This window comes from Erithacus rubecula (genome assembly GCF_903797595.1).
Source record: "Erithacus rubecula genome assembly, chromosome: 16".
Lineage (NCBI taxonomy): Eukaryota > Metazoa > Chordata > Aves > Passeriformes > Muscicapidae > Erithacus > Erithacus rubecula.
The window spans coordinates 10,962,148-11,021,138 of NC_136668.1; the positions used below are offsets into that span (position 1 = coordinate 10,962,148).

At 44.1% G+C, this 58,991-nt stretch overlaps 4 protein-coding genes across 58 annotated transcripts; 2 read left to right on the top strand and 2 right to left on the bottom strand.

Annotated features, from left to right (window-relative positions):
• Positions 1 to 13,076: 13,076 nt before the first annotated feature.
• RUFY1 (RUN and FYVE domain containing 1) lies at positions 13,077 to 28,845 on the top strand. 6 transcript variants are annotated; one of them, XM_079319417.1, is made up of 19 exons: positions 13,447 to 13,560; positions 15,043 to 15,119; positions 18,546 to 18,719; positions 19,020 to 19,137; positions 19,777 to 19,878; positions 20,187 to 20,310; positions 20,720 to 20,778; positions 21,516 to 21,581; positions 22,183 to 22,252; positions 22,687 to 22,788; positions 23,192 to 23,308; positions 23,632 to 23,799; positions 24,519 to 24,616; positions 25,067 to 25,186; positions 25,977 to 26,106; positions 26,531 to 26,625; positions 27,067 to 27,115; positions 27,278 to 27,355; positions 28,115 to 28,845. In XM_079319417.1, exons 2-19 carry the CDS (start codon positions 15,110 to 15,112, stop codon positions 28,253 to 28,255), a joined length of 1,821 nt encoding a protein of 606 aa, XP_079175543.1. In that variant the 5' UTR covers positions 13,447 to 13,560; positions 15,043 to 15,109; the 3' UTR covers positions 28,256 to 28,845. The 6 variants fall into 6 exon arrangements, with proteins under 6 accessions (XP_079175541.1, XP_079175544.1, XP_079175543.1 ...); XM_079319416.1 differs by lacking the exon at positions 13,447 to 13,560 and adding an exon at positions 13,590 to 13,618; XM_079319415.1 differs by lacking the exon at positions 15,043 to 15,119 and having other exon boundaries at positions 13,077 to 13,560.
• A 1,155-nt stretch (positions 28,846 to 30,000) lies between these two features.
• On the bottom strand, positions 30,001 to 45,488 carry HNRNPH1 (heterogeneous nuclear ribonucleoprotein H1). Of its 50 annotated transcripts, none has more exons than XM_079319571.1 (16): positions 45,365 to 45,488; positions 44,709 to 44,820; positions 38,755 to 38,814; positions 37,872 to 38,009; positions 36,872 to 37,027; positions 36,528 to 36,671; positions 34,902 to 35,040; positions 33,724 to 33,902; positions 33,418 to 33,489; positions 33,206 to 33,318; positions 32,904 to 33,039; positions 32,651 to 32,734; positions 32,469 to 32,519; positions 31,544 to 31,606; positions 31,345 to 31,437; positions 30,001 to 30,781 (listed from the first exon to the last, which is right to left on the bottom strand). In XM_079319571.1, the coding sequence occupies exons 2-16, from the start codon at positions 44,755 to 44,757 to the stop codon at positions 30,657 to 30,659; spliced, it is 1,602 nt and encodes a 533-aa protein (XP_079175697.1). In that variant the 5' UTR covers positions 44,758 to 44,820; positions 45,365 to 45,488; the 3' UTR covers positions 30,001 to 30,656. The 50 variants fall into 50 exon arrangements, with proteins under 50 accessions (XP_079175697.1, XP_079175658.1, XP_079175693.1 ...); XM_079319532.1 differs by having other exon boundaries at positions 30,001 to 30,896; XM_079319567.1 differs by having other exon boundaries at positions 33,206 to 33,339.
• DCK (deoxycytidine kinase) lies at positions 39,453 to 44,134 on the top strand. The gene is made up of 7 exons (XM_079319578.1): positions 39,453 to 39,696; positions 40,310 to 40,425; positions 40,828 to 41,021; positions 41,252 to 41,399; positions 41,639 to 41,754; positions 43,085 to 43,184; positions 43,839 to 44,134. Exons 1-7 carry the CDS (start codon positions 39,597 to 39,599, stop codon positions 43,875 to 43,877), a joined length of 813 nt encoding a protein of 270 aa, XP_079175704.1. The 5' UTR covers positions 39,453 to 39,596; the 3' UTR covers positions 43,878 to 44,134.
• A 7,531-nt stretch (positions 45,489 to 53,019) lies between the features above and the next one.
• On the bottom strand, positions 53,020 to 56,991 carry LOC306808833 (leukotriene C4 synthase-like). Its single transcript, XM_079319832.1, has 5 exons — positions 56,423 to 56,991; positions 55,526 to 55,625; positions 54,483 to 54,553; positions 54,167 to 54,248; positions 53,020 to 53,772 (listed from the first exon to the last, which is right to left on the bottom strand). Exons 1-5 carry the CDS (start codon positions 56,478 to 56,480, stop codon positions 53,646 to 53,648), a joined length of 438 nt encoding a protein of 145 aa, XP_079175958.1. The 5' UTR covers positions 56,481 to 56,991; the 3' UTR covers positions 53,020 to 53,645.
• Between the last annotated feature and the right edge of the window lie 2,000 nt (positions 56,992 to 58,991).

A 58,991-nucleotide genomic window follows, 5' to 3' on the forward strand; every position in this document is an offset into this window, starting at 1 on the left:
CCATTTGCACTCACACATAACATTTCCACAGGATGCATAGCAACAGGGGCATTTCATAAATATTCTGAAAGGTTCCCTCGTGCACTTACTTTTGCAGCACTCCATGCAAACCTGTGTATTAGTTAAATGATTTTGGCAGATATCTTGCCCAGAAAATACCAAGAATGGTTTTTACATATTCAAGGCAGAAATGAGAAAATGGGCTAAGAGCTGCTTTGCTTGTGTTTACATATGAACACAACCATATTTTCTTTGACATGAGATGTCAACTTCACTTTTATAACAATGGAAATGTCAGAAAAGAACAAACAGATTCTGATATCCAAATAATTTTTTATAATACCAGTGATATGGTGCCAACTAATAGAAGAAGTACTAGTACTAGAAGTACTAGTACTAGAACACATTTAAATGTGGTCCTCTCAAATAAAACTCACCTCAGGCTTCTGAGCACCTGAAGTATTTTTCAAGATCACACTGCAAATCCATAAACTTAACCATAATAAAAGTCCAAATAATCTGAAGTTTGATGCAGAGTCTTTCACAGATTGCTCCCACAACATTCTCATATAACAAAGGGAAATTATGCAATTAGTTGTGACAATGGACTTCTTAAAAATGCAAATTTAGCTGCAGTGTCAGTGCACTTTATTAGCTGCAGTTCAGATGCACACAGTCTGCTTGTTTACTCACTGTTTGTGTCCCTTCTGAGACTGGGATAAAGAACAACATAATTAGAAATAATCCAGCCAAGAACAAATATCAAATAAGAAAATCTGTAAGAAAAAACTTATTTTTTTCCCTACTTGCCAGATGAGTCCATTAACCATGATGTGGACTGTGATCTTATCTTAAGTAAAGATGCATTAGGCCATGTCACAATTATTTGGTTATTACATCTTTTGAAAATATTGTGATATTTGCTAAACATAATGGGTCCTGTACAAAACCTTCTGATTATTTTAAAACCCAATCAGGACACAGTGTCAGTGCACAGGCTACATTTAACACTAAGTAAACTGAGCTGTAAAGAAGAAACAACCTTTGCTTTATGTAATGCTGTTGCCTGAACTCTAACTCTTGTAATGGGAAATAAAATGCTTTTTGTGAGGTTCTAGTCCTTCCATTATTTGGTAATAATGACTTAACAGCAGTTTGAAAGTAAACCCAATTTTTAAGTGAGCCAGAATCCAGGGTCTTTGGAGATTATAACAAGAGATCAAAGTCAGTAGCAAATATCCAGAACTGAGCAGAGAATGTCAGGGTTGTTTTCTTAGTTCATAGAAGCTTCTGAGGTTTATATGGTCTCCCTTCTAATTAAGATTCAATATAGCAGTTAGATGTGATCTTTGGTGTCTTCTACACCTGAATAATATTTTCTGACATTTAAGTCAAGCTAAATCTGAGTGTTTTAGTGACAGCAATGAACTGTATACTCAGAACTATATTAAAAAAAGGTTTTCCAGGTTTGATTTCCTAGGTTTCATTTGCAAATGTGGAGGTAGCAGCACACTGAGGTCTTTTCAAGATAATCCCATGAGTTGTTACAATATTTCATGATTGAGATAAAAATTGAGTGTATCTCTGTAAAGAAAAATGTAAAACCTTGTGAAATCTGGTTTTTATTTCCTATTGTACACTGCAGTGCTTCTACAAGTAGTACCAAGAAAAGAAAAAAAAAAAAAAAAAAGCAAAAAAAAAAAAAAAAAAAAAAAGCCTTTTTTAAGATTGAAAGGTCTGGGAATTTTGAGATAGAAATTCAGTCCAAGGAAAATTGCTACTTATATCAAGACATAGCTTTTGTTTCATAATATTTTCAACTATCATCATAAAAAATCTCATAACATCAGGTTCTTTCTCTTATACTTTACAATTCAATATATTAGTAGAAATAACTCAGAGTAAGAGGTGCATGAAAGATTATCAGATTCTGAAAAGGAGATCACTGTTTTTAAACTCTTATTTTTGACTGATACCATAAAACAACAGAAAAAGTCATAGGTAGGAGAATGTGAAAATTAAAGACAAACCATAATAACTCTCACATCATAGTATAAATTTTTACAGCAAAAAATATAAGCCATTAAATTGTAAACTCAGGAATAACAACTTACTCAGCAAAACTGTGGGGCTCCCTGCCAGCTCTTGAGTCATCACAGAATGTTGGTGCCACATGTTTCTCACAGCAGCTGAATTTTCATCAGACTCTGCAGTACAGCAGGTAGGAAACCATCACAGTCCAAGGAAAAAGTCAAGTATGTGCAGACAGTGATATGGAAATCAGACTGGTCTAACTATGACCATGACTGGCCATTAACAGGTGAAACCAGTAGAAGGAGAACTAATTAAAAAAATAAAAGGAACATGGCATTTCCTGAGATGCCTAATTTTTTGGGTTGGCAAGGCTCAAATTCTGACTATTTTATTCCTTAGCAAGATCATTCAAATCAGAAAAATTAGGCATATGCTAAAGAAAAGTAGATTGTTAAGTGCCACCAATAGCACAGATTTTTCAGACTGCAGCAGATACCAAAGATGACCTTGCCAGCTTGCATGTTTCACAAAGATTAGATTTTTGTATTGATGGTCTTACAAATAGAGGAAAAAAATGTTACATTCCAAATGAATATTTGACATGGGTTTTTTTTAAAAATGCATATTGTAACATTTTAAAAGTTTTTGAATTGCAAGAGGGAGAGACTACTAGAAAATAAAAAGGATTACACCTAGATTTTCAATTTAATGACACAAGTTCCTGCCTTGTAACTGAAGTGAAATATAATTTCCCATGGAGACATTAATTCCCTCTTCCAATTATATGTTTTCATCCTGAACTGTCTCTGCCACTGACTTGACTTGACTTTTAGTGAGTTATTTCAACTCTCCAACAGCAGAAAAATGCTGAGGGTTTGTGGAGGGGGGGCAGTATTTTTTGTGGTTGGTTGAATGGTTGCTTGGTTGGTTGGTTTGGGTTGGTAGGGGTTTGTGGGTTTTTTTGGAGGGCTCTATTTTTCTGCTCATTTAACCAGATTTAGCTGAATCAGCTCATGGTAAGTGTCAGATGAGTCCCTGAGCCAGGGAAGGAACATGCTGATGGCAAACAAGCAGAAAAAAAGAAGAAGTCATATTCTTTTGGAGGTTGTGAGCTCCTGCTCTGGCTCAAGACTTAATACCAAAGATGAACATCTATTAACCTGTGCAGGAAAATACCTCAGGATTTTTTTTTTGTTTCTTACAATTTGTTATAAGCCCCAATTCAATATCTTCTCCCTAAGCACAATGCATGTTACATTTGATTTGTCCTGAAATATAAAGGTTTTCTGGAATTTTAAATTAAAGTAACAATAAACCTGACAATAGTTATCATGAAGAAGGCCCCTAACCTTCTAAACTGCAAAATCTTACCAGTTCTTGTGGCTTCTGGCCTGTTCATGAATATAAATTAAAGTTACTTTAAAGAGATTTGGATCTCATGTCAATTATTCACGGCAGAGATTAAAATTTTGATTAGCAGGATCTAAAATCACTTTTTTTTTCTTCTCAACAAGCAGGTATCAAATCTTTAATTAATGCCAGTGAAGTTGCTCTTCATATAGCAATATAAATTTTAGTTAAGACAGCAATGTGATCATGACACCATCACCTCTGCCCACTTAGGGAACATAAAGGAGAAAGATGAATACAAAATGCAGAATTGAGGATTAAGGCCCAAAGTTCAGATCTAGGCACTACCTCCAAACTATCACAAAACTAGTTTTAATAGATTTCAGAGAACTTTAGGCACAAAGCAAGTATTTCCCTTTGGACTCTGTGCTCAGTGCATCTCAGAGCTGCTCTAGAAGTAAAACTTTACATAATGAGTTGTCATGGTTTAACCCCAGCTGGCAAGTAAGCACCATGGAGCTGCTCATTTCCTCACCAGTGGGAAATCAAACAACTGACTGTTCTGATTCTGATCTAAAATTGAATTTGAAAAGAAGTTTAGTTAATTAGGGATCTCTTCAGAATGTCATGGTCAAATGCAAAGAGATCTGTATCAGAAATTATTTTGAAAAAGTTACCTTGCACCTAGATCTATAGTTGTGTTATTTTCTGTATCTACATTAACCAGAGGCTAGCCTGAAAAAAATTCTGGATTTATGATAAAATAGTGGCCATGCCTGTATTAGGAATCAAACTGATTTTTTCTTTAATTGTGTTTTATAAAATATGAGCACAAAGATGAGAAATTATAAGTCAGTCATAGAAGGGAAAAAGTAGAACTTTTCTCTGTTATCCTACAGTCTAAAATTAGTTCAAAAATCTTCTCTCACATTCTGTTTATTCAGGAAAAAATTTTGCTCTTTCCTTCCCTCCATCTTTCTTCTTCTGGGATCCTTCATATCTGCATAATTTCTCAAACAGTTATGGATTTTGCAGCTCAGTCTCGGTAAATAACAAATAGCAAATAACAGAAATACTTTACTTTCAAAGTCACATAATGAGCTGAAGTTAGAAGCCTGTGGCAAATTTAGTTGGTTTTGGTTAATGAAAATTTATAGCTTTCACTGTGAAAAATTTTCTCTACAATCAGACTAAAAGTAACTTTAACTGGAAGCACTCCAATTCAACAGCAGCACTTTACAATAATTTTTTTAAACAGCAGCATTAAATATATATCTACTTACCCAAACCACATTAGCTCTGGTGTGCCAGGCATGATGCATGCATTGAGTAACACAATGAGAAGTCCCTGCTCTAAACAGCCTGCAGCCTACATAGAGAAGATTAAGGAAGATAGTGACCAATCCATAGAAAGAATACTAAGGCAAAGTTTAGAATCATAAACAATAGAAGTGTCATGACATAAATAAACTACCCAAGAGCTGGGAATAGAACAAATATCTAAGTTTTGCTACAGTGTCTCAGCCATAAAGCTTCTCCTTACCAGTAAAAAGCACTATCCCTTCAGTTTTTTTAATCAAGCAGTTATTCTCTTACATATAAACATAATGTCTTCTCCAAAAATCAAACTCAATTATTTTTCTGACACCATGCAACTCCTCAGTGACTTTTCAATTTGCAACTAAAATACAACAAATGGAACTGCCTTTAAATCCCATTTACTCATCTTCCACAGCATCTCCAGATTTTCTCCTTTACCTGAACATGGTGGTGGATTTTAAAGAAACAAAACACCAATAGTATCACTGAGACCCTGAGAGGGGATGCCTGACTGGCAAGAACTGGAGATGCACCTGAAATGTCAGCCTGTTTTGAGAGTTCCAAGACAGCAGTGGATAGCCACCAATATAAAACAGTGAAATAAAAGATATTTTCCTTCCATGTTTACAGACTGCATATGGAAACTCTGACACAGGTAAAGACCAGGATTATGTGCCAGTGCCTTGGGTGGCCTCATGCCCTCAGCCATTATGAAGCATTGACTCAGGGGAGATCAATACCAACATATCCTGGCAGTACTGGATACTGCACTGAGAGCTTATGAATTCTGACAAGATCACAGCCTGAAGTGATAATTGGCAGAGAATGATGGGACTTCTTATTGCACTTATTGTACTTAAAAACCAAATATATTTGGCTTATGTTTATTAGAAAAACAACAAAATTCTTCAACTTAAGCCTTTATTACTACATTTGAGCTTTACATTTTTCCTTCCTCACTTCAGTCAATAGACCCATTTTCAGATGAGGGTTTGGGATTTTTTTTTCCTTTTTAAAAGAGGTCCTGAAAATTTTGCTACAGTTACTAATACTAACACTCTTTCTATTTCTAATACTAATAGTTACTAATACTAAAACAATTTCCAACATCAGTCAGGGCAATGTGTATGATCTTCTGAAATTATTAGACCAAAGAGGAAAAGGAAAGATGGCAAGACACTGTATTTTAACAGTAGGAAGCCAATTACCACTCTCTGTTAACAAAACACAGCCATCTACCAGAGGTGTCTTTGCCTCCCCACTTGCACAAAGTGGAAATTCAATTAGAGGTCTCTTTCTTTCATGCTGCTAGAAATTTTAAACAAGTTTCCCCTAAAAAGATTAACTATCTCCATTTCATTGAAGCCGTCATTACACGTCTTTATTGCCACCCAAGTTATTATAAATTATGGCTCTTCCACAACTTTGTAACTTTCATCTTTGTGTGCTTTTAAGGTTCACCCCTAAGAAGGAGGTCTGCTGTAGAAATAGGAATTCTCTTGATTGTGAGACAGTTTAAAGAGATCTGTATTATATCAGGTGAGGTGTCAACAGATATTTGCCATGGTATGCACTTCTAACAATGCCATCTGTAGCACACTAAATGCATTTGGCATTATTAGTTCCTTCAGTTTTGGTTTTTTCCCCTAGCTGAAAATTTCATCATGGTTGTTCCTTGGTTGCTCTGCTTCTCAGTATTTGAGGAAGGAAGTTACATCCACCCATATGACAATATCATCAGCATTCAATGTTAATGTGTGAGTCAGGAACAACATAAACCAAGGATATAAACAGAAAAAAATAGAAAGAATAATAATTTGGTGGTTTCTGGAGAGGTTCTGCTGTTGCATATAGCCTTCAATCTATACTCACGTCTTGTTTTCTCTATATCCTCTTTATCTAAAGATGGCTCCTTCAGATACAACTCCTAATCACACATTCTCTGATCCATTGGTTACTAGAAGCTTTTGGGATTTATCAAAGCAATGATTCCCTTTTCTATTTCTGGTCTTTTTTTCCCCCATGCTGGTATGATGCCAGGAGTCCCAGTGATTGAGAAAAGATGGAAAGAAGGATATTTAATATAAAACACTCCAGTAGTAACTCTATCATTTGTTTTGCTAATCTGCCAAGTGGAATCTCTGTGAAGAGCTCAGGGCAGGCAGAAAACAGGGGGTTGAACAGGACATCCATATAAAAAGTGATTCTTCCAACACACATTTGGAAAATATGAGCTGTTTCAGTGCTTTAAATCAACAGAACAACTATTCACTTTTGTTGTATTAGTTTTCTGCCAACTCAGTGCACTGAAATGGCTCAGCAAGCCAATGGCCAAGGAGCTGAGGAGGGGGTTTGGGCAGAGGCAAGAGGTGACAAGAAGGCAGTGTGCAGTCAGATGGCCTTGGGGTGCTACAGAGCCCCAGCCTGTATTTCCTGCTGCTTTCACCTGCCACAGGAGCTCAGATGGGGAGCAGGGCTATGTAAGGAAATGGGAACACACAGTGCAGGAAAAGGAGAACAGCAGCACTCCAGTGGCCCTTTAAACTAGTTTAAACCACTAGAGTGACTAGAGCCCTATGTTTTTCAGTTCTATTTCCAAAGGTGACATGCTTACATATGATTAATTCCCTCAGATGGATTAGTGAAAATATTTCAAAGGATTTCTGGTCAGAGATTGCTAAGCAATCTCACTGTCAACATCTAACCTGCCCACTCAAGCTTCCATCAAGCAGGAAAGGCCTGATGAGAAATTAATCTAAGCTGTAATGGAGGGGAACTGATAAGAGAGACACGGTGAAGCTGAGCTGCACACCTGCATTAACCAAAAGCTCAGATTTCCCTTTGATTCTGTCAATAACTAAGGTGCTTTTTTACATCTTTTTTACTTTTTCACCCTATAAAAATTCCTATTGAATCAAAGAGTCTGGGAATTATCCCTTAGTGTGATATACCGAACTTAAGTTACAGCTCTGCAAGGAAAAACACTCTGGGCAAGGAAAGGAAGGAAGAGAGAGAAGGTATTGCTTCCATTTAAAACAAAGATAAATCTAGCTAAAGGTTTATTGACTTCACTTTTGGTTTAAGCTCTTTAAATACCTTACTAATTAGTATGCAGTGTCACTCATAGAGAAATCAGAAAATCAAAGGCAGTAGAAAGGTCAGGAATTGCCTTTCTCATCCCACTTGTTGCAATTTTTCCAACTCTTTTTGTCCTGCACCTTACAGAGGGGACCCAGCCATAGGACCTCAATTCTTTGTGGAGAAACCTGAGCCAGTTTGTGCCACATGGCGCCCTCAAGTGCACCAGTGCAGCCTCACCACAACTGCAAGCAAGCACCTAAATGTTCTTTAGTTTATGGATAATGGATTTAAATTTTTATGAACTTCCAAAATTTGCTTTTGAAAGAGATGATTAAAGTAACCACCAGTGATTTTGGATATCATAAAGGTATTTTTCTAAACTTGTCTAGGGAGTATATAAGATATTTCATTGGTTGATGGAACTAATAACATTTTTTTCTGCAATTTGCGTAATTTCTGTTACACTAATAGAACTATATGAGCCCATTTTTTCAGCTAATTAAGTCACATATAAGTATTCTCATGTGTGTTAGTTGAAAACTGCTTTAAGCAGCAAAAATGTCAGCATGTTTCAAAAATACTGTGTTCATATCTTACTAGAATTCAGCCTGTAATCACATTTATAATTCCTTTGACCCTATGTCCCTCAGTGGAGTCATTTTACAGCACTTTCATAAAACCTTCAAAATTCTACTTGATACAAAAGTGTCTCCATGCAATAGCAGGAAGAATTATATTTTGGAAAAAAAAAGGAGCTAGTAGGAGCTAAAAAAAGAGGAAAGGGGAAAAAACAAGCAAACAAACAAACAAACAGATAAGCCATGAAAAATGTAACCTGAAACCACATAGGTCATTTATCCAAACCATCCTATTCGTAAAGTTCTTGGAACATTTTGTAACAACCTCTAATAGAAAAACATCTTTTGTAAAATACTACTAATTTCATAATCCCACATGAAACTCTAGAGCTGGTAAATGATCCTGATTCATGAACAGTCACAAACTGAAGCTGCTGTAAAAGGAGCCAAGCAACTCTTTCCTTGCCCCCAGAGGTCTCTTTTAGCACAGCCACTACCCCAGAGCAGCTTCAGGGCTCGCTCAGATGAGCATCTCAAACTTGTTTCTTTTCTTTTCCTCGGGAGCTCTCGGGTGTTATCTCAGGTTGGATGCACAGCGTCGTGTTTGCTGGGCTTTGGAGGCTGCTCTTGAATAAAGTGGTGCCATAGTGTCACCTGCTGGGAAGTTCTGCCCCTGCCTCTTTTCACAGGGCCAACAAATGTTAAATAACTAAAAGAAAACTGCTGTGTTTGGTTTTTACCTTCTTTCTGATACTCCACATTCTAGTCCACTATACTCTTATTGAAAGATTTTCTCTCTTTTTTTCTGAAAACCAGGCAATAGCTCAGAGCAGAGCAATAAATATCCTGGACTTTTCTTCAGACTGTCATTCAATATGTATCTGGTGGGTGTTTGATCCTAACTGTCTGATTTAAACTTATACTAAGTAAGCTGCTGCTCTTTTGATTCCACACTGATATTTCAATGCAAGTTTCTCTTCCATATTTTATTGTCTTTTCCTTTATTTACTACAATGACACACATTTCCATCTATAAATATTTCCATGTCCTCTTAGGGACTCTAATGATCTAAGAAAGCAGTTTCAAACAGCTGATTCTGTCATTACCAATGAGTTTTTGCAAGGATGGCACTAGCTGGTGCAGCGGGATCAGGGAGCATAAAGCTATGATTTTGAAATTTTAAAAAATTATTTGACTCAATACAGGTACAATAACACGACTGGAATTTCAGTTTTCTTTAAAACACTTTTTGATTAGAAGTGTTAGGAAAATAACTAATTTACTGCACTAGAGGTAAAACAACAACTAAAACTTCTGTTTCTAATTGCTTAGTCACTTATCATTACTTAATCATAGAGGAATTCATTCATAGCTGTGGAAATTATTGAGGGTTTGGGGTTTTTTTTTATGATGTCCCAAAGGAAACATTATCATTTCCTAATACCATTTTTCCTCAAGTGACACTCACCCCAGCAGCCAGAAGGAATAATGTTTCAGCAGTTTGAGGAATGGGGAGGCAGAGAAGAGCCCAAGGAAGATTTCAGTGCTCTTTGACACTGCTGCAGTCACTGGGAGGTGACTCTGGATGGCTGCACTGTGTCTGTGCACAGCTTCTGCTCCTGCTTGCACAAAGTGGTGGCTCAGGACTCAGCAACCACTGAATTCTCAACAAATACTGGGATTTGTATTGCTCTGTAAAACTTCTGTAATATGCTGTCAAACACATAACACACCATTTTGGGGGGTTTATGTTATTCCCAAATAGAGCTGCACTTGGTATTTATTCCCACCGGCCTTTTAAAAGGCAAAAACTCAACTGGATCATTTGCAATATAATCTGTTTTGCTGACTGAAAAAGTTATAGGAATGCAAAGTATAAATAACAGCTAATCACAGAAGTTTACCCTTTAGCACACAGTGGCATTTTGCTGCTTTTAAATATTTATAGTGTGTGATTAACTCGAAATCTTAAAGGGGAAAAAAAAGTTTCTTAAAACATAACCCCTCCCAAAACACAGTAAATCTGAGATAAAGAGGAATTAGCCAAAGAAACAGACTTGCTAGATATCATTGAATAAGAATTGAGTTTCTCCTATTCTAAAATTATCTTTCATTTTGCTAGCCAGACTTTTGTATTAAATATAAAATTTCCTGATTAAAATAGGAATTCTCCAGAAAGATCTTTTTCTATACCTTGAATTCACTATTTTTCAAAAGTGAATTTTTATCCTGTCACATAGGAACACAGAGAAGATGGGGAACAGTAAAACCAAACAAGGCTGTGCAGTATCTGCATGAAAAGAGAACTGAACTTCACACATCTCAGCTTCATAATGGTATTTTTTCTTTAGAAAAACCTAGATTTCTAGGGTTAGGAATAGCAAAAAGTAGTAAGTGAATCATTTAGTCCACTAACGTTACAATGAGGCCTAACTATTATAAGTATTTTTGTGATTACACAGAACTGACATTTATGGCAGACCTAAACTAGCCACAAAATTGGCTTCCCAAAGAAAATATTATTCATCTTCACATGAGTAGCAAGAGCTGGACCAGTGATCTGCAAAACGAAAAGTGGTGAAATATCATCATCTGCAGAAGATCAAAATAAGCCAAATCACCAAGCTAAAACTAAGCAATGCTATTCATGCATAGTGCCCCTCCCTGATAAATCACTGAACCAAAACCAAAGTTACATCACCTATGTTTTTGAGTTTTTTCATTTATTATTTAACGTGTTTAAAGCTGTATTCTCTATTAACTTCGCCCTCCTTGGCTGTCCCAAATAACTCCTCAGGAAATTTTAAACAAAACAAATATCTGTAACTTAGGGCTCCCTTACAATGCCACAAGACTTCTTGCTTGCTTTAAAATAAAGTGTGAGGACAGAGGGCATTTAAAGCAATCAGTGGCTGATTGAGTAATTTTGGCCAAACAGTAGTAAGTGAAACACAACTAAATCATGTGTAGCAAAAGTTTTAGCACATTTGTCATGCATAGAATGAATTTTCCTCATCACACTTGAAATAAAATTATCAAATGTTTCTTTAATAGTAACATAAGAGAAGATATCACTGACTATGTGATAGCTTCACTTCATATTTTTATAAAATAGCTCATTGTGAGGCTGTAAAGAGGAGTCTGAGGCATCGTTATCTTAAGGGAGCAACATAATGAGGTGAAGAAGAGCCTTGGTTAACTCTTATGTTCTCAGTCACAAAACTTTTATGCCCTATTCTTCAAATGAATTGGGGAAAAAACATTATTTTAATGCTTAGAATTTTGTTTCTTGCTAAGACTACCTTCTCTGCCCTGCCTCTAATATTGGGTAGTTGACGAAAGGCAGAAAATCACTATCAAGTCTTACTCCTGTCAAGAGGTATATTCATATTTTCAGCCACAAGACAGCAACTGAGCTATTTCCTTACAAGCAGCCCAGTACTGTTCAAGTCCACAAGATGGAGCAGAACTTATCTCTAGCAGCCTTTAGCAAAAGCATCTTGAAGCCTATACTTAGCTCATCTGAATCATGGGTGAATAAGAGGCTGCTGATCTCTGAATTCTCAACAAAAATATAAGAGCTTCCGTGTGCTTTGTGTAACACAAGTTGTTAAATTTTCAGTGTCTAAGAAGCCAAGAAGACAGAATTGATCACTGGGGCGGGGGGGAAATAAATATAGACCTGAAGATTTATATTGTTGCAAGACTAAGGAAATTGACCTTCAACTCTCTTATTCAATCCTCTTTCTCCTGTTTCTTATAAATAAATAAATAAATAAATAAATAAATAAATAAATAAATAAATAAAAACCCACAACAGCCAAAAGATTTTATGTAGCACAAAAAACTCATATGTGGCATCTACTACGTCGTGACTAAATGAGTGACATATCTCAAGCATATGCAGCTGCAGGATGGAAAAACAGCCAACAAGCCTTACATCAGCAGGCTACAGCAGTAGCTGAGGCACAGAGCAAGATCAAATTTTCATACTGGGGTAATCTCAGTTCCCCTTCATGACAAACCTTTCTACCAAAGCCAGCCCATGCACATCAATGAAGTGGCTTCACTGAGTAGTTTTGTTTCCATGACGGTGACAGGACAAGCCCTTTTCACAGCAGTGCATTTGTCATTTCAGTCCTCCACTTTAAGTTACAATGACTGGATTCACAGGCAGAGTAATAGGGTCTCAATAAGCTGCCACAACTTCTATGTGTAAATCTGAGACGTCAAAACACATTCTTTTTTTTTTATTATTATTGAAAATTACATCTGGGGACACAGATAGCAATAAAAACTGGTACTTTTAGTTCCTCTCCTAACTTGTTCAAAGGTAAACTCGTCCTTCATCTTCCATGCCCTTTAGCTCTGAACACCAAGCGAGGTGCTCAGTGCTGGCCGGGCCTGTTTTACAGCCCTGCCTGTGTGCAGGTGCTTCACGCTGCCTCCGGGATCTGCCCGGTTTCTGCCCCTATTCCCGGTTCCCTCCCGGTTCCTTTCCCTTTTCCCGATCCCCTCCCTGCTCCTGCCCCCATTCCCGATCCCCTCCCGGTTCCTGTCCTAATCCCCAGTTCTCTCCCTGCTCCTGCCCCCATTCCCGGTTCCCTCCCTGCTCCTGCCCCCATTCCCGGTTCCCTCCCTGCTCCTGCCCCCATTCCCGGTTCCCTCCCTGCTCCTGCCCCAATTCCCGGGTCCTGCCCCCATTCCCGGTTCCCTCCCTGCTCCTGCCCTCATTCCCGTTTCCCTCCCGGTTCCTGCCCCAAGTTCCCGGTTCCCTCCCTGCTCCTGCCCCCATTCCCCGTTCCTGCCCCATTCCTGGTTCCCTCCCGGTTCCTGCCCTCATTCCCGGTTCCCTCCCGGTTCCCACCCCTCACCCGCGGCGGGGGCGGCTCCCTCGCCCCGGGCCGCGGTCATGTGACCGGTCCAAGATGGCTGCCGGGGAGCGGCGCGCCGCGCCCGCCGCGGGAAAGGAGGAAGACTTTGAGATTATCGACAAAAAACAGCTCCCTGACGCGGCCGAGCTGAGGAACGAGGAGAAGGCGAAACCGGAGGAAGCGCGGTGGTCTGCTCCCATCTTGTCTCTGGCCAGGAAAGCCTCGGAAAACTTGGCGCTGGGCTATGGCAGCGCCCTGAAGTCCGCGTCGCTGGTGGGGTTGGTGTCCAAGCCCGGCAGCAGTGACAGCCCGGCAAAGACAAGTACGGCTCCGCTTCTTTAGTAAACTCGCTTTTGTGGTGCGCAAATGAGTTCGCTCCCGTAAGTGCTGCTGGGTCGTGTCAGTGGTGCATGGGTGTTACTTTGAATTCTTTTTTTTAAGACGCTGCAGTTTTGTATTGAAGTAAAAATAAACAAGCGACACAGATGTAGAACTTAAGAAATGCATAATAACCAGAAGAAACCTAAACTGTTACATTCGGAGAAATTTAGTTTTGTTTTATTTGCTGCTTTTTCTCCTTCTCCTTAAAGCTCCAGCAGCCTGGCTGCACTGAGGGATCTCTCAAAATTCCATATCCTCCCTCGAGTGCTGCTGGTTCCGGGAAGGAATCTCTGTATCTTTTATGTCAGACACTAGACAAACAAAGTTAAAATACAGATTTGTTTTAAGTTACTTTTTAACTACACTAAAAATGCCTTCAGTTTAACAACAGCTTGCTTTGTTCAACATTGGATCTAGCAGTCCTACAGGTTTGTGGAACTTAGATCTCTTAGAACTGAATTTAAATTACTTTAGTTGAATCATACGGAAAATAAATCTCAGCAATATTCATAATGTGGAAAACAAAAAACAAACAAATCCATTCAAATGCAGCAGAAATTGGGCCTGGACTCTACTCCAGAGTCTCAAACTGGTGGTTAATTGTTCTGGAGCACTGGAGCTCAGCTTTGCTCTGTTTGCTGCTGACCTTTTTGTTTTTAATGGTACTGAGTGTTCAAAGGGAAGTTCCATGGAGTTGAGTTGGGACAATATGGGGCAATCTTACTGCTGATGGACTTCTGCATTTTTTGTGAAAATTCTTCAATGTTGCGTAGTCAGAGTTGAAGATTAATTGTCCTGAAAAAATAGACTCTTTTCTTTTCCTGCATCTCAGAGTCTCACACCAAATTTATTGCAGGTTTGTTTCCCAAGTGTTCATCTTGTACACCTGGGATCTAACCTGATAAAGTGCAGAATATCCCAGTTTCTTTGCTTTTGGAATAATGCTGTGGACAGATGTAATTGAAAACAACATACAGCATTTGGCAAAGGGCAGGGAATAAATTATTCTCTTACCTGAAATGAAGCTCCCACATTTAAAGGAACTTTTACCATAATCTTTCAGCTTCTTCCTTGTCAAGGAAGGGAATACACCACGACCTTCCCATGTTGTTCAAAAGATTTGGATAATATGTTGATAAGATTTTGGAAAATTCTGTATGAAAAATCAGTTAATAACTTGTATATAAAATGTGAACAGGCACTAAGGCACCTGTTCTACCTGTTCAATATTATATATTTAAAGCAGGTATGTTTAAGAAATAAGCCAAGGCCTGCAAGACCACTTGTGGAAAATTTGGAGTTTGTTGCCCTGCTATAATCTTTTTCCAGAGATTTTATAACCTTTATCTGCTACTTCAGATCTGTTGATCACATGTTCTAAATGCCTAAACTCCATCCTAAAACCAGTGTCTGCCACTTGCAGAGAGGCCAGAAGGTTCAAATCTAAAGAAAACGAATCAAGAAAGACTTGCAGTCCTAAAGACCCAGGGATGGAGAACTGTGAGCTTTCCTTTGTGCTTCAGTGTTTTCTGACTTCAAAGTGTGCTGAATAATTACAGTAAACAAGGCATGTGGCTTTAAAAAGATGTTGAAACAAATCTCTTGAGTTGAATAAGATACAAAACTATGTGACTGCATTCTTAAAGATTGCAGCATCACATCTGTGATCTTTTGCACTGAAGTAATCTGTTTTCTGATCTTTGATGCTTGGCTTTGGTAGTGTGTCTAATACCTGTTTGTTTTGCATGTACCAACCTGCACAGTTTTGCAAAGGATGCACTTGACTGTGTAAATTTGCAACAGTGTAAAAATATTGTTCAAGTAATTATTTAACTTAATGCAAACCAATATTAAGACACTTCTTAGTTCATAAAGAGTTTCGTTCATGGTATTTTAGTATTTTATTTTATGTAATTGTGTATCGAGCAAGGTGTAGAGGCAAACTATTTCTGGTAAGTAAAAATTCAAATTCTAAAAACCATCAAAATGGTTAGCATTGCTTTGAAACACCCCAAAAAGCTCACTGGTTTTCTGTTTGTGCAGCTTTTATTCTGTTCCTAATGTGTAACCTGATAATATTGAGATCAAAATTCTAAATATTATCATGCTTTTAATCCTCAGCCTTATATCAATACATTTTAAACAGTTTTGAGAGGCATCCATTGGCTATAGACAATCTACAGTATGCTCCTTATATAGATATGTATATATATATAATATAGAGTATATTAATTATTTACTATATATACTATTGTATATAGTATATATACTATGAACTATAGATTAGCCTGCAGAGATGACAGCATTTTGTGTGTATTGTGGTTATTAAGTCAGTTAGGTTAGAATGACTCTGTTTTCCCTCTTCTGACACAAGGAGGAGTTTTGCTCATTTTTAACCCTAAATTAACACTGTGTGCACAAATAGGAAAACGCCTTTGCACAATCTTAAAAGCATTGTTAACCATCTCGAGTGGAATTGACACAGGGCTGGGGCTTCTGCCACTGCTATTTCTACAGAGTGTGGCTGTGTGTGACCCACAGGTGACAGCAAGACTGTCCTACTGCAACAGCAGTGGCTTAAAAAATTATTTTGGTGGCTACTGGTCTGTGGTTGGCAGCTTCTTTCAGAGCCTATAGGTGCCTTAAGAAGCAAAGGAGCTGGTCCTGGTCCCACTTTCCCTGTTGTCCCAAAACAGGTTCTTTCACTTGGTCTGCAAGAGGCCAATCCATGCACAGAGTGGAAGGATTTGATTTATTTATGGTTTTGCACAGAAAGGGGACTGGGTGGCAAATCCACAAAGCTAGCACGACTACCAAAACTTTTTATTTTTTTAGGATTAGGAATTAATGTTCATTGGCTACAAATTCCCTAGTTCTCTGATTAATTACTGTTCTGTTGTCTGTTGGTCAGTGATACCCTCACTTCTCACACTCATTAGTCCACATGCTCAGTCTGTCTGTTCTTTTGGGTCAGTGAGTTTCTTGGGTTGGTGGTCACGATCTGCCCCTGCCAGAATTACCTTCTACCCAGTCTGAGCTGATTGAGCACAGTTGCTGCATTGGCTTTATGAGTTTCTTCCTTATCTTATGGATTCTGCCAAATGTCATAAAATCATATGAATATGTTGGGTTGGAAGGGACCCACTAGGATCATTGAGTCCAACTACAGGACCATCCTCAAGTCACACCACTGAAATGTTGTACAAATGCCCTTGAGCTCTGTCAGGCTTGGTGCTGTTTTCACTTCCACGAGGAGTGACCAACCACCCTCTGGGTGAAGAACCTTTTCCTGATCTCAGCCTTAACCTCCCCTGACTCAGCTTTAGGCTATCCTAAAAATTCTGCCTGAAATTCTGCATCCTTTGAGTCCACTAGCAGTGCTACATCCTTTTATTAACTTCCCCTAGGCATGAGGTCACTGAAGGTGTCCAACCCTAAACCTGAACAAGACAATTCTACCAACCAGTGATTCGCCTTTGTAATATTGCCTGGAAAGGCTGACCAGAAACAGAGACTAGACAGAGCTAAAAGGATAAAGTAGGTATTTATTGAAAGGATACACTTTGGGCAGTGCAGGAGCCAGGCCGGGGCTACACCCAAATCAAATCCAGCATGAATCCTGGTCAGGAGTTTTTACACTTTTATAAGTCTTGGTTCATCTACTTATTGGAGTCGGTTGTCCAACCACAGTCCCAGGCTTGTCCCCTTTCCCTCACCCTTGTTTATGCTTTTTGGGTACCAGCTGTCCTTGATTCTCTAGCTAGAAAGGAGTTGTTTTGTCTAATTACCCTATGAAGAGACCTTACTAACACCTAATATGAAGTTTAAAAGTTACACACTAAGCAGCAGAGATTCTGAAAAATATAAAAGCTAAACCCCAAGGCATCAGTAACACCTGGGCGTCACTTTCAGCTTGCTCATTAGCTGATGTTTCACGGCTCAAATCACCCTTATCGTATTTTAGGCTTGAAATTATACAAAGATCGAAAAACATCCTTTCTTCAGCAATTCTGTACGTATTCCACGTTTTGCAGCGCGCCCCGGCCGGGCCGAGCCCGCCCCGCGCCCCTCACAGCGCTCTAAGATGGCGGCCGACCCGCCCCCGGCCCCGCGCGCGCTGTCGCCGCGGTAACGCGGCGGGTCCGGCTCAGCCCGCGGCTCCCTCAGCCCGCGGCTCCCTCAGCCCGCGGCGCCCCCGGCCCGGCCCGCCGCTCAGGTACGGACCCACGGCCGGGGCTGGGGCCGTGTTCCTCCCGCGGCGCTGAGGGGGGGTTCACCCAGCTCGCCCTGCCGCAGGATGGAGGCCCAGCGGGGGCACCGCGGCGAGGGGGCTTTAAAAGCTGCGCAGCGTTTCCCTGCAGATTCTCCCCAGGTACTCGGTGTTGGGCAGGCCTCGCCTCGAGTGCTGAGATCAGTTCGGGGCCCCTCATTGAGGAAGGGCATTGAGGGGCTGCAGCGGGCCCAGAGAGCAGAGCTGGGGAAGGTTCTGGAGCACAAATCCTATAAGGAGTGGCTGAGGGAGGAGAGGGTGTTTAGTCTGGAGAAAAGGAGGCTCAGGGGTGGCCTTATCACTCTCTAAAAATCCCTGACAGGAGGCTGGAGCCAGGTGGGAGTCAGTCTCTTCTCCCAGGCAACCAGTGATAGGACAACAGGAGGTAAACTTACACTGCACCAGGAGAGATTTAGGTTGGACATTAGGAAGTATTTTTTTCACAGAAAAGTGATCGATTTACGTTGGAATGGGCAACCCAGGAAAGTGGTGGAGTCACTGTCCCCAGAGCTGTTTAAAGAAAAGCTGGATCTGGTACTCAGTGCTCTGGCCTAGTTTAGTCATCCATTGGACTCGATGATCTCAGAGGTCTTTTCCAGCCTGATTGATTCTGTGACTGTAAAGCAGCTTTCCTTTCCCCCCTCATGTGCCCCCAGGTGCACGGTGTCACACCATGGAGGAGCGTGCCAACCTCATGAACATGATGAAGCTCAGCATCAAAATCCTCATCCAGTCAGCCCTGAGCCTGGGCCGGACCTTGGACTCCGACTTCCCACCCCTGCAGCAGTTCTTCGTGGTGCTGGAGCACTGCCTCAAGCACGGGCTCAAAGGTGGGCACTGCCTGCCAGGCAGGTCAAGGAGTCTCTGTCCTGTCCTGCTGTGGCTCCAGCTTGACTTCTGAATGACATTAATTCTGTAAACATACCATGCTAACAAGGAATACAGATATAACTATGTGGTTACCTTTGTACACCTTTGTATTTTCTGCCTCCTAAACTGTCAGATATTTTTAATGCTCCCTTTCCACACACATGTTAAAAAGACAAAGTAACAAAGTAAATTTTGTCTAAAATTCAAGAGGTGGAAGTCTGTCATTTTTCCTCACAAATCTCTCTGTATGCTCCCTTTAGTGAAGAAGACTTTTATTGGACAAAACAAATCGTTTTTTGGTCCTTTGGAACTAGTGGAAAAACTTTGTCCTGAAGCATCAGATATAGCAACTAGTGTTAAAAATCTGCCAGAGTTGAAGTAAGTTAATTGTTGGAGATGATGCTTTTTGTTCATACTGCTGGGAAAAGGAATCCTTCATGTAGTCTTTTGACTTCCTTAACAAGCTGTTGTTCCCAAAGAAAAAAGTAGGGTGTGTAGAAGGCACTGACTTCTCCAAAAGAAGGAGAATATCTCAAAATATTCAGAGTTTCTGACTCAAACAGTGCTGTCAGATTGAAAATAGCATTTTGAAACTTTTATTACTTTGCTAAAAATAATTAAAGTCCTCACAGATAATTTTTTCCTCTTCTTTCCCCCACTTTCATGACTTTATGTAATTTTGTGTGTGTGCTGATAGTATCTGGTTTGAGTAATTGAGGGTGATTTCAATACAATTTATTTTAATACTAGGATGTATTAATGGTTGGGTTATGATGGTAGTTGACAATATGTATGTTTTTTCAAATTAAGACTTTACAATATGCTTTCCCTGAAGAATGGAATATACTTAAGTGTTCTTGTGTACTGGAGACAGTAGTTAATTTCCCCAGAAATGTGTTGTTGTTTTTAAGTAAATAATATCTTTCCCCTTATATTGTAAACTGAGAATTTTAAATTGCACAAATCTATTTAATAAAACACCTTCATTTTACCAAAACATGCAACTTTCCATTTTAGGACTGCAGTGGGCAGAGGGAGGGCTTGGCTCTATCTAGCACTCATGCAAAAGAAACTGGCAGATTATCTCAAAGTACTCCTGGACCATAAGCATCTGTTAAGGTAACAGCACAGACATGTATTCCTGATTATTCCTGATTCACTGGCACCTCCTGTGGCTCCAGAGTGTCACTAATTGACCAGTTTAAGCTTGTTCTTGCAGCCTGCAGAGGAGCAGGTGATTAATTGTTTTTGCTGTGAAAATACAAAGGAGTTTGCAGAGTTTTCTGAGAGAGTTCTAAATCTTATGCAATAAATGAGTGAGAACTCAGCTGAGTTTTGTAAAGGCTGCATTGTTTATATGATTTCAGTGATGGAAATGCCATTGTAGCTGTTTGATGTGCAGTGATGCCTTATACTGTTTGTTCCAGTGAATTCTATGAACCTGATGCATTGATGATGGAGGAGGAAGGAGCAGTTATTGTGGGTCTGCTGGTTGGACTGAATGTTATTGATGCAAACCTCTGCTTGAAAGGAGAAGACTTGGATTCCCAGGTGAGGATTAAAGCTTAACTAGGATCAGTTGGTATAAGATTCTAGTAGAATTAAGTACATCTATAAATACTTTATTGGGATGGGTCCAGATTTCTTTCCAGCATGGCCTGTATTGAAGCTTGTTGGGTTTCCCTTAGTGAATTAAAAGAAAGTACATAATCAGCAGTTTATGGGAATGCTGTCAAAACCAGTAACTGCAAGGAAACTGGTCACACATAATGTGGTTACTTTGATGCTTTTATGACAAATTCTAGCTTGTATGTTTGCATCAGCTAGGAAGAATACAGGTATTATTTGTCTCTCTAAATTTAAACTTTAAATTTTTATCATTTTCCAAATATACACTAATGCCTGCTTGTAACATAATTGCATTGTAAAGGTGTGTTAATATCTTAAATATATTTTTCAGGTCGGAGTGATTGATTTTTCCTTGTACCTTAAGGAAACACAGGACAGTGATGGCAAACAGTATGTATGGTGAATTAATAATTCTAAATCATTATAGTTTTTGTAGAACAAAAACTCTCAGTCAGACAGTGTGTGGGAGGATGGGAGTGCTGGAGATCTCAAACTATTAATCATCCAAAAAGGAGAACCCAAACCACATTTTGTTACTTAAACAAAAGTAATATCTTCCAGAGACTGAATTTGTGGTGGTTTTAACAACAATTTTGAGAGTTTGAGTTTTGAGCTGGGACCAAATTAAAAGTACACAAAATATTAGATTGTGGTTTTATTTGGTTTTGGAAGAGATGATTTGCCAAGTCACCCATTGCCAACTCACTGCTTTGTTTCTAAGCACAGTTTCAGAAACCCTCTCAACTAAGGAGCTGTCTGTGAGGGAGAGGTCAGTTACAGAGGAAAAAATGTAATTTTAAGTGAAACATTAGATTTGAGACTGCAGTTAGCAGCACAGGTCGGGTCTTCTAAGGTCTTCTAAGACCTGTAGCACACAAAGAGATCTTTATATTTTATGTGCTTCTGTCACTTCAGAGCACTTCTCTGTGGAGCTGCTGAGAAGCAGACAAGCAGCTGCTTCACCTCCCTGGTGCTTCTGATCCAGCTCAGACACAAGTATTTTTATAAGGAAAAGATAAAAGACTTTAGCTCTGTTTGCAGGTCTATGCTGAAAGCCTTAGTACAGAATAACACTTTAGAATGAAGGAGTTTCTTCTCAATAAATAAATTTTTGCTTTTACAACTAGAGATGGAGGGATTACAGCTGTTCTTGACCAGAAGCATTATGTGGAAGAACTGAACCGACATCTAAGGTAGGATTTTCATCTATTCTCATATAAAAAAACTTGTTCTGTTTAGCTTTTCCAGCATGGTTTTGAATATCTCTGCTGCCAGTCTTGTTGATTTTTGTTTGGTATTGAAATGCCTTTTCTGATTATTTCCCAAAAACCTTAGTTTCATTTTGTAATCCTACTGTTCTGCAGGTACATGCAATGCAGAAAGCAAGTGTGTGTAATAGGTTACTTTTTTGAGAGTGATTAACAGAACATTTTAGAGCTATTTTTTTCAAGAGAAACTATTGCAAGTGCATCTGGAAATTCATTCCTTAGAGGAAGAGTCTCTATTCTTCCCCCATAGGTTGCTCAGTGGGAGGAGCAGGCCTCCCTTACCCTCTGGAGCAGGAGAGGTGTTGTGAGTGTGAAAGCTAAGCCAGAACAGGGCTGCCAGCAGAAGGACATGGTCCTCTCAGTGCTTGAGAGTGACAGTTGTTCTTCCTCAGACTTTTCCCCAGCTCACCAAAGTACTTCATTGTTAACAAATGCAAGATGGTAAAAATACTGTTGAGGATGGGAGTAAAAGCTGAACATTGACACTCTATTTATTATTTTTATGCATCTCTCTTCCTTCCCACAGTTGCACAGTTGCAGATCTCCAGAACAAAATAGACTGTTTAGAAAAGACCAATTCAAAACTCCAGGAAGAGGTTTGTATCTGGTCTGTTAAATATTTTTTACAGCTCTTCTCCATCAGAGACAAAAGTCTCTAAGACTGTACCTTACACCTAAAATATTTGAGTAGATACTGGTGAGCTGTGGGGGCTGGACAGACTGACATGGGTTGTTGTGCCACAGATTCGGGGTGGATTTCAGCCTTTTACACTGTGGTGCATTTCTTTGCTGAGTTAATGTTTAATTGATGAGGGTGTGAAGCAGAAGTTGATGGGCAAATGTTGGTGGGTACAGTAATTCTGGCTGACAGTGTGTACAGCTGCAGAAGAGTCGGGTAACTCCTAGGGGCAGCAAAAGGGGAAGTGAACAGTACAGCTGCTGCAGAGACTGAGCTACTGATGCTCCAGAATTGCTCCAGATGCTGCATGATTGCACAGTGATTAAATATAGATCTGTTCTCTTCATACAGCTTGCAGCAGCTACTGACAGAATTGGATCCCTTCAGGAAGAGCAGCAGCAGCTAAAACAGGAGAATGAACTAATTCGTGAACGGAGTGAAAAAAGTGTAGAGGTGGGACATCTATTTAGGTGGATGAGGATCCTTAAAATAAGTGATCTCTTTTGATCAGCTGCAGTGAGTTCTCCCATGCCTATGATGCACTGGAATACTCAGCACAGTTGAGCATGTTGTTATGCAGGTCACTGGGTTTGGGTTTTTTTACACACCCAAAAACACACTTGCAGAAGAACAAAGGAAGAACAAATTCAAAGTATTAGAAGTATGAAAGTAAAAAATGTAAAGTATTAAAGTATTTTATCATTACTTATCTTTGAAATTTCGGCTTATTAATGTTCACCAGGTCATTGATTGTAAAACAGTAGGATTTTACTTGAAGTAGCACATTGAAACACTGTGTTACACACAAGCATTAAAGGGATACTTTAAATACTTTGTGATCTTATGTTCCTTGTAGGTAACAAAAGAAGATACAAAAGTAGAATTGGATACTTACAAGCAGTCACGGCAGGGTCTTGATGAAATGTACAGTGATGTTTGGAAGCAGTTGAAAGAAGAAAAAAAAATCAGGCTGGTAAGGAAACTTAACTATATAAAGTGAAGTGAAAGACACAGGATTCAGCCTACTGTAACATTACAAATACAAGATGACAGCTGTGCAGCTTTTGCAGCTGTTCAGTATTCATAGAGCAATTGCAAGCAAGATGCTGGGCTTTGGTCATTAACAGTGTCTGTAAAATATTGAGAACTGGGGTTTTTGGAATGTTGAAAATAAAAGGTCTCTTTTCAAAAAAACACTGGCATTTTATAGCAGAGACACAGTTTGTGTAAGGGGTTATCTGGGTTTTAACTCTGACCTATGGCTACATAGCAGTAACTAGGAATTCTTTCTGTAAGGAACTAGAGAAAGAGTTGGAGCTACAAATTGGAATGAAAACAGAAATGGAAATTGCCATGAAACTTCTGGAAAAAGATACTCATGAAAAACAAGACACTTTAGTTGCCCTTCGCCAGCAGTTAGAAGAAGTGAAGGCCATTAACTTACAGATGTTTCACAAATCTCAGGTATGTACAGGGGGCTGGTTTTGTGGGGTTTCTCTTGTTTGGTGGGTTGTGGTTTTATGTTTCTTTTTATTCAGTTGAACAAAACTATATGATAGGCATTTCTACAAGGAAATCGTGGTCTGGCAGTGCTCACACAAAATATACAGAGCTTGTTTCCATTAATGAAACAAAAGTTTAACTAGCCTCTCCCTGCATGAAGTAAGAGTTCAGCAAGCCTTACTCTCCCACAGCTGGTGCCAGAAATCCAGAGGGGATTTCTCTCATATTTTATGGCCTATATCTTGATGCCTGTTCAGACTTTACCCAGGTCTTTGCCTCCTTCCCATACACTTGCAAGACAGTGAAACCCCAGTGCTGAGATGTGCCTTTGCTTTTGATTTATTTGGGGCTTTTTTTTGCTTCCTGATTCCATGCCACTGAGTGCAGTTGTTACATTCAAAACATCATTGGTATTCTTATCCTGTCAATTTAATCCAGTTTTGTTTCTTCAGGCTTTTTCTGAAGAGAACATTTTTGGCTTGTAGCTGATCACATAGGTCAAAACTTAAGGTGGTTTGGTTTTCTTTCTGAGGTTGTAACAAAACAATTGGAGCAATGTCTGCTCTGGCATTATCAGCGTTTTGTTTGCACATTCCAGTCAGACCCAGGCATGGCCTTTAGCAAGCTGAACATTCTTTATCTGGTGGCAGACTTTAAACACTGTTCACTATTTCCTACAGAATGCAGAGTGTTCATTACAACAGAAAACAGAAGCAATATCCTCTTTTGAAGGAAAAACAAATGAGATGATGTCCTCTATGAAACGAATGGAGGAGAGGTAATAATTGCAAGATCAGAAAGTCAACATTGAAATCAGTAGAAAGTTTCCAGTATAAACCTTTACAGGATGACCTTCCATATGCCCCATAGATATTTGGGTCTGTGTGCCAGCATGAGCTTTTTATTTTCTCCTCTTCATCCCTCTGTGCTTGCTGTTCTCTTTTCCCAGGTAGACATGCCAGTGACTGACCCACTGGAAAGCCATAGCTCTTTCCATAAGCAGGCTGTTGAAAAACATGTTAACTTCACTTTAAGAACAGGTGTGACTTTGCTTTTGGGGTTTTTTTCAGAAACAGCCGCTTTCAAAATTCTTTTTTTTTTTTTTTTCTCCACTAGCATTTTCAGTTCAAGCTTTTGTAAAGATCCCTGTGGTAACTCTAAAAGACAAGGGTGAGAGGGTGCAGAGGAGGAGTGAATTGGAAGCAAATGTCTGTTCCCTCCCATGTAGGTTGCAGCAGGCAGAGAAGGCCAGGCAGGCAGCAGAGGATCGCTGCAATAAGATGAAGCAGGAGCTGGCTGAGAGGCTCGACTCATGTCGGCAGCAGATGGCCCAGCTGGACAGCAAATGGTATTTAATCTGAGCAGGTGTTTTGATTCCCTTTGCCATTTCTTTAAACATTGTTTTCTACTCTTTTTATGCTCAGGTCTAAGGGCAGGGTGAGTTTGAAATTCTGTTGGCTTCAGCATTGACAGATGTATGCAAGACCCAGAGAAGCACAGCACTTCTGTACAGTGTGCAGTTAGCATGAGGATTCTGACATGTGTTTTCCAGAATGTCTAATTTAGGGCACAGAGTGGCAGCAAAGATCTGCCCATTCCAGCTAGCAATGGAGCTTTCAATTGCTTTTTTAATAAATCAGGAGATAGGTATGGTCATGCTTGTAGGCTAAGCATAGAACTGATTATCATCCAAAGGGACTGGGACTTTTGAAGGGAGTGTGAGTGTGTTCTTAGGGAATGTTAATCCTCTAAACATTTCTAATACTGATAGAAAAAGCTTCTTACTCTTCAGACTTCAGGGTACAGTGTCCCTTTTAAACATGACAGTTTAAACACAGGTAGTGAAATATTTACTCGTGGGGATTGGTTTCTTTGGGGGTCTTTTGGTTGGTTGTTTTTTTTCTAGCCCTTCATTGCAGTTTGTTTTCTATGACCTGAAAATGTTAACATATGTTAAATGTTAACAGTGTTAACACTTTTGACATCTGCTGCCTGTTCTTTGCTTTCCCAGAACACCACTCTAGTTTTGCCCTCTTTTGGACAAGTTTTCTACTTCTCACATTGTTTCCATGCTTAAGTCCTATAGGATATTCTTCTGCTATAGGTTTTTTTTTTTAGAATGAATTATTTTTAAATAGCTCAACTCTGGAAAAGGAGTTAAAATCTGAAAAGGAACAGAGACAAACTTTGCAAAAAGAACTGCACCAAGAGAAGGATGCAACCACTCTGCTTAAAACAGAATTGCAACAGATGGAAGGACTGAAAAAGGTATGCACAGTTTCAAGCATTCAGAACAACTGAATGTGATTTATTTTTTTGAGCATGAACATTCTTGTTAACCTGAAGAGGATTTGCTGCCACGTATAGAGCAGTTTCTGAGGACACAATTGTGCACCTGTATGTGTCTGTGTGCTCATGTGATGGCACATGACTGCTGTGTTCTAGTGATGTTGAAGGATGTTCAAAGCCTGAAAATCTTCCTTCTCTTGGCAAATATGGTTAAATTATTCCATCGTTTGTGCAAAACCTGTTGATAGTTCCCCCATGTAATTTAAAAATTTTTAGAAATAGGGGTATTTGCAAAGGAGCTGATTCTTGTGAACTGCTTGGGTAGTTTGGGAAGACTGATTGAGGTTATAGGTCAAACAGTGCACAAGGGCACAAAAATTTGATCTTGTGCTTGATTTTATAGGAATTGAGAAAACTACAAGATGAGAAGCAGCAGCTGAAGAAGGTCCGTGAGGAGCAGGAACAAGCTCTTCAAGAAATGGGACTTCATCTCAGCCAGTAAGTTCTAAGGAACAGAACTCCTGTAAGTGGCATAAGCTGGAGTATCAGACTAATCCCAAGAACTTTAAATGTCATTTACTTATAAAAATCAATTGATGTGAGAATTTCAGGAGACAATTACTATGTATGAGAAACTAAAGAGCCATGAAATTAAAAGTGAGGGAGGATCTTGTCAGAGTGAGCTGGCTGAGAGGAAATATTAAAGGAAATGTTTAGTTCTTACAGTAGAATTGTGCTTTTCCTACACTGTTCTGTTTATACTGAAAAAGGGGCAGACCCTGAGTTGACAGTTTCTCAGTGTCAGCGAGTGGTTCAGAGGGGTAACAGGGAGCTGGCTGAAGAACTGGGGTTTGGGTTCAGTGGCTCAACACTGGAATGGCAGGGAAAACCAAACACAAGTAAATAAAAAGTCATGCAGGACATATTTTTTTTTTCCAGATCAAAGCTGAAGATGGAAGACATTAAAGAAGTAAATAAAGCACTAAAGGTACTCTTTCATGGATATTTTGACTAAGCACATGAATTTCATTTTGCACCTTCAAATTTCACCCTGGTTATTCTGTTTTAAAAGGTGGCTTTTGAAAAATACCAACAACGCTGGTAAAATGCCTCTAAGTATCTCAGCCTGGTTTTCATTCCACTATTCCAGGGTCATACGTGGCTGAAGGATGATGAAGCAACCCACTGCAAACAATGTAAAAAGGAATTCTCCATCTCAAGAAGGAAGGTAATGTTGTTCAGCAGATTATTTTTAAATAATCCATGTAAAACAAAAGTGGTGCTGTTGCATACCTTGCTAGGAAAGACTGAACCTGTACAATTCCGAATCTTGTTGGCATGATAAATACATAAGGAATAATTTAGCATTTATCATCCAAAAGTACTTTTGCTTCAGTGTTCTCGGTGGAGAGCTGCTGTGGCTGTGTTCAGGTTCCCTTCCCGGCGGAGCAGGCGCTGCTCAGTGCCCGGCCCGCGGGGACCCGGCAGCTGCAGGGAGCCGATCCCAGCGCAGCCTCTCCCTGCGCAGCCGCCCTCCCTCCCTCCCGCCCTGCCTGCCTCCCTCCCTGCCTCCCTGCCTCCCTGCCTGCCTGCCTGCCTCCCTCCCTCCCTCCCTCCCTCCCTGCCTCCCTCCCTCCCTGCCTCCCTGCCTCCCTGCCTGCCTCCCTCCCTGCCTCCCTCCCGCCCTCCCGCCCTCCCTGCCTCCCTCCCGCCCTCCCTCCGCGGCCAGCCCCGCTCCCGCTCCCGCTCCCGCTCCCGGCCGCTCCCGAGGCGGGGCGGGTGCGGCTCCTGGCCGCGGAGGGAGCGCGGCTGCGCTGGGATCGCGCCCTGTGCTCGGCCCTGCCTAGGAGGAAGTGCTGCTGGGAGCGCTGGGCTTGGTGGGAAGCAGAGGCACTCAGTGCACTCGGACGCAGTTCTCAAGGCCTGATTTCTCTCTTCCTGATGCTGTTTTTAGGCAGCTCTGCTCACTCTGACTTTGTTTTTGTAGCACCACTGCAGAAACTGCGGGGACATCTTCTGCAACACTTGTTCCAGTAACGAACTCGCGCTGCCATCGTACCCAAAACCCGTCCGTGTCTGTGATAATTGTCACACATTGCTGCTCCAGCAGTGCTCTAACTCCTCCTAAGGCTCTCCCACCCTTGCCAGAGCCACTTTAACATTGGAAAGTAGCCATTATTTTTTTAATTCTGAATCGCAGGTGTCTTACTCGCAGCAGACTGAACTGGCTGGTCTGATAATTTCCACTGTAAGATCAGTGTAAATTAATTTGTAGGAATTGTGCAAGCTAATGCTTCTCCAACTGAAATAATTAAGAAGCTTATATCAACTGTAATTTGCCCAAAGTTCTATTGAAACTAAGATTCATTTTTTCTGATTTTTATAGATATTTGTATTAAAATTTGTATATGGTATTTCTACATTTATTTGATCCCTGTAGACATCATTGTCGCTCTGTACATGAACTTAATTTCTCTACCTTCACTGTAGGTGCTCCTGTGTGTTCCCCTGGCTCGTGTACAGTTTTGTATTTGCTCTAAGTCAGTCAGAGAGGAAAAGGTCAATTTATGAATTGTCTATAGAAAGCTTTATAAAGAGTGTAAATGAATGTGCCTTCAGTTCACTGCACAGTCAGAAACTGCACATTATACTTGTTCTGGAAGTCGCTGTGACCACAGTGCAGTAGTTACACAATAAAGTCTTTTGCAAAAACTAAAAGCAAGTGAAGTTCTAATTTTTAACACCTGTCAGTCAGATCCTGGAAGGGAATGTTCTTGTCCAGCCACACATATCCAGGGTTTAAATCCAGGGCTTAAACTAAAGGTACCAGACTGTGTCTGGGATACCTGACCAACACTATAGTATGCCCTGGAAGGTGCTGGATGAATCCACTGCTCTACAGCTGGAACTGCTTTCACCCTTTTCCAGAACGAAAGGGCAGCAACTCCCGCTCACTGTGTCCACCCCTGGGGACAGAGGGGAAGCAGCTGCTGCCCCAGCCCCAGGGACACCTGTTCTGCCAGGCCTGGGCTCTGCTGCATTGAGGATCCCAAAGCAGTTTTTGTTCCTGTGCCAGTGCACGGGGCTGTCACCTCACCAGCAGCACGGTGAAGGCAGCCCTGTCCCCAGCAGCACCCACACTGCCCAGGAGTGTCCCAGGCAACAGAGCAGCTCTTTGACCAAGTGAGCTTCTTCCAGAGGTTCCATGTGGCACAGTGCAGACCCAGGGGTGATCCCCAGGTGTCAAGAGGCACAGCAGCCACGAGTCCATCGAGCTGGGCTCAGCCAGAATGCCCCTCAGGAACTAGGTTGTTTTCATGGCAGACAGCCACGGCTGCAGTACCCAGTGCTCAGAATTCGACCCTTACAATTCCTCTGTACAGAACAGGAGGGTGTTTTCATCACTGTCGACAGGGGCCTCAGGTTCTTAACCTTTCAGGACAAAGGGTTCATTACCAAGGGGAAATAAAGCACTAGGGCCACTGCATGGAAGCAGATTCCTTATTTCAGGGAAAGTTGCAGTGCTCAAAAAGCTGTAACTATGTTTGACAAGTTGCATTTATTGAAACATGGTTGCAGTAAGCCGCCCAGTCACCCATGCCTACATGAAAGGACAGAATCGCCCCTCACCCCCAGCATTTCAGGGCCCAGACCCCCTGCTCAGGGCAGGGCCGTGCAGTGCTCTGACCCAATGCCCACCGGGCCCCCCCAACCCTGCGGGGTGGGTTCCTTTGCTCCCCCCCAAGTTGTCACTGTAACACTCAGTGTGTGTTACAGAGTCAGTGCTCTGCAGCTGCAGCACAAGAGCACAACAGGCACAGAGGACATGGGGCAAGTGTGGTTACAAGAAGCTGGAGGTCAAGAAGGAGTGAGTTCCAGTTTTTAAAAGGAAGATTTATTTAACAAGTTTCACTTAGCGCAATACACCTAAAAAGGAAATCACAATACAATGAAAGATTAAATCAAGGCCTCAGAATTTTATACGAACACCAAGACCAAAATCCTAAAGTAGCCGTATTGCGTCTCAACATGTTTCCCCCATTAACTTAAAAAAAAAAGCTTTAACATGCCTTACAGGATATTAAAAGAAATAAACTAGAACTAACATGCCAAATGTTCACTTTGATTTTCAGACACAGCTCCTATATTGGTTCTTTACAAAAAAAGCATGTCTCTTTCAACATGTATTCAAAACAGTGTTGGATGTAATATGGTATAAGAGCAACATTTAACATAATTCGAACAGCTTTAACCTAAATACGCTTACTGCTTAAATACACTCCTACAACAAAACTAACTTGAGAAACGCTCCAAATTGTTTAACAGTTATAGTCTTTACTTGGTTATTACATCCTAGATGAATGTTCATTTCTGTATGTTCAAAAATACTGAACCCGAAAGGTTTTAAAACAATCCTGAATTCACTTACAGTAAAGCATAAATCACAAGCTTGTATTGCAAAACTGTTAAACTTAGTTTTTTGTTTTTTTGTTTTTTAAAAAAAGATGTGACCAAAAGTCAGCGATTGGTTACATTCCCCAGCCACCACTCATGTTGGACATGTTGGACATGCCGCCCATGCCGTTCACTCCCATGGATGCGCGGTTCCCACTGCTGTAGTAGCTGCTGTTCATGGCGCCCTGGCTCCCGGGGTCTGAGGGGGAAACCGACAGCAGGTTCACAGCTGCCTCAGGCCGACTCGAAGCATCCTTGCCCCAACGCCTGTCCTTGCTGGGCCACCTCGTAAATACCGTCTACCGTGCCCAACGCTGCAAAGTGTCAGTTTACAGCTCCGTACCCAAAGCCAGTTATCGGATGTTCAACCACAGCACGAGCTCTGCATCACCCCCTTCCCAAGCCAGAGCTTTACCACTGCTCTGGGGGAACAGGGAGGACCCAGCCTCCCATGACCCCCTCCCCCATTTGTATCGTGTTTAAACAAAGCTGGTGCCCAGCTTTCGGATTAAGAAGTGATCAGAGCAATGCAAGTCTGAGACTGGCATTTCCTGCCCCTTTTAGAACAGGTTTCCCCCCACAGATCCCCATTGCAGCTTTGAATCAATTCCCTCCCAATTCCCCAACATTCATAAACAGCCACATCTTTAACTTTCAGAGCCTGTGCTGTCCAGGTTATAACACAACCCTTCAACATCAGTGAAAGGTGTGTTAAGCCTGCTGCACGTGGCCCAATGGAAATCAGCAAAGAAATGCTCTTACCATAGCCACTCATGCTGCTTTGACCTCCATATCCTCCTCCATAACCCCCACTCAGCTGCTGGTTGCCTGGAGCACCGTAACTGGATTGGCTCCCTTGTAAGTTAAAGGTAAAAACATTAAGAACTTGCCGGTCAATATCTGCTCGTCATCAACAAACCCAGCCCTCACCCAACCAACAGCCCCTGCACTCTGGCACTACCTTGCTCACACCAAGGGAAGTTTAACATGCTCAAGGAAAGTGATGGGGTTTCTAAAGACATTCCTGCAACCAAGCAGTAACAAGAACTTTAGAAGTTACTTTTACAATTTCTGTGGACTATACTAAACAGGATTGATCAGCACTGTTATACACCCAAAAGACTTAAACTTGGCTTTAAGGGGCCTCACACAGGAGTGCTGCCCTTGCAGAAGCACAGCAGCTCATTAACTGGAGTCACTCATGTGTACATTATTCTTATTTGTGCTCCAGACTGGTTGTGCATCACATCACAGTAGTGCTGTGGTTCAGACACAGATACCTCTATTTAAACAAACAACTGCTGTTCACCTCATCACTTGCCTACACTCCTTTCTGCAGTTTCAGTATTAGCATTAGAACTACAAACATTTTGTAACCAAATACTATAAAAAGCAGTCGTGTATCCACACACCCCCACCCCAGCACCCACAAGAAAGGAGCCCCCCAGAAACCAACCCCACCTTCATTTCCGTAACCAGCCCAGCTTGGTGTCAGGAGGGTATCTGTCTTAGAGGCACAACAGCCACAGGCATTTAAGACTTGTGCTGAAAACACACATTTTAGATTTTTAAACAATTTTGGGGTTTGCCACAGCAACTCAGACAATTTCTCAATTTCTCCCAATTCCAAGTATCTCTCTCTCACCACCAAGACTCAGCTTGAATGGCAGGTAACGTGCCACAGATACATCCTCCATCACCGAACCATGTCCTGGTATCCCCAATAGGGAAGGGGAAGGAGAATAAAAAGGATAGGTATCTCCCAGATTCTGCACTACCACACTCCCAAAGAAGCCACTCATCCCACCAGACACACCACACACAGCACCACACATTTATTCAACCTATTAAAGCTCAAATGTATTCCCAAAAAGGTTTATATGTACCTGGCAATGTGCTAGTGTTCCAATCTTGGACTACCCCTTCCGACTCCTTGACTGTGTGATTAAGACAGAATGTTGAATTTCAGTTTTGATGCCAGGTACACAATAAACAGGAGCTGCACAAATGAGCCAGCTTCCTTCAATAGCAAGTGCTTGTCTGGAAGTGCAGTGAGACTGTTACATACCCATTGCTCCCATCATCTGACTGCCATAGGCACCACCAGTTCCTCCTGCTGTAGAATTCAGGAAGAGTTCTACATATCTGTGTTCTGGAAGAAGAAAGTTTTCCTATGAGAGCATTTCACACCAAACCCATCCAGCTTGTCTCACTGCAAGCGAAGCTGCAGTGCAACCTCTGCCATTCCAGTTGCAGCAGATGCACCACACTGCAGTGCTGTCAGCTCCCTAAAGCCACCTCTTCCAAGAGGTCAGACTTACGCATATTTGCTTTGTCTTTGGACATAGCAGCCACTGCGTCCTCGTGAGTAGCAAATTCAACGTCTGCCTCTCCGGTTACTCTGCCATCTGGCCCGATTTCAATGTGTACTCTTACAGGGTTCAGAGGTGAGAAGAACTACACATGGAACAGTCACACAGATTAAAACGCACCAATGCAACAGTTTGGGTTTACAATAAGCCCTTCTCTGCAGAGGAACACTCCAGCTGCAGTGCAGCTGGCCGTGCCCCACAGGGACCCCGTCCCCAAAGCCATGCACTGGGGAGCAGCGTGTGGCACTCACATTGTAGATGTCGTTCTCCGTGGCTCTGTAGGGCAGACCTCGCATGTGGACGCAGTGGCCGGTCGTGCTCTGGAAGGTGGACGATCCGTCGCCGTACCTGTGGTCCGACATCCCTGCGGAGAAAAGAGTCCATTCTAGGTCTTTCAGATGTATTTTAGTTTCTTTTGGGACATGTCGTAAGTTCAGTTACTGTTCCTATTAGAGATCCTTACCTCTTCCAAATCTATCAGAACCAAACCCATAGCCATCATTATACCCATTGTAGTCATCATAACCTCCATAACCTAGAAACAGATTGGACATGTTCATTTCAACTACACAAAGATCCAAATAAACTTTCATTTCGACTACAGAAAGATCCAAATACACAGTACACACTGCAAACAACAACTACTACAACATTGCATTTCTTCTACAAGAATTAAGGCCAAGGACACATACACAGCTGGGGAGACACTACCAGGTCCAAGAGTTGCTGCTTGTCAAAGGAGCAGCTCCCTGGGCCTCTGTGCACTTACCTCCTCCGTAGGCTCCACGCCTCATTCTCTCCAAGCTACTTCCTCTACCCAGACTGTTGTAGCCGCGCGTCAGGCCGGGCCTGTCGTACGGACCAGGTCTCTGCATGGCCAACAGCTTGCGGGGAGGGTCGTAGTGAGTGCGCACCTCTGCTCGGCTACTCTTGAAGATCTCAATGTACCTACGAGTGTTTGCACAGGGAGAGGTCAGTCTTTGATTCCTTCCACAAACACCTCACAACTTCACATTACAACAAGCCATTTAGTCATAGCCTTGACACTGGCAGTAATATTAAGCCAGGTTTCCTTACATTATGTAGGCAATGACATTCTTTTATTAGCACTACATTACATTTAAATCAGTGTATTTTCAAGAAATTAAATTTACTGAAGGGTTTATGTGCTCCTCATACTTTGCAGTATCCCAGCCTTAAGGGTGGGGGAGCAATGTTGATTCCCCACCCACCTCCCCCCAATTTAAAATGTTAGTCAAACAATGTAGGAGGGACCAGTGTCCACTCAACTCAGCACTGTTGCTCAAGGCAACGGAAACAGAGGGTTAAAAACCCGATCTCCACCGAGAGTTTAACCCATCAGGATGCCACAGAAAGCTCTGCATGTACTACTGAACCCAGCCTATGCTTCAGAGATTCAGCGTAGGCAAGAGGTGCATGCTTCAATGAAAAATAGTCACAAGTAAAATCGAATAAAAACCCTTTGTGACAATTTCTTGAAAGCTATGCTTATTACATTGAAGATTAATACAAGTAAGTAAATTTGTTACATTTCAATTTATAAAACAAGTTTAGAAATTATCACATTTTCTTATGGTAGTAAGAATACTGTGCATGTCTTTAGAGCTAAAGGCAGAATTGGTGCTATTTGAGAAGTTAAAGCCATAGTCTCTCAACTCTGTCATTTCCAAGCTATAGTTTTTAATGCCTGTTATTACTCATTTGCCAAAGCACATTTTAGTTCAGCCCAATTTTATCTTGTATTTTTGGATAGATCTAAACAGTCTGTGCCACACACACTGTAGCAATCAATACCTTTACTTATTACCAAGTTAAAAGACCAAAATACTATTTTGATTTGGGTATTAACGCTTCCAGAAGAGAGAATATGGATTTAATTGTTTACCATAAGAAAAGTGACAGAGCCAACCAACCATCCATCCCCACCTGTGCCCTATTCTTTCCTTGTGTTTCTTTAGAGCCTTTTCAGCTATTTCCTGTGAAGCAAACTGCACGAAGGCCTCCCCCGTACTCCTCCCCTGGAAGTCCACCGGCAATGTTATCCCATTTGGCACGATTTCCAACCCTTCAACCCAAGGACAAATAACCCCAGTAGGGGGGCAATATTAACATCACAAGCCCAGTCATGAGTTTTTTCTTATAGCTTTAAAAACACCAGAATTTAAACACTTTTAAGAGAATGGTATGTTGATTCTAGAACACCAGAATAAAAAAAGGCACGTCAACAAAGAGCTCCATGATCACATACCATTCAGTTCAGGTTCTTAACCCACCCTGCAGAGCTCAGAAATGCTCTGAGGATCAGGGACAGCCCCTCAGAGAAGGCATCTAATGCAGGGTGCATTAAGAACTTCACACATTATTACAAACCTCGTCAATTCTGTGAAAGTATTTAAGATGCACTTTTAAAGAGAACTTAAATTCAAACACAGCAAATTAAACAGCTTTATATAGAACAAGTAATTTTACTAGAAGTCACTCAGGTAAAATAATTAGTCTTAAGCAAACATCATGTTTCAGTATTGCTTTTGTTGTCTTTTTTTTTAAATCTTTAGGAGTGCTTAATTAAGAAAAAAATCATGAATTTCTAAGTATTAGTTCCTGAACAGAAGAGACATTTTGTATATTAAGCACATTAACAACTATAGTTTGAATTATTTCACCATGTAAGAAAAAAACATCTTAAAATGCACATGCTTAGAAATTGCTCTTTCATAACCAATTCAGAAAACAAAAACAAGTTCTGAGATTGTAAAACTGGAAATGTTTCTACTGTATTTTAAAGCAAAACAGCAAGCTCAATCATATCTTGTTACAGCAAAACATTTAGAAATCTAATATTTTGAAAATACAAACAAGTGAAATACTAAACAATCAACAGATTCCATTCTTGAACATTTTAATAGTCTAATTCCAGTTTGTAAAACATAAAACAGCTGCAAAAAAGTAAAAATTAGTCAAAACAAGACATTATCTCTTCATCCATAAAAATTTTGAGCTAGGCAACCTCAAGGGTCTCTGGGGGCTTTTTTGCGCCATAGAAAGGGGCAAATCTGTAAATCTGTACATCTTGGGTAGAGTTCAGTAGGTTCTCTCAGAATTTCACTCAATACTAGCTCTATGTTGGGAAGAGGTCATGGGCCCTTACTGAGAACCTGTTCCTCACACAGAGCCCAGTGGTGAGGGTATTCTACATCCTTCACTGATCAAGGCCAAGGCTGGGGGTGGAAACACCCTCCCAACATGAACTGTTCATCTTTATTTGGAAAGCAAGACATTTTTCTACAATCTTAACTTGGAACAGCATGTCCCACCAAGTATGAATCCAGCATCTTTTTGGCATTCTCTAAATTATTTAGTTATCAAGTACTTTAGGTAGTGATCCAAAGGGTTCCTCATGCCCAGAAAACTAGTGAAGAATTGGGCTGTTTACTTTTAATACTCATGATAATACTGTTGGAAGTACTATTGGGCAATCCATGTTTGTTTGGTTTGTTGGGGATTTTTTGCATAAACCAATAGTGCTATAGCTACTACTTTTATCCCACATACCTGAAAAAAACTGTACAATTTCTTCTTTACTACAGCCAAATGGGAGTCCTCTAAGACGTACAAAACCATCATTAGCTGTATCAGGGCTGTTGGGACCAGTATGCTTCAGAACCCAATCCATTTCAACGTTGTTTGACTTGAAAACTGTAAAAGGCACTTAGAATTAATGCATTCTGGAGTAAGGAAGAATTTTTAAAGTCATTTGCCTTGAAACTAGTCAACTTATGATATGCAAGTCAATTTGTCCTTTCACATGCATTTTAAAGAGACAAAAAAGGCAATTAACCAAAAGCCCATCAAGCACAAACACAATGTAGTCAGTTACTAGACCGACTGAGTCAAACCTTCAACGTATCTGTGTCCCATTGTTTCTCTGTCTTTCTTCAGGGCCAATTTCACATCCTCCTCTGACTCAAGTTCAGCAAATGCTTCTCCACTTGGTCTGCCCTCCCTGGTGTAGATGAAACGGATACCCAAAGCCCCATTCAGGATTTTGCAATCTGAAAATAAACAGGAAGGCCAAAATTATACTAATGTATACAGAAACAGTGTTCTTCTGAAAGTTTCAGAGAACCTAAAAACAAAAATGTGCAAGTATCAATTATATCAAGACAACAAAACCGGCAGCATTCTTGTTACAATTTAAAACTGTCAATTACTACGATGCTGATTACAGCTATTGTTCTAGTCAAACCTACAGACCAGTATTAAGGATAACTGCAAAGCAGCTATTTCCAAAGCTTTTCTGCCTCAAGTTAAACATACTACCTGCTTTTGATCATGACTTTCTTAATAGCATGAAGTAAGGAATAGTAACAATGTAAGTGCAATAAACTAAATCAGAACAAAGTAAAATACATCAAACTCCTGAAGCAGCTTTAAAAGCTCCAGGCGCTGCAGAAAGCATGTATTTATCACTACTTATTACTGCAGAGTGCTAATAATTTGGGAAAGGATACACACACACACACACACTACACACTTAATGAGAGTCTACTGGGACAATACAAGAACTGAACTGATTTAGCTTCAAAATTCTTGCTGCAGGTTGAACTTTCTTTAGAATAGAACCTTCTCTCTCCTAGTTGCTCAAGAAACAAAGGCAGTTGTGACTATCCCAGCAACTCAGACTAGGCCCCTTTGTGTTGAGTTCCTGGCAGCATGAACATGGCTTTGCCTATCAGAATCTGGCTGAAGCACTTGTTGCACTACAAACTGCACTGGCTACTGAATCCTCCTGAACTGCTCACTACAGCACTCCCACAGCCACAGTGTTCCAGAACTGACAGCAGAGCCCAGCCCCTCTCCCATACCTCTTATTCATTCCACCACAGCCCCACTTACCGGAGAAGAACCTCTGCACCTCCTCGGTGGAGCAGGACCAAGGCAGTCCCCGGACCTTCACCACATATCCCTCGCTGCTCTCCGAGTTGAGCATCACATTGGGGGTGAGGCTCTGCTCCGTCTCTGCTTCTGTGGTTGCTGCAAAGACCAGAAAGGGCTCTTTGAGGTGCTGCTCAGCACGGCCGCCACCCGCACCCCCTCAGAGCGCCCGGCGGCCCCCCTGGCCTGTGTCCCGGCCCTCCCTGATCCTCCTCGGCCTCGGGCGCTGCCGCCTCACACACACGGCGCCGCTCCCGCCCCCGGCCCGCGCCCTGCCCCTTCCCCGCACGCACACATGGTGGGGCTCCGCGCTGGTTCTAGGGCTCCGAGCCTGATCCGCTGTCCGGAGAGCGCCTAGTCCCGGTCAGGCGGCAGCGAGCGGGCGAGCCTGTGGCGAGAGCGCGCTAGGAAATGGCGGCGGGTGCTCCCGCTTCCGCTGGGCCGGGCCTTCCTCCGCACAAAGAGCGCGGTCCCAGGCGCCGCTCTGGCGGGCCCGCGGCCCCCGGCGATGGCGCAGCGCCCGCTCGCAGAAAGCGGCGTGTGGCGAGTGGGTACCGAGCACCGCGAGCCCTCCGCCGAGCACGGGAGCGGCTGCGGCGTGGCCGGGGCGGGTGCGGGGCGCATGTGCCCCGGTATGGCCCGGCCCCGCCCCCGAGACCCCGCGCGCCGCCTGTGCGCACGCGCCGCCCGCCCGCCGCGCCGAACAAAGCCCCGGCCCCGCGCGCCCTGGCGCCGCTACCGCACTGCGCGTGCCCCGCGCGCTGCCGCCCCCGCCCCGGCCCCGCGCGGCGCGGACAGCGGAGCGCTCTGGCTGCACGCACCGTGCGTGGCAACTAGCACTTACCAGCTTCAAAGGCTGACGCTACCCCACGAGAAACAATCTGCTCGCTTCGGTCACTGAAGCCTGGTGTGTTTGGAGGAGATGGGGAAAGAAGAGACAATGGGTCACAATTATCATAAAAGAACGGAAAAGTTAATTCCCTCCCATTTCCTCCAAACACACCAGACCTAGCTAATTTCACCTTGAACCTCAGTATTACCGAGGAGGCAAGAGGAAACTGGAATAACTCAGCATCTAAGAATCATCCATCCCTTTTCCCCATGGATAACCAGCTCATGTTTGAACTTGTCTACAGAGGTGATAGAGGACCCATGCCTAGAGTCAAGCAGGCTCCTAGAGCACCGACATGGTTATCTGGAGGCCAGAAGCTGCTCTGAGTAGTCTCCAGATGAACACTATTCATCCAGGAGTGTTTGTTCCCCAGTCAGTAACAAAATAGACTGTGAGCCTACATTGCCTCATCCCTCACGTAACTGTTTCATGCATTCCGAACTACTACCCTACCCCCACACCTCGAGGCTGTTTGACTTTTTTTTAAGTGCATGCTCAAGTTTACATAAGTTAATCAAACAACATGGCGAACTCGTTTACAGAAATGCAAATGAGAGCAGTTAAGTGGAACCGTGCTACAGTCACTTCCTGCTAAAAGCTCTCTTCGCCATTTCACTCGCCGAATGCCTATTCTGTAACAGCGCGGGGGCAGGAGCGGCGGGGGAGGGGGCAGCGCCTCCGCCTCTTCCCGGGGAGGACTGGCGGGAAGCGGCCATCCCGCCCACCCGCCTGGCGGGAACCTTAAAGTGCGCTGGAGCAGCTGGAAACCCCTTGAGTTCCCGCTCGGCACCGCCATGTCCACCCCCGCCAAGCGGCACTGCCAGAGCCCCGCCGGCTCCCTCGAATCCAGCTTCCAGAAGCGGCTCAGGAAGATTTCCATCGAGGGGAACATCGGTGAGCTCGGCGGTGCGGGAGGTGGCTCAGGGTGGTGGGGGAGCCCGCGGGGATGAGGGGGCGAGGGGGTGTCAGGCCTGGAGCACCCCAAGGGTCTGGGATGCCGGGGGAGACTGGGAGAGAGAGGGGAGGCTGCGGCACTCATCCCCCCGGCTCTGCGGGCAGCGCGGGGCTCTGCAGGGAGCGCCGCACCGGGACCCAAACGAGGAGCAGGGTTGGGGTGGATGGGGAGCCCCCCGGGCAGGGTACCCGGCAGTCGCACCAAGGCGCAGGGCGGGCTCGGAAGCACAAAGCCCCGGGGCCCGCCTGGCCCGTCCGGGGCTGCAGCGCCCGTTCGCTCCCGCCCGCGCCAAGGCCCAGCGCCTGCGCGGCCGCTCCCTCGCTCTCCCGCCAGGCTCCGCCCGCCACGGCAGCTCCTAAAATGTCGGCTGCTCCTCGGCCGACCTTATCGCCCGCCCGGCCGGGCGCGGCCCCTCCGGCACGGCAGATTAGCACCGTTTGCTTTCACGGCGCACCCGGCCGGCCCCGCGCCCCAGCAGCCGCTAACAACCCTCCAACTGCCCCCAGAGCAAACAGCCCCCAGCCCCCTGTGAACCGCTCTCATCTTCCGCAGCTGCGGGGAAGTCAACGTTTGTCAGGCTGCTGGAGAAACACAGCGATGAGTGGGAGATCATCCCCGAGCCCATCGCTAAATGGTGCAACATCCAGACAGCCGAGGATGAGTATGAGGTAGGTGCGCAGGATTTGGGCCGAAAGAAATGCAAGGAGTTCCACAGACAGGGAGCTATGCCAAAATCCAGCTATACTTAGTCTGCAGCAGCCAGACCATCCCCACTGTCATACCACAGTTGGTCAGGCACTCGCACTCAAATTGTAAAGGCAAGATACTACTGAATGTACATTCCAAATCACATCCCCTACTTCACGGGAATCCCACTAAAATCTGGAACTCAAACTCCTCAAAGCAGCTGTCATGAAAACCACCCTTACCTGAGGAACAAGTCTCAAAGATCTTATGCCTAAGCACTTTCTTAGTAATAAAAAGAAAGCCATGAATCCTTACATAAACATCTCAGAATTTTGGACTGAGAAAAGCAGGATATTAATGAAAACTTTTCTCTTGCCTTCTAGGAACTTTCAACATCTCAGAAGAGCGGAGGAAACTTACTTCAAATGCTGTATGACAAACCCACAAGATGGGCTTACACATTTCAGACTTATGCTTGCTTGAGCCGAGTAAAAGCACAATTAAAACCTGTCTCAGCCAAGCTACATGAAGCAGAACATCCAGTGCAATTTTTCGAAAGATCTGTGTACAGTGACAGGTAATTATTCTCACAGCACGGCAAGAACTCACATTAGCAGCTTCCAGGTCTATTAAAGACGTGGAGCTGAGGAAATGCTATTTAAACTAGTATGATATTTAAACTAGCCTGCTGCAAGGCAGCAGACTTGATTAAGGCATTTTTTTCAATACCATAGTTCTGTTATAATGACAAGTGTTGATACTTCACTTTTGTCATTCCTAGCATGAAACTGATGTCTTTCATTGCAGATACGTGTTTGCTTCTAACCTGTTTGAGTCTGGAAGCATTAATGAAACAGAGTGGTCTATTTATCAGGACTGGCACACATGGCTTTTGAATCAGTTTCAATCAGATATAGAACTGGACGGCATGATCTATCTCAGAACCACACCTCAGGTATGCTCACTAAAAATGGAGGTTTTTCAGTTCCAATTTTGTTTTCCAGAGGCTTAAGAGGGTACTTTAAAAAGTTATTCTACATTTAACTCATTTATGTTCAGCCAAGCAGTTAAAATTAATGCTCACTAATGTCTAGCATTAGTCCTTCCAAGTTAAGGGCCACTTGATCCGTTTAGCTGATTTAACCTACAACACATGATTAATGACTAGGTTTATACTTGGGTTTTTTTCCCCAGAAATGCATGGAAAGGCTACAGACGAGGGGAAGAGAAGAGGAGCAAGGAATTGAGCTTGAGTATTTGGAAAACCTGCACTATAAACATGAAACCTGGCTTCATGAAAGGACTATGAGGTAGGAGCCCATCTTCTGTAGCATGTTTCAACTTGCAGGCCAGGCTCTTTTCTACATTAAGCCTTAGTTTTATCGAGTTTGGCCTAAGTCTAGGTTCACTTAGGCAGCTGGATAGACTTACATTTCCAACCACTTCAGGTTTCAAGAGATGGAACTTCATCTAATTTAAAATTTTTGTTAAGCATTAGCTTCAACTAGGAAGCTTTACAGTTTAACTCCAGCACAAGGACCTGGATTTTGCTGATTAGGACTCAGGAACAGGACACTTAAAAAGGTGTTCAAGGGCCAATCATCACTTTCTCACCATGCAGTTTAATGCAATGTAAGGGGCAGACAAAGCCTCAACCACTTTTAAACTAGCAGTACTGTATTTCAACAAAGTTTAAATATTAATCCTAACTTCAGTTTAAACAATAATCAGAAAGTCTTTTGGCAGATGTATTACAGAGGAAACCTAATCAGCAACTGAGTGATCTCTGCTTCCTTATTGACTCTTACTGGCTTTCTCATCTAAAGAATCTCTAAATCTGAAAGCAGACTCTAGATTTTCCCCTAGAGGAGCCCAAAATATTCTACTGACTGGGAAGCATTACAATTCCAGGAAAAGTACATTATCAGCTTGATCTACTTGCTGAAGTTTCACATAGGATGACCCAAATGCTTAGGAGGCAGAAGGCAGTGCACAGTGTGGAATTTTGGAAATGTTTACGTTGTGTACTCATTCCAAACTTGTAAGCAAGCACTTCCTGTGTTTTTAATAGGAACACTGAAGTGTGTGAGCATAAGTTAGAATGTTGCTCAGCACACGTACTGTGTTCTAGAAATGCCTTCCACACTCAGAAAAAGACTAATTACTGCACCCACCTGTTCCTAAACAGAGGCCAAAATGGTCTTGCTTATGTCTAAATACATTTTAAATACCAGTCTTCTAACCTGTTAAAGAGATCATCCTCGTGAAAGGAAGCTTTAAAAATACATCTCAGTAAGTGGATTAGGTGGGGAAGACACAGGACACGGGAGATATTTTCAAAAAATACTTCATCTTACAAAATCAGTAATTGGTAATTGATTCTGTGACAAGAACAAGGTAAAGGAAATTAAGGTTTAAAAAAAAAAAAACAAAGTATCTTTCCTCCGCCTTGTACATTACAGATAGATACTAAGAGTCCACATTCGTGAAATATATGAAGACCAATTAAGGACAGACTTGACATTAAAGTTATGAGCACCAGATTTAAATCTTGGGTGCACGTAGTAACCAAGAGCAGAAGTCTTGTATACACAGTATTTTATGTAGTTTCTACTCCAACTATGTTCTTCTATTTAACAGAGTCGATTTTGAGTACATTAAGGAGATTCCTATTCTAGTTTTGGATGTTAATGAAGATTTTAAGAATGACAAAATTAAACAGGAGTACCTGATTGATAAAGTAAGTACCAAATCAGGAGGTTTGTATCTGTTTTTTTTTTCTGAGGTTTTCATGCAAGCAGAGACACTTCCAGAGTTGGGAGGGAGAGTAAACAAGATGATAATGAAGAGGTTGCTTGAGTCAAAATGGTATTTACTAGTTCCAAGGAAAAGCAAGACTTGGGGATGTAAATGCCAAAAGAAACTCTGGTGGAGTTGTTTGACCAGTCCATGGGAAAAAACCTCCTCCTAGTACTTAAAAGCACGAGGAAGTGCTCTCCTAGTGAACTCCATAAACCATTTTCTTCATCTTGTTCTGGGTCATCAATTTGAGATTACTGAAGAATGACTCCTTTAAGCTGAGCCTCATTCCCTCAATTTAACAGCTCTAAATAAACTGGGAAGGGGTGCTCAGTCATCAATTGTGGAGATATTTGTCATTACATTCTATAGAAACCAGCAATTAACAGCTTTGTTTTGAACACTCAGACATTGCATCTTATATCCTTGCCCCTCTGAAAGACCACATGCATTTCAGGTCATGAATTAAATATAGGGGCAAAACACCACTGGAAAACTATAGTAGCAAACCATTTGTACATAAAAAAAAAGAGAAAAGCCTGGTACTTTGTGTTTTAATGCACCGAAAAATATATGTGGTGTTTTTTCCTCATAGGTCAAGTCTTTCCTCACTTCTTTAGAAGATGAAAATTAATTCGAATAACAAGTTCCTGAAGTTCACCTAATAATCTCTATTCAAAAATTTACTTTACAAATGCATTACCTGTGTATCTTATTTTAAAGCAAGCCAGAAATGTAAAACATGGTTTGGAGTTGGCTTATTTTTTTTCCTTGTCTGAGCTGTGTGGGTTTTGATAGACCTTTTTGTATAGCTAAAAAGAAGAAATATGGGGTATTTTGATGTTTTTTTTCCTGTATATTCTCTGCTGTTTAATAAAGAGTTTAAAATCATATTGCCTCTTGAGTGGTTCACCCCGGGGGGGAGCTCAGCGGTTGTCAGAGGCCGACACCCAGTAAACAGATAGCAGGCGCTAAGCAGGGTTGTTTTGCAATAATTGGCACGGGTTCACCATTTTAAGACGAGACTGTTATGGCGTCCAGAAACCTTTACTTTCAACTTCTGCTTTACTGAGTGGCCGCTTCCATGGGATTTACGCTACTTAAGGCTGGACGTTAGACCTGTAATAAACTGTAATTTACGCTTATCTCGTTCGCCGTCTCACCCCCACCCCCCAGCACAGGGAGGGAGCGGCGGGCGCGGCGGCGGAGGCGGGACAGCGACCCCGGAGAGTCCCCGCGGCCCCGCCCGGCGCGGCGCACGCGGCAGGGGGGCTGAGCGGCGCACGCGGCCGGGCCCGTCCCCGCCGCCCCCCCTCCCCTCCCCCGCGCCATCCTGAGGCCTCCGCGCGGCCTCCGCGCCACCGGGCCCGGGCGGGCGGCACCGCGAGGGCCCCATCGCCCATCCGCCCCCCGCCTTCCCTTCCCTCCAGCCACCCCCTCCCCGCCCGCCGTCGCTGGGCCTTACCCAGGCCGGGGATCTCGCCCTCGGTCTCCTCGGTGTGACAAGGGTCCATCTTGGCCGCGCCTTCCCCGCAGGGACCGCAAGAAGAACAAAGCTGGGCGGGGGCGCTCAGGCGCTGCGCGAACAGAAACAAAAAGCTCAGCGGCGGCCGAAGGGGCGCTCGGAGAGGGTGGATCGGCGCTCCGCGGGGGGTTTCTCAGCACTCCCGCGGGGATGGGCCGCGATACAGCCGCCCGTGCTCCCGGTACCGCCCGCTCGCTCCGGCTGCGCAGCGCCCGTTCCGCGCCTATAAATGGCCGCCGGCCGCGCAGCGCTGCGCGCTGACGTCACGCACCGCCCGCCCCCGCCAGCCAATGGCCGCGTGACAAATTGAACGCAGCCAGTCACGTCCGGCCCCCCGCGCGCGCGGTGGGGGGGGGGGGAATAATGGAGGGGGGAGAGCGCGGCAGCCCCGGGGGTCCCGCGCTCCCCGTGCCCCCCGCGGGACCGAGTTCGAGTCCCCAGGGACCCGGGTTCGAGCCTCCGGCCCCGGCCTCGGCTCCGGTTCGAGTCCCGCCCCCGCCCGTTCCGCTCCCCGGTTCCCGAACATGGCGGCGGCCTCGTCTTTCCCCCCGCGCCCGCCCCGCCGTCCCCCACCCGTCCCCGGCACCCGCGCTCACGGCGAGCTGCAGCCGCGGGGCTCCGGCGGCGATCGGCGGCTCCGCGCACTGCAGCACCGCCCTCCGCCGGTGTCAGCTGGGCTCGGCTCCGCCTCCCGCCGCGGCGGGGCCTGCGCGGGCCTCGGGGCCCCCGCCCGCTCGAGGGCCGCTGTGTGGAGCCCGGCTGTGGCCAGCGCTGCCCGGCCTGAGCGCTCAGGCTGTGCTTGGGTTGGGTGCGGGAGGTTCCTGTGTGGAACTGCGCCTGGAATCCCGGGTGGGTGCTGGGAATGGCCACTTCTCACATGCCCTCTGCGCCCTCAGGCGCCTCTCCCAACCAGACCGACCGTCTCCACAAAGAATCATGAGCTGAAGCAACTTCAGGTTAAAATAGCTGCAAGGAAGCCTTGCTGTGGGATTGAACAGATAAGAGGTGACCTTAGGACTGTGGAGGTGCGGCATCGACTCCGAGCCGAGCTTTGTTTCTGGCTGAGTTTTAGTGAGTGTAAAGCAAATCCCTTTGCTAATCCCCGTTGAGGCCTTTGCGTTTCTAGCCATGAGATAATGATAATTTTTGGCTTTTTATGGTATGCATTAATATTTATAGGCTGGGGTACTTTTACTATGTGTCGTTTTGTTAGTCCTGATTGGTATTTTTAGTCCCCATTAATGCATCTGGAAAAGGACAGAAAGTGGGATTTCTGTTGTTTATGCATCATGATTTACATAGTTAAATGGCTTTAAAGAGAGCTGTAATGGCTGTTCTCTTTCTATCTCATTTACAGTGAGAAACAAAGCCTGATTTGCCTAATATTTTCTTGATCCTATGTTTACTTAGTTGAACAGTTAAACAGGCCCTCTCTTTCAAGGTTTCTTAGGAAATTAAAATCATCCTGTGTTCACACTGACAAGAATTTCTGGATATCCTTCCAGTATTAGAATAAAGGTCATATTACTTCTTTCTGCAAATATGTAAGTGCTACTAATCTTAGGCAAAAAACTCAGCCTGCCTTTGACATATCCCACAGTAAGTTTGGTACAGCCACCTCCAGGAGAAGAACGTGACTGTGAGCACCAGGGACAAGCAAAGACATAAATAGTTATCAGAAGACTTGTGATTGGCCAATGTATATGCTGTGTTTGAAAGACAAAAATAATTAACAATTTAAATGGAATTACTGCTAATAGAGCAGCCCTTTTCCTCAGAGGCTCTAGCTGGTTAAGTGCTTTTGCACTTGGGGATGGTCCCATGGTATGTGAGCACTTGCACAGAGGCAGACAGGAGACAAAAATCTTCCTGAAAACATTGGTACAGTTTATTCCTTCCATAATTTCTTCTAGGATTCAGGCAGCATGTTTATCTGGCTTTTTGCTTTATGGTGTGAGCCTGACACCTGCACCTTCCCCTCCAACAGACCCAGTGGCTCACTCTGCAGCTCTGGGTACATGTTTTTTCCTGAAAGGGCTTTGTTCTACTTCAGAAATTCACTGTTTCATTCCTGCAAAGGGGAAAGGCACACCTGCTGCCCAGACAGCAGGGGAGAGGAGCTGCTCTCAAAACCAGAAGGGTTTGCCTCATTCAAGTCAACTGGGGGAGTGAGGGCTATAATCCAAGCGAGCTCAGCCTGGTGGGTGTTGTAGTACATCAGGTAGAAAATGGGGAAAGAGGTGGACACCAGAGTAGAAATCTGCCAGATAGTCACAGCCCCTGTGCAACATCCCAAATTCCCTACAGCTTTGTGGAGAAGAGCCCCAGTCCAGCCTGCAGAGAGATGCATGAAGCTGAATACATACGTGGAGTGTTAAGCTGGACCAAAGTAAAGCTCTTGAAACCTGCTATCTGCTCAAGAACTTTTTGTTTTGTACCAGTCTCTTTGTTATCTTGCTTGTGCTTCTTTCCAGGGCAAGAAAATAATGGAGACAATCTGCAACTCCGGTTTGAGAGCATATGGAGACACTTTGTGAGCGTGTTCATTTCTAAGTAGGTTTTGGAGATATTGTTGCAATGCAAAAAATAATTACCAATGATTCTTTCATGGATCAGCATTTGCCATTACAGAGAGAATTGATCAAAACTTAAATACCTGCTGTGAAGAAACAACAAAATTCGGTCTATCATCACTGTATGTGCCTTCCCTTTCCTTCTTACTTGTTATCTGTTTCTTCTGCTGCTGCCATCACAGAGTTCATTTTTCATGTCTCAGCTACGTGTGTTGCATGTGCCTCATGTTTGCATATGAGCATCTATAATTCAGGATCTTACAGTTAATCTGCAAACCTAATTAAGTCTCAGTAAACACTGCTGCAGCTGACTTGTTTCTCATGTGGACTCTGAAAACAGGGAATATATGGAAGTGTTATACTACCAATGCTTTGTGTGTTTTTCTGCATGTGTGATCTCCAGTCAAAAGCCCTACCATTCAATTATAACCTTTCTGTTATTTCCCATGCCTTTTGAAACAGCCTCTAGCTATAATGCTGTGACAAATAGAAGCTAAACAATGCTATTAAAATGCATGATGTGAGTTCTGCCATATTAGATAACATGGCCATGTTCATCACCCACAAATGCTGCCAGTTCACAGCTTTGCCAGTGGAGTCTCCCTCCCATGTTTGCTTTGGACAATTTAAGAGGATTTTTGGTTATACTTCACCTTTCTTCCTTTGTACTTTTGTTTTTTACCTTTATTATTTCTCTGAAAATGGTGGTCTGCAGCACAGATTGGATGTAGCTCATGTTTCCCAGTTTTTCTAAGCTGTAATTCACTAAGAAGCCAAGCTGGAAAACAGTTGGGGAGGTTGATAAACACTGTTTTAGTGGAAAGCAGATACCCAAGTCCCTTTTTCTCTCTGAGGCCACTGCTGCACTGTTAGAAGCTATCACCCTTCCCTTTGTTCCATCAGCTTATCCACAGATAGTGCCCACCATCCTTTACCACTATGAGAATGAAGAGTTTTGCTCCCTCGATGGTTGCACCCTTTCAGGGCTGGGCTGAGTTCACCGCCTGGTGTTTTTCTGTCACTGGAACCCAGGCCTGTCACTGTTTCAGTTTTGCAGCGTTATAATTATAATTTAGAATGATAACAGTGGGCAGAACACCTGGTTTTTACCGCTGGAGCTGCCCACTGTGAGTGCAGGGCCAGCTGGGGTGAAGTGTCTCCCACAGCGTGCTGCAGGTATCTGCCTGTCCTGCTGCCTGAGCTCTGTGGGCATGAGTCAGCTCTGGTCCAGGAGCCATCTGGCTGAGCAGTGCAGTGCTGAGCTCATCAGGCTGCTCCCGGGAAAGGTTTCCTCGGTCAGGCAGAACATTCGCAGCACCTTGGCACTTCATCCGTGTGCTGCCAGGAGAGAGGTGGGGAAGTGGCCATTCACATACCTCCAAGGAGCCTTGTCTGCATTTCTTTACACCACCACAAATGGAGAGCAAGCTGTAAAGCTGTAGATACTGGACAGTGAGGTGAGTCAGTCCAATGTTGGGAGAGTGTGCTGTGGTACTGTATCAGGGCAGACAGCAGTCCTGAGCTCTTGTTATGCTGGCAAACCGCATTCATGAAATTGAGCCTTTTTTAGCCACTTGCCAACTGCAGGCTCAGAACAGAGACCACAACAGCTCACTGTTGCAAGGCCTCACTGGAATGATGATCCCTGACTTTTACCCCTTGCAGGCAATGTTGCCGTAGTAATTTGGGGTCACCCAGCTTTTTCTTGTCAACCGGTGCCACATCAAAGTGTCACATGATGCACATGCTCAGGCACAGATCTTCTTTTATTCTCTCACTCCAGAAGTGCCCTGTGAGTCCTCCTGAGTGCTGACCCTTTGTCTCATCCTACTTAACTTTTGCCTTTTGTCCCTGAACAGAGTCTGGCACAGCACAGGTGAGGGCTGGAGCTGGGCATGCTCTTCCCTGAGGTTCCACAGCAGGTGGTCAGTATTTCTTTGGAGGGAGGGCATTCCCAAAGGGCCATGTTGAGCCCTGTCTATCTTATGTATGCTCTGGCTCCGCCCTTATCTGGGGAAAGGTGAATTCTTGGAGCTCTTTTACAAGTGGTAATTGCTGGGAGGTAGAAAACTGATGAAAACTAGGCAAATTGTAACTTTAAAGTTTTAAAGATTTTTCCTGACCTTCCTACCTGCTAACATACAAAGTTGCAGATAGCTTTGGTTTTACTTAGACATTACTACTAGACTTTTTTACTAGATGTTACTAGTGCGTTTCACTCACACAACTCCATGTGTCCACCTTTCTTTTTCCTTGCCCTTGAAGTCATTTGCACGTAAACAAGTAAAACTAAGACAAGGGGTAACAAAGTGACGGTGAGAAATGGTGAGGTGAAAGGGAAGTGTCGCACAGTCCTGCTCTAAGACTGCATCCTCACAGCCTCTGCCGGCTGGCTCCCGAAGCTCTGATCCTGGTGCTGCTGCAGAAATAAAGGCCCATTGAGAAGTCTGGCTCCAAATTAGCATTTGAATTCCCTTGTAGCCCGTTGTCAGATGGGCGGGAGGTGGGTGCTAGTCTCGGTTGCTCAGCGCTGATACACAAATGTGGCTTTAAAAAGTCCTTATTTTTCTGAGGGATAGAAATTAATTGCTCAGACTGGATACTTTTTTTTTTTCTTTTTTTTTTTTTTCTTTCCCTCTCCCATTCTTCTCCGTTTCACTCCTTTCTTGGGTCAGGCTGAGCCACAGATAGACACGTCTGGGTATTGTTAGCCCTGTCTGACCTACTTCTCTCCCTCCCCTTGGCCCCGTGTTATGGATGCTGGTGCTATGGAAACCTGCTTGACATGCCAGTGCCACAAAGCCGGGGCCACCAGCTGCACCCTCCTTTCCCGGCCCCACGGGAGTTTCCCTCCTAAACGCCCTACCAAAGTTAGCAGCCCTGCTTCTCGGGGAAATTCAAGAGTGTCCTGCATCCATTCCACCTAGTGCTCCGGAGGGATTGGGGCGCTTCTCCGTGGGTTTGGGGACACCGGTGCTCTCCTTCCTTATGCCAGGGCACAACATTTCGGTCTGGTGGCCACTCATAAAGCCGCCGCTGCCCGCACCACGGTGAGGGCCCAGCACCTCACGGACAGGGAAGTACACGTGGGTACCCTTGGACTTTTCACGATAATAAGCCGCAAATTTCTGCACCGTGATCCAAAGGCCTTGCAGGGAGCTGTCCGGGATCCTGGGAAGGCGGCGGTGCGGGCGGCAGCCGCGCTGTGCGGGACAGAGCCCCGCACTTGCACCGTCACTCGCGTGGAACCCGCCCCGCCGGGGACAGAGGCTTGTTTACGAGTTCAGCCTCTGCACCTCTCGTGATAAAAAAAGTTCTCGCTGGTTCTGCGGATTTCCTTTGCTCTCTGCCGGCCTCCCATCCGGCCGGCTGCTTATCCTGGGAGCCTGTGGCACTATCAGAGCGGATTTGCTTCCAAATACCGCACGCCAAACATTTCTTCTCCCTGCTGCTGGTAATGAACTGGCAGCCGTAAGGGGTGGAAGTAGGAAAGAGCTCTGGAGTCCGCAGTGTTTTGCTTTGTGTGTCGTAAGCGTCCCCAGGAGCTTCCTGCGAGGCTCCAGAGCTCTCCTACCCAATACCTTAACGCCAGAGCCTGGCCCAGCACGGATCAAACTGGAAGCAGGCGGATTCGTGGGCGAGTGCCAGAAGCCCGGCAGTGCCCGCTGCCCGGTGAGCGCCGCCCGGGCGGGAGCCGGGCTGCAGCCAGCGGTGCCGGGGCCCGGGCGGCGGGCCCGGAGCCGCCGGGGGCCGCTGCCCTCGGACCCCCCGGGCCCGCCCCGCTCAGCGGCGGGGCACCAGCGCCCTCTCCCGACGCGGGGGAGAAGCGGCGCAAAGCCCGGGAGGAGCGGGGACAGCGTCCCGCAGGGAACACGGACACGAATCCGGCGGGAGCGGGCTGACCCCTGTGGCGGGGGCAGCGGTGGGACCCCCCCTCTCAGCGCTGCACTAGAGCCCACGGGAGCGCAGCAGTGCCGCTGGCGGCTGGATCACCTTTAAACTGCTGCTCACGGCGTGGCTGTCACACCTGCGGGGCACCCGGGGTGGCAGTGCATTCCCCCAGCACACCCAGTGCCAGCCCAGCGGCCTCCCAGCATTTCTGCACCAGGTTCGGGTGGGCAAACCGTACAGCACCAGCACAGCGTGCTGGGCAGCAGCATCATGAATTGAATAGATCCCAAAATCATTGACTGTTTGAACCATCGATTGGTGCAAAGTGGTTTTCTTTGCCTGATGAAGCACCAGAGCAATGAGAGCAGCCCTGGTGGCGGGGAGCAGCTTCCCTTCTGCTCGGGGCACCTGAAATGGCCCCTCTGTGGTTTGAAGGGCTGATGATGTGCCCGTCAGATTCTCTGTGGCAGAACTGGCGATGGCAGCCACCAAGGCCAGAGCCTCACTGTGCCGTGCCAGGATTTTTAATGGTGTTCTGTGCATCCAAGGGGAGAAGCCGGCTACAATCTCACTGCTGAATCATTAATTTCCCTCCTATGAGTCATCCTGCGGCCCTGTCACACACAGAGAGGACACAAGCAGGACTGAGGTGGGCTGTGGCTCCAGGTGGATACAGCAAATTTAGAAAACTGGTTGTAGGATAAAAGACAGAGATTGTGTCTACAGAACCAGTGAGCACCCACTTGGACTAACCCCAGGAAGCAGAGTTATGATGTGGAGTCAGGACCTGCACCAGCAGCTGGGGCTAGTCCTTCTGCATTAACTCTCTGGGAGGTGACTGGTTACACTGGTAAAAAGGTGAGGTCTTCAGGAGATGGTAGGATCTGTTAATGCAAAGGCTAAGTGAAAGCTCACTGTGAAATCTGTTCCTCCATGACCTTGCTAAGGCACAGGCAGGGTTAAACTATGCTCAGATTTTCTGAAATGTGTCTCCAAATATGCTTGGAGAAAAAGTTATTGTTTCTCTTGCTGTGACACCTGAAGATTCTGGTGAGGATGGGGCTCTCTGGCACTGAAAACTTTGTAGAGACAAGTGTTGGACAGTTATTTTTGTTTGGCTTTAAGCCTTACCCTGCAGCATTTGCCAGTTTCAATGCAGCAGCATGACTCCAAGGCAGGAGAGCCTGAAAAGGAAATGGACTGGGGGCTTTGCTGGAGAAACCAATTTAAAATGTATGGAAGGAAAAGAAACAATGTGGAAAATTAATCATTTCCTCCAAAAAGCCCTGCTTTTTGTTTTTACAGTCCAGATATGCCTACTGCTGGGAAAGGGAGAGGAGAGCAGTGGGCTTTACAATGTGGTTGGACTGGCATCATGCTCATGTAATCATTTTCACTCTCTGAGTTTGGTGTGAATTCCCCCCATGATGACACACAGAGCACTGCTGGGATTTCTTGAGCTGTGGCACTAACATGAGGGCACCAGTGGCCAAAAGCATCAGTATTGTGAATACTGGACTCATGAAAATCTAGCCCCTCCTGATGCAGGAGGGACCTGAACACTTGGGTAAACCATTTTTGTGGTGCTGAGTGGCTCAGCACCCATTTCATGAGCTCAACATCTCCAAAAATCAGCTTCTCCTTCCTCAGAGCTCTCCTCCCATGGCACACAGAATTACAGGCTTCACTGGACTGCATGTCAGGGAGACAAAGGCAGTCACCTTGCACTCACACACTTGTGTTCCTTTCTCTGCTAGCTGCAGACTCACAAAGAGACACCCAGGACAGCAAGTTCAGAGACTTTTTATTTGTGCCTGTTGTTACTGGGCTGAGTTTGAAGTGGAACATGCATCAGTGGTGATGAGTTTGCACATCCAATTTACAGCAGTGGCAGATAACCAGCTTGAGGGCACCAACAGACTTTTGCAAAACATGCTGGTGGCTGCTCCAGTTTATCCCTCACCTCTTTTTTTATGTCTCAGTTCACATCTGGTTCCAAACAAATGCCTTTCTTAGGTGTGGGCCTTGGAAAACTGGCATGAAACCATGTTCTGTGCCTGGGCTGAGGGCAGAGCCGCTGGAGAACGGGGAACACATGGCACTTCCTTTTGTCAACTCACTGGGAGAAGAGTTTGCTTTTATATGTCCTTGTTTGGGATTGTTGTTTTCACATCAGACATGATGGAGCCACCAGATGTGAAGTACTTGGCACATAAAGTGCCATGGGGGAAAAATATCTCCTGAACAGCTCAGCAGTTCCTGCCAGTGCTGGGCAGTGAGGAAGGAGGTGTTAAAAGCTTGGGCTCAGGTGGATTTCTCATTGAGGGCTGTTGAGTTGCAGCCAGTCTATTAAGACAGGCAGAAAGGAGCAGGACTTGAAGACAAGGACAGTGATGAGGCACAGAGGAGTGGGTCATGCTGTGAGAAGCTGCAGGATGTTCAGCCCCACATGGTGAGAGAGGAAGAAATGCAGGATGCCCAGGGCTGACACTGCAAGGAGAATCCAGAGAACTCCAGCACTGAAGTATATGGGGCCGAGTCTGGTGGGAGAGAGGCAGCTGCTGACACAGAGCACCTGGGAAGGAGGGAACAGCCCCTTCCTCCCTGCAGAAGTGGGTGGAAAGGCTGCCCCTGGATGTCCCCTGCCCCCTACCTGTGTTGCTGCCCCAGCCCTATATCCATGTTCACATTATGGCTCGGAGACAAGGCTGAGTCATGCAAGAACCCCAGAGCACCCAAGAGTCTTGAGCTTTCCCAAAGCACATTATATTCCCAAATACAACCCCCCAGGGGTTACTGTGTACTCCTCTGAGTGCTGCTGTGTGAGTCTGTAACTCTGTGTGCGTGTGTCTGAGCATGTAAGAGTGTGCGAGAGTGTGTAACTGTGTGTAAGAGTGTGTGAGAGCATGCAAGAGCATGTGTGAGTGTGTTTACCTTTCTGAGGATGATGCCTTGTATCCCATAAAGTAGCAGTAGCGGGCGTAGAGATAGAGCAGACCCAAGGCTGCAGCCAGACCTGTGTTTAGGAGAGATCACAGTGACCATCTCCAGAGGCTTTTCAGAGCTACTTGGAACCAAGGAAGTAGCCCAAAGTGAAGGAATAGAGACTCTGTGTCCTCTGGCTCTATCCTCCCATCAGAGACAGTATTACTGCCTAATTTATTGTTCAGAAGTTGAGCAGGACCTGAGGACTGAGGCAGTATGCAGGGGAACAGATCCAGTGATAAACCAGGTAATGGGATATTCTCACCTTGATGAAAGAAGAGTCCAGCTTGCCACAGAAGTGCCAGGAAGATGGGAAAATACTCAGAGGAGTTTACCCTGAAGGAAAGAGAAAGGTCATAAACTAGGGAAAGGAAGGAAACTCTTCCTCTTTTGCTTCCTCCAGCAGTCTCTAGGCACTAGAGGCTTTTGCTTTTTAGAACTGATGTTGTCATAAAAAGCCTCCAGGCTTGCTCCTTTCCCTGCAGTTGCTCTCCCAGCTCTATTCACAGAAATTAAAGAGTGGAAAGAACAGGGTCTCCAGAGTACAAGAAATTAAGCAAAAGATTCCCATGTCAGACTGTGCACAGAAAGGCTCCATGAACCACTCCCACTGCTCCTTCCCAAGTGCTGCAGCTCAAACGCTGCTGTCAATGCCCCAAAGCCCTGAGCCCTCTGTCTCTCAAGTAGATAAGGCCAGAACAGCCTGGGTTTTGTGCAGGAGCACACAGAACTGTTGGGATTGTCCTCCCAAAGTAACACAAAAAGAAGCTGAGTCTTGGCTAATGAAGGAGCAAAGAAGGGGATGGCTGAGGGGATCCAGCTCCAGCTACTCAGTTGCTTTTTTACCAGTGGTCAGCTACAGCAAAAATGGAAGCTCCTTCCTTCCCACTGCAGTCCTAGTGCAGAAGTCACAGCAGAGATGCTGGATTATCCTCATTCCAGCTCCAGCTGAGATCTTTCTAGGAATTTGTCCTTTGCCATGAATGAGGTTCAGACCAGGGCTGAAACTGCCTGAACTTAGAACACCAGTTGGATAAAACCAGTCTAAGTCTCAGGCACCAAGGGTTATGTCTTTAGGAGCCCTTCACTGTACAGCAGAGATTCCTGTGTGGTTTCTATCAGCAATGGCTGATTTAGGACTCAAGAGCCAACCCCATCCTGATGTTAACTCTTCAACCCATTAATTAACCTCGAGGGAAGTAATTGCTTAATTACAGATTACAGTTCCAGAAAAGGAATAGCTAAGCAGGGGAAAGGCAGTGCAGTCACATGAGATCTGACAAACATCAAGTAAGAGGAGTTTCTTACTGTGCTCGAAAAATCCTTTCAAATTCAGGAGGGCCTGTGATTTTTGGAGGTGAAATGCCAAACAGCCTCCTAGCATAGATCACCTGGAGGAAGAAGTAGGCTGCAGCAAAAGAGAGAAAAGTAGCAGTGGTCAGTCCTATGGCTGGGAACAGTGGAGTCAGGAGCTGGCCAGAGGCTGGAAAAAAGATCTGCAATCTCTTCCTAACCCCACACCCACACAGCACAGAAAGTTGGAATAAAATCCCAGGTACCTTCTAGATAAGGAAAAGCAATAACCCAGAGCTATAGGGAAGCAAGGAATACACAGTCACAGCTACCAGTGTTATTTGCTTTCTTGCATAATCAGCAGATGGTAAAATTGTTGCACAATTCAGATGCACTTTACTACTGACAGTTTCAAGGATTTTAAATTCTTTTTATTTTTTCCTCTTCTAAATTCTGATATCTGTGCAAGGATGGAACTGATGCCACAGATAAGCCAACCAGACACTGAATTAAATTGTCATGCAATGTGGTCTCATGGCTGGGAGATGTTCTATGTGACCACCACAGCCCATCCTTCCACCTTTTCATACCACAGAGCTCCTTGTATGCTCACATCTACATGCACTTCAGGAGCTGCTGTAAACACAAAGAAGGAAATTCTATATGTTTGTAGAGAGAAAAATATACCAAAAAATTTCTGAATTGAGGAGGTCAGTTCAGAGAAAGGGCTTCCCGTGCACTCATTTGGTTGAATGCTCTCCAGAACCCAGACAAGATATCCATTCACTGTCTGAAAAGCAGCAAAATGCCAGTGCAACAGGAGATATTAAATATGAAAGCAGAAGAAAATCGAGGGAGTTACAGCAGATTGATCCAGCCAGTATCTGAGTACATGCATCCAATTGTCCCTACCTTGCTCCAGGACTCCCAGGACTGTCACAGCTGCCAGCCAATGAATCTGATCCAACATACTGACTTTCCCAGACCCTAAAAAATCTTGATCAGAAGTTCCTCTGACCAGGTTCAGTCCTTGCTGGTGTGGCAGTTTTCGATGGTATCTGACAGCCTAGGTTGTTCTAATTGAAGGAACAAGCAAACCAAAGATTTAGTCTGTGGTATTGATACCCAGGAGAAGCCTGGTGTGCCTGTTATCATATGCACTTTGGAAATGGAAATCAGTGGAGACAAGTTTAATGGAGTATTTCCGTTCCCGCCCCTCCGTTTTCAGGAGTTATGAGGAAATGGAAAAGCCAGTAGAGAGAAAAATGTGAGAGATAAGGGAACTGGGAGCTGAATGGATGGACAAATCTCAATAACCCACTAATCCACTCCCCCCAGGGTATCTGCTTTAGGCCAGGGCACATCCCCATTGGTGATGTTCCAGGAGAAACCAAAGCTGTGTTTGGTCTGTTGTGTCACACCAGAGCCCAGGCAGCATTCCAAGGTACATATCCCTTTTTACATAATCCTACACACATTTTGGATAATATACTTGGGTACAGAGAATGACTTACAGCCACACTGAGACCCTGCATGAAAAACACTCTGAGGCAATAAGAGAGGAAGTGATAAAGTATAAAAGGTCTCTAGATCTGTCCTGCACACTGATATTTTATCTGGGGATGGGTCCTGCAGAATGACTGTCAGACACCAAGGGAGTTTCAGAGCCAGATGTCATCCCAGAAAGGCTGGGAGATGAGCATTTAAGGCATCTGATCAATCCTCAGCCCAGTGAATTCTCACCATAAACACCAGTGTGAGTTCTTTGTGGGGAAAAACCTGCAAAATTCATCAGGACATAGCAAAAAGAAAATTACATTTTCATGTGTCAGAAGAGACCCATTTATCTAGTTCCCATCTACCAGCACAACAGCTGGCACAGACATAAGCTGCTGGCACCATCAGCTTTGTTTCCTTCTTCTCCCTTCATTCGAAGAATTCTCCCATCAGACCAGAGAAAAAGGAAATCAGGTTAAGACAAAGTGATTGTTGAACACCACTGTTATAGAAAGTTATATTAAAGCAGTTTGTAGAAATTACATTCTACACCTGATGTCTTTGATAAGCTTTCTAAGCAGCAATATACTGGTTCTGGTTTTCTGCCTCTCTATAAGCTATAAAGGCACCCAAAATGGCTATAATAATGTCCCAGCTTAGTGTTTTTCCAAATATCAAATACACATCCCATTGTTTTTCAAACACCAGCTCTAAGATTAATTCCTTTACTTCAGAATTGAAACTTTTTCATTGCAGTGACTGCAATTTAGAAATATGAGGAACACTGTGTTTTGTTTTGTTTTCTTCTATTTAGTTGTCAAAGAAATTAAGAACTCCCCTGTGTCAGCTCAAGAAGGGAAGAGGACTAGCAGTGCTTAATGATGTTTGATTTTCCTCTGATAACAGCCTGATAGTGAAAGAAAATAAAGAAAACAACTGGGCAGAAAAGATTTGAGCTTACACCTCCATCAGATGGCAACACTCTGTAAGCTGCACCAACAGTGTCAAATGTGTATAATGGAATCTGGGCCAGGAGGTGCTGCACAGGCTGCCACAAACATTCCTGCTCTCTGGATCATCACTAAACACAGAATACTTCTAGTGTCATCAACTAGCATGGTCTAAATAAAATAAAGGCCAATAGAAACATGAATGAATAAACAAGCACAGATGTCTCCCCCCCACCTTTTCCTCCCTCCTCCAAAGCATAATTTTTCAAGCTGTTTTTAAACTCCTGAAGAGCACAGCTCTCTCCTTATCCCTGCGCCTCACCATCAGAACTCACTTTATTTTCCACTCTCCCTCAGTGCTTACAAGGAGCAGGCACAGGTACCTGGCCCCAGCACCAAATGCCCCTGGGTGAGGCTGTCATGGGTGGGCAGCCTTGCACCCACAGACTGCAGTGGATTGTGATACCTCACCCTCCGAAGCCGACACAGACAAGTTCCCTTCTTGGCAAAGACAAGTCTTGCAGTCCCAGGTCCTCCTCAGGGTGGATTTGCTGTGCAGGAGCCACTGAAGTGCTGCAGCCCTCTCCCACTCCCTGGCACTCCAGGTTATGCCAGATGAATGAGGCTCCATGTGAGAGGTCAGGAGGGCACAAAGTCCTCGCACCTCCCACTGAGTCATCATTGCAGGCATTTCTCTGTGCCCATGGTTGCTTCTGCCACTTCTTCCTGCAGCCAAGAATCCTTTCTGCCTCCTAATTTTCACTGTAGGGATACACTCTGAGCTGGACTGTGACACTAATAGGGATTAAATATAATCTTGGGAAGAAAAATGATCAACACAATGCATTGGAGCAATTTTAAGCATCCGTAGAGTTTACTGCACCTATCAGTTGCCCAGAGCAGCAGGGCAAGGAGAAGCCAGCACTGCTGAGTCCAGCACCATTACACACAGTAACATCCCCTAGAAATGTATTTCAGGAGCACACAATGGCTCAAGAGCTTTCTGTCAGTGGAAGAGAGAACATTCTGCAGAT

What these genes read in the sequence shown, in the direction of transcription:
- RUFY1 (XM_079319415.1), top strand. Translation starts at nt 13,293, where the DNA reads ATGGCTGCCGGGGAGCGGCGCGCCGCGCCCGCCGCGGGAAAGGAGGAA. An exon ending in GGAGTGAAAAAAGTGTAGAG is followed by an intron (nt 22,789 to 23,191) that starts GTGGGACATCTA and finishes TGTTCCTTGTAG; the next exon opens with GTAACAAAAGAAGATACAAA. An exon ending in AAGTAAATAAAGCACTAAAG is followed by an intron (nt 27,116 to 27,277) that starts GTACTCTTTCAT and finishes CCACTATTCCAG; the next exon opens with GGTCATACGTGGCTGAAGGA.
- DCK (XM_079319578.1), top strand. Translation starts at nt 39,597, where the DNA reads ATGTCCACCCCCGCCAAGCGGCACTGCCAGAGCCCCGCCGGCTCCCTC. An exon ending in ATCTCAGAACCACACCTCAG is followed by an intron (nt 41,400 to 41,638) that starts GTATGCTCACTA and finishes TTTTTTCCCCAG; the next exon opens with AAATGCATGGAAAGGCTACA. An exon ending in CTTCATGAAAGGACTATGAG is followed by an intron (nt 41,755 to 43,084) that starts GTAGGAGCCCAT and finishes TCTATTTAACAG; the next exon opens with AGTCGATTTTGAGTACATTA.
- HNRNPH1 (XM_079319534.1), bottom strand. Translation starts at nt 44,757, where the DNA reads ATGGACCCTTGTCACACCGAGGAGACCGAGGGCGAGATCCCCGGCCTG. An exon ending in GGGACACAGATACGTTGAAG is followed by an intron (nt 36,672 to 36,871) that starts GTTTGACTCAGT and finishes TGCCTTTTACAG; the next exon opens with TTTTCAAGTCAAACAACGTT. An exon ending in GGCTGGTTACGGAAATGAAG is followed by an intron (nt 31,438 to 32,043) that starts GTGGGGTTGGTT and finishes TTAACTTACAAG; the next exon opens with GGAGCCAATCCAGTTACGGT.
- LOC306808833 (XM_079319832.1), bottom strand. Translation starts at nt 56,480, where the DNA reads ATGTTGGATCAGATTCATTGGCTGGCAGCTGTGACAGTCCTGGGAGTC. An exon ending in CCTGGGAGTCCTGGAGCAAG is followed by an intron (nt 55,626 to 56,422) that starts GTAGGGACAATT and finishes CTTTTGCTGCAG; the next exon opens with CCTACTTCTTCCTCCAGGTG. An exon ending in GAAAGGATTTTTCGAGCACA is followed by an intron (nt 54,554 to 55,525) that starts GTAAGAAACTCC and finishes TCTTTCCTTCAG; the next exon opens with GGTAAACTCCTCTGAGTATT.